General features: G+C 47.6%; 2 protein-coding genes and 1 pseudogene across 2 annotated transcripts; all 3 read left to right on the top strand.

Annotated features, from left to right (window-relative positions):
- Positions 1-25652: 25652 nt before the first annotated feature.
- On the top strand, positions 25653-27906 carry LOC109740399 (plasmodesmata-located protein 5-like). The gene is made up of 4 exons (XM_020299456.4): positions 25653-25744; positions 26631-27298; positions 27372-27510; positions 27600-27906. The coding sequence occupies exons 1-3, from the start codon at positions 25668-25670 to the stop codon at positions 27488-27490; spliced, it is 864 nt and encodes a 287-aa protein (XP_020155045.1). The 5' UTR covers positions 25653-25667; the 3' UTR covers positions 27491-27510; positions 27600-27906.
- Positions 27907-37250: 9344 nt separating this feature from the next.
- Positions 37251-39106, top strand: LOC109740391 (uncharacterized; annotated as a pseudogene).
- A 4425-nt stretch (positions 39107-43531) lies between these two features.
- LOC109740384 (uncharacterized) lies at positions 43532-44618 on the top strand. Its single transcript, XM_045233791.2, has 2 exons — positions 43532-44270; positions 44355-44618. The coding sequence occupies exons 1-2, from the start codon at positions 43532-43534 to the stop codon at positions 44501-44503; spliced, it is 888 nt and encodes a 295-aa protein (XP_045089726.1). The 3' UTR covers positions 44504-44618.
- The last annotated feature ends 27471 nt before the right edge of the window (positions 44619-72089 follow it).

A 72089-nucleotide genomic window follows, 5' to 3' on the forward strand; every position in this document is an offset into this window, starting at 1 on the left:
TTTCCATGCTTGATTTACCAACGCTACTGCTATGCCTAAACATGGCTTAGATTAAAGTGAAGGCAACATAAGGTGCATGTCAAAAGTAATATTAATCCTAACTTGATCAAGTTTGGATTAGTACTACTTTCGACATGCACCACATGCTTGTTGCCTTCACTTCATTCCAATCCATGTTCATTTCACCCACTGATATATAAGAACTCTTCATGCCCGCATCATGCATCATCATAATAACAAGTCCTACTAATCATCATCATACAACTTCTACTCGTTATTAATAACAAGTCATACGATCATCATCCTCATAGTCATCGAACCAACCCTACTTAATTGTTCTTAGCACATGATCATCAGTATTAGGTAGGACCTAAATACCCTCTTTAAGGTAAAATAGCATAAAACAATATAGACCCCGACTCTCCATTATGGAGAATGGAGATCATCCCGTCTCCAATTTTTGCGCTTCGCTTCCTTTTGCTTCCAAGAACCTCCTTGCGACTGTCCATACATTTTTTCCATTCTTTGATTTTCATGTCTCCAGTTCTTTTAGAAATCCGGTATGGACAGTTGAGATTCGTAGGATGACCTGGTTGTATGTTCAAAACATCAAGCCTACTGAAAGATCGTGGATGTCGCCTAGAGGGGGGGGGGGTGAATAGGCGTTTTAAAATAATTACGGTTTAGGCTTGAACAAATGCGGAATAAACCTAGCGGTTAATTTGACAAGCACAAAACCTACAACAACTAGGCTCACCTATGTGCACCAACGACTTATGCTAAGCAAGATAAACAACTAAGTGATAGCAAGATATATGACAAGAAACAATATGGCTATCACAAAGTAAAGTGCATAAGTAAAGGGTTCGGGTAAGAGATAACCGAGACACGCGGAGACGACGATGTATTCCGAAGTTCACACCCTTGCGGATGCTAATCTCCGTTTGGAGCGGTGTGGAGGCACAATGCTCCCCAAGAAGCCACTAGGGCCACCGTAATCTCCTCACTCCCTCGCACAATGCAAGATGCCGTGATTCCACTAAGGGACCCTTGAGGGCGGTCACCGAACCCGTACAAATGGCAACCCTTGGGGGCGGTCACCGAACCCGTACACTTTGGCAACCCTTGGGGGCGGTCACCGGTACCCGTCAAATTGCTCGGGGCGATCTCCACAACCTAATTGGAGACCCCGACGCTTGCCCGGAGCTTTACACCACAATGATTGAGCTCCGAACACCACCAACCGTCTAGGGCGCCCAAGCACCCAAGAGGAACAAGCTCAAGGGCACCAAGCACCCAAGAGTAATAAGCTTCTCACCTTGTAACTTCCACGTATCACCGTGGAGAACTCAAACCGATGCACCAAATGCAATGGCAAGGGCACACGGAGTGCCCAAGTCCTTCTCTCTCAAATCCCACCGAAGCAACTAATGCTAGGGAGGAAAATGAGAGGAAGAACAAGAAGGAGAACGCCAAGAACTCCAAGATCTAGATCCAAGGGGTTCCCCTCACATAGAGGAGAAAGTGATTGGTGGAAATGTGGATCTAGATCTCCTCTCTCTTTTCCCTCAAAAACTAGCAAGAATCCATGGAGGGATTGAGAGTTAGCAAGCTCGAAGAAGGTCAACAATGGGGGAAGAACATGAGCTCAAGGGATAAGGTTCAATGGGGAAGAAGACCCCCTTTTATAGAAGGGGAAAAATCCAACCGTTATGTGCTCAGCCCGCACACGAGCGGTACTACCGCTCCACGAGCGGTACTACCGCTCTGGCAGAAGAAGCAGGGAAAAGGAGCAACCAAACATGAACCTTGGGGCGGTAGTACCGCTTATAAGCGGTACTACCGCGCACCCCAGCGGTACTACCGCTGGAGGAGCAGAACACGGGACCAAAAATGCAGTAGCGGTACTACCGCCCGACCGAAGCGGTACTACCGCTTATAGGCAGTACTACCGCCCATCAGGGCGGTACTACCGCTTATAGGTGGAACTGCCGTGCCTTACTGCCGTGCAACTACTGCAAAACTCGACACGAAAAATGCAAGACCCAAAATCGAGGCGGTACCAGCGCGGAACCGTAGCCGTACTACCGCTTATGGCCATAGGCGGTACTACCGCTTTGGACAGCGGTACTACCGCTTGGGGCGATAAGCGGTACTGCCGCTCTGGCCGCGGTACTACCGCTAGGAAACCAAAACTGCCATAACTTCTGCATATGAGCTCTGAATTGAGCAAACTCAAGCTTGTTGGATTGAGAAAGACGAGTAGCATCAAAACAGCGACCGAGAAGTGAAACCTCCAACCGAGAAGAACCGGCATAACCTCCAACATCGAAAACATCATAGAAGATGCGAGTGAACTCCGTTTTCGATGAACTCGAGCTTGTCATCAAGATGACCATAAGCTCCAAAACTCACAAAGAGAAGAACCAAACAAGAACCAACAAAGATGATGCAAGGATGCAATGGTTTGAGCTCTCTATGAACGATACGATCAAGCTACTCATCGAGAGCCCCCTTGATAGTACGGCAATCGATCCTATAACCCGGTCCCCCAACTACCATCATGAGACCGGTAAAATAGAAAACCTATCAAGAGCAAACCTTTGCCTTGCACATGGTCCACTTGAGCTAGATGATGACGATCTTGACTCCCTCAAGTTGGACCACCTTTCTTGGTTGTGTTGGCTCGATGAAGACTAGTTGATTGCTCCCCCATACTCCACTATGGGTGAGCCACTCTTCCGCACATCTTCACCAGTCCATTGTCACCACAATGGACGGCAAGCTTCAAGCATTTGATCTCGTCATGATGCTTCACTTGAACTTGCGCACCGCAACATCTTCACAAGTCCATTGTCGCCACAACGGACGGCAAGCTTCAAGCATTTGATCTCTTCATGATGCTTCATTTGAACTTGCACACCGCAACATAACCCCACAAAGAACTCTCACGAAGATCATGGGTTAGTACACAAAGCGTAATCGACAATGCTTACCACACCATGGGATCGCTTGATCCCTCTCGGTACATCTTGTGCGCTTTGTGTGTTGATCAACTTGATTCACTCTTGACTTAGTCTTGATCCACCTTGACTCTTTCCAACTCTCTTCATTTGGATGATGTCTTGAAGGTAAACATGAATGATCACACAATCTTCTTCTTCAAGACATGCTTGCAATAAGTTCTACTCTCACATGACCAATCTTTGGATAATTCCTTAATAACACCTTGGTCACCACATAAACTCCTTGAAACCAACACATGGACTTCAAGAAATGCCTATGGACAAATCCTTCAAATATAACTCAAGGCAACCATTAGTCCATAGAGATTGTCATCAATTACCAAAACCAAACATGGGGGCACCGCATGTTCTTTCACCTACCATTCTGATACATCAAATAAGGCACACAATCCTCTGGGATTATCTGTTGAAAAACATAGTAATAACTTCATAGTTAGCAATGATGTACTAGTTTTAGAAGTATGCAAAAGATGCACGGATGTCGTAATAGTAAGAAATCTTACCAGGGTATCTCCATAGTAGTTACCATAGTTCAACACGTGCACTAGTGGCACGTATTGACCATAATGTGGAGGAGTTTTACAATAGATATTGTAATTCTCAAGATCAGTACAAAATCCGACCAGATGAGTTTTCTCCCTATAAGTTAACTCAGAGCCATCGGTGTAGTAGGTTCTGTTGGGGATCGTAGCAGAATTTTAAAATTTCCTACGCATCACCAAGATCCATCTATGGAGTATACTAGCAACGAGGGGAAAGGAGTGCATCTACATACCCTTGTAGATCGCGAGTGGAAGCGTTCTAATGAACGGAGTTGATGGAGTCGTACTCGCCGTGATCCAAATCACCGATGACCGAGTGCCGAACGGACGGCACCTCCGCGTTCAACACACGTACGGAGCAGCGACGTCTCCTCCTTCTTGATCCAGCAAGGGGGAAGGAGAGGTTGATGGAGATCCAGCAGCACGACGGCGTGGTGGTGGAAGTAGCGGGATCCCGGCAGGGCTTCGCCAAGCGCAAGCGGGAGGGAGAGGTATTGCAGGGGGAGAGGGAGGCACCAAGGGCTAGGGTACCACAGCCCTCCCTCCCCCCTTTATATAGGCCCCCTGGAGGGGGGGCGCCGGCCCTGGAACCCATCTACAAGGGGGGGCGGCGGCCAGGGGGAAACTCCCCCCCCCAAGTCAAGTGGGGCGCCCCCCACCCCCAGGGTTTCCAACCCTAGGCGCAGGGGGAGGCCCATGGGGGGCGCCCCAGCCCACTAAGGGCTGGTTCCCTTCCCACTTCAGCCCATGGGGCCCTCCGGGATAGGTGGCCCCACCCGGTGGACCCCCGGGACCCTTCCGGTGGTCCCGGTACAATACCGATAACCCCCGAAACTTTCCCGATGGCCGAAACTGGACTTCCTATATATAATTCTTCACCTCCGGACCATTACGGAACTCCTCGTGACGTCCGGGATCTCATCCGGGACTCCGAACAACTTTCGGGTTTCCGCATACTAATATCTCTACAACCCTAGCGTCACCGAACCTTAAGTGTGTAGACCCTACGGGTTCGGGAGACATGCAGACATGACCGAGACGCCTCTCCGGTCAATAACCAACAGCGGGATCTGGATACCCATGTTGGCTCCCACATGTTCCACGATGATCTCATCGGATGAACCACGATGTCGAGGATTCAATCAATCCCGTATACAATTCCCTTTGTCAATCGGTACGTTACTTGCCCGAGATTCGATCGTCGGTATCCCAATACCTTGTTCAATCTCGTTACCGGCAAGTCACTTTACTCGTACCGTAATGCATGATCCCGTGGCTAACTCCTTAGTCACATTGAGCTCATTATGATGATGCATTACCGAGTGGGCCCAGAGATACCTCTCCGTCATACGGAGTGACAAATCCCAGTCTCGATCCGTGTCAACCCAACAGACACTTTCAGAGATACCCGTAGTGTACCTTTATAGTCACCCAGTTACGTTGTGACGTTGGGTACACCCAAAGCACTCCTACGGCATCCGGGAGTTACACGATCTCATGGTCTAAGGAAAAGATACTTGACATTGGAAAAGCTCTAGCAAACGAACTACACGATCTTTTATGCTATGCTTAGGATTGGGTCTTGTCCATCACATCATTCTCCTAATGATGTGATCCCGTTATCAATGACATCCAATGTCCATAGTCAGGAAACCATGACTATCTGTTGATCAACGAGCTAGTCAACTAGAGGCTTACTAGGGACACGTTGTGGTCTATGTATTCACACATGTATTACGATTTCCGGATAACACAATTATAGCATGAACAATAGACAATTATCATGAACAAAGAAATATAATAATAACCATTTATTATTGCCTCTAGGGCATATTTCCAACAGTCTCCCACTTGCACTAGAGTCAATAATCTAGTTACATTGTGATGAATCGAACACCCATAGCGTTCTGGTGTTGATCATGTTTTGCTCTAGGGAGAGGTTTAGTCAACGGATCTGCTACATTCAGGTCCGTATGTACTTTACAAATATCTATGTCTCCATTTTGAACACTTTCACGAATGGAGTTGAAGCGACGCTTGATATGCCGGGTCTTCCTGTGAAACCTGGGCTCCTTGGCTAGGGCAATAGCTCCAGTGTTGTCACAGAAGAGAGTCATCGGGCCCGACGCATTGGGAATCACCCCTAGGTCGGTAATGAACTCCTTCATCCAGATTGCTTCTTGCGCTGCCTCTGAGGCTGCCATGTACTCCGCTTCACATGTAGATCCCGCCACAACGCTTTGCTTGCAACTGCACCAGCTAACTGCCCCTCCATTCAAAATATACACGTATCCGGTTTGTGACTTCGAGTCATCTAGATCTGTGTCGAAGCTAGCGTCGAGTAACCCTTTACGACGAGCTCTTCGTCACCTCCATAAACGAGAAACATATCCTTAGTCCTCTTCAGGTACTTCAGGATATTCTTGACCGCTGTCCAGTGTTCCATGCCGGGATTACTTTGGTACCTTCCTACCAAACTTACGGCAAGGTTTACATCAGGTCTGGTACACAACATGGCATACATAATAGACCCTATGGCCGAGGCATAGGGGATGACACTCATCTTTTCTCTATCTTCTGCCGTGGTCGGGCATTGAGCCGTGCTCAATTGCACACCTTGCAATACAGGCAAGAACCCCTTCTTGGACTGATCCATATTGAACTTCTTCAATATCTTGTCAAGGTACGTACTCTGTGAAAGACCAATGAGGCGTCTTGATCCATCTCTATAGATCTTGATGCCCAATATATAAGCAGCTTCTCCAAGGTCCTTCATTGAAAAACACTTATTCAAATAGGTCTTTATACTTTCCAAGAATTCTATATCATTTCCCATCAATAGTATGTCATCCACATATAATAAGAGAAATGCTACAGAGCTCCCACTCACTTTCTTGTAAACACAGGCTTCTCCATAAGTCTGTGAAAACCCAAACGCTTTGATCATCTCATCAAAACAAATGTTCCAACTCCGAGATGCTTGCACCAGTCCATAGATGGAGTGCTGGAGCTTGCATACCTTGTTAGCATTCTTAGGATCGACAAAATCTTCCGGCTGCATCATATACAATTCTTCCTTAAGAAAGCCGTTAAGGAATGCCATTTTGACGTCCATCTGCCATATCTCATAATCATAGTATGCGGCAATTGCTAACATGATTCGGACGGACTTCAGCTTCACTACGGGTGAGAAAGTCTCATCGTAGTCAACCCCTTGAACTTGTCGATAACCCTTAGCGACAAGTCGAGCCTTATAGATGGTAACATTACCATCCGCGTCCGTCTTCTTCTTAAAGATCCATTTATTTTCTATGGCTCGCCGATCATCGGGCAACTCAGTCAAAGTCCATACTTCGTTTTCATACATGGATCCTATCTCGGATTTCATGGCTTCTAGCCATTTGTCGGAATCCGGGCCCGCCATCGCTTCTTCATAGTTCGAAGGTTCACCGTTGTCTAACAACATGATTTCCAGGACAGGGTTGCCATACCACTCTGGTGCGGAACGTGTCCTTGTGGACCTACGAAGTTCAGCAGTAACTTGATCCGAAGCTTCATGATCATCATCATTAACTTCCTCCCCAGTCGGCGTAGGCACCACAGGAACATCTTCCCGCGCTGCGCTACTTTCCGGTTCGAAAGGAGTGACTATCACCTCATCAAGTTCCACTTTCCTCCCACTTAATTCTTTCGAGAGAAACTCTTTCTCCAGAAAGGACCCGTTCTTGGCAACAAAGATCTTGCCTTCGGATCTGAGGTAGAAGGTATACCCAATAGTTTCCTTGGGGTATCCTATGAAGACGCATTTTTCCGACTTGGGTTCGAGCTTTTCAGGTTGAAGTTTCTTGACATAAGCATCGCATCCCCAAACTTTTAGAAACGACAGCTTAGGTTTCTTCCCAAACCATAATCCATACGGTGTCGTCTCAACGGATTTCGACGGAGCCCTATTTAAAGTGAATGCGGCAGTCTCTAAAGCATAGCCCCAAAATGAGAGCGGTAGATCGGTAAGAGACATCATAGATCGCACCATATCCAATAGAGTGCGATTACGACGTTCAGACACACCGTTTCGCTGAGGTGTTCCAGGCGGCGTGAGTTGTGAAACGATTCCACATTTCTTTAAGTGCGTACCAAATTCGTGACTTAAATATTCTCCACCACGATCTGATCGTAAGAACTTTATTTTCCTGTCACGTTGATTCTCAACCTCACTCTGAAATTCCTTGAACTTTTCAAAGGTTTCAGACTTGTGTTTCATTAGGTAGACATACCCATATCTACTTAAGTCATCAGTGAGAGTGAGAACATAACGATATCCTCCACGAGCCTCAACACTCATTGGACCGCACACATCGGTATGTATGATTTCCAATAAATTGGTTGCTCGCTCCATTGTTCCGGAGAACGGAGTCTTGGTCATCTTACCCATGAGGCATGGTTCGTACGTGTCAAATGATTCGTAATCAAGAGACTCCAAAAGTCCATCTGCATGGAGCTTCTTCATGCGTTTGACACCAATGTGACCAAGGCGGCAGTGCCACAAGTATGTGGGACTATCGTTATCAACTTTACATCTTTTGGTATTCACACTATGAATATGTGTAACATCACGTTCGAGATTCATCAAGAATAAACCATTGACCAGCGGGGCATGACCATAAAACATATCTCTCAAATAAATAGAACAACCATTATTCTCGGATTTAAATGAGTAGCCATCTCGAATTAAACGAGATCCAGATACAATGTTCATGCTCAAAGCTGGCACTAAATAACAATTATTGAGGTTTAAAACTAATCCCGTAGGTAAATGTAGAGGCAGCATGCCGACGGCGATCACATCGACCTTGGAACCATTCCCGACGCGCATCATCACCTCGTCCTTTGCCAGTCTCCGCTTATTCCGCAGTTCCTGTTTTGAGTTACAAATATGAGCAACCGCACCGGTATAAAAATACCCAGGAGCTACTACGAGTACTGGTAAGGTACACATCAATTACATGTATATCACATATACCTTTGGTGTTGCCGGCCTTCTTGTCCGCAGTTCCGCTTCCAGTGACCACTTCCCTTGCAATAAAAGCACTCAGTCTCAGGCTTGGGTCCATTCTTCGACTTCTTCCCGGCAACTGGCTTACCAGGCGCGGCAACTCCCTTGCCGTCCTTCTTGAAGTTCTTCTTACCCTTGCCTTTCTTGAACTTAGTGGTTTTATTCACCATCAACACTTGATGTTCCTTTTTGATCTCCACCTCCGCTGATTTCAGCATTGAATATACCTCAGGAATGGTCTTTTCCATCCCCTGCATATTGAAGTTCATCACAAAGCTCTTGTAGCTTGGTGGAAGCGACTGGAGGATTCTGTCAATGACCGCGTCATCCGGGACATTGACTCCCAGCTGAGACAAGAGGTTATGTAACCCAGACATTCTGAGTATGTGCTCACTAACAGAACTATTTTCCTCCATTTTACAGCTGAAGAACTTGTCGGAGACTTCATATCTCTCGACCCGGGCATGAGCTTGGAAAACCATTTTCAGCTCTTCGAACATCTCGTATGCTCCATGCTTCTCAAAACGCTTTTGGAGCCCCGGTTCTAAGCTGTAAAGCATGCCACACTGAACGAGGGAGTAATCATCAGCACGTGATTGCCAAGCGTTCATAACGTCTTGGTTCTCTGGGATGGGTGCTCACCTAGTGGTGCTTCTAAGACATAATCTTTCTTGGCAGCTATGAGGATGACCCTCAGGTTCCGGACCCAGTCCGTATAGTTGCTGCCATCATCTTTCAGCTTGGTTTTCTCTAGGAACGCGTTGAAGTTGAGGACAACGTGGGCCATTTGATCTACAAGACATATTGTAAAGATTTTAGACTAAGTTCATGATAATTAAGTTCATCTAATCAAATTACTCAATGAACTCCCACTCAGATAGACATCCCTCTAGTCATCTAAGTGAAACATGATCCGAGTTAACTAGGCCGTGTCCGATCATCACGTGAGACGGACTAGTCAAGATCGGTGAACATCTCCATGTTGATCGTATCTTCTATACGACTCATGCTCGACCTTTCGGTCTTCCGTGTTCCGAGGCCATGTCTGTACATGCTAGGCTCGTCAAGTCAACCTAAGTGTATTGCGTGTGTTCCGAGGCCATGTCTGTACATGCTAGGCTCGTCAACACCCGTTGTATGCGAACATTAGAATCTATCACACCCGATCATCACGTGGTGCTTCGAAACAACGAACCTTCGCAACGGTGCACAGTTAGGGGGAACACTTTCTTGAAATTATTATAAGGGATCATCTTACTTACTACCGTCGTTCTAAGCAAATAAGATGCAAAACATGATAAACATCACATGCAATCAAATAGTGACATGATATGGCCAATATCATTCTGCTCCTTTGATCTCCATCTTCGGGGCGTCATGATCATCTTCGTCACCGGCATGACACCATGATCTACATCATCATGATCTCCATCATTGTGTCTTCATGAAGTTGTCACGCCAACGATTACTTCTACTTCTATGGCTAACGCGTTTAGCAATAAAGTAAAGTAATTTACATGGCGTTCTTCAATGACACGCAGGTCATACAAAAAGTAAAGACAACTCCTATGGCTCCTGTCGGTTGTCATACTCATCGACATGCAAGTCGTGATTCCTATTACAAGAATATGATCAATCTCATACATCACATATATCATTCATCACATCTTCTGGCCATATCACATCACATAGCACATGCTGCAAAAACAAGTTAGACGTCCTCTAATTGTTGTTGCAAGTTTTTACGTGGCTTGTATAGGTTTCTAGCAAGAACGTTTCTTACCTACGTAAAACCACAACGTGATATGCCAATTTCTATTTACCCTTCATAAGGATCCTTTTCATCGAATCCGTTCCGACTAAAGTGGGAGAGACAGACACCCGCTAGCCACCTTATGCAACTAGTGCATGTTAGTCGGTGGAACCTGTCTCACGTAAGCGTATGTGTAAGGTCGGTCCGGGCCGCTTCATCCCACAATACCGCCGAAACAAGATAAGACTAGTAGCGGCAAGAAGAATTGGCAACATCTATGCCCATAACTGCTTTGTGTTCTACTCGTGCATAGTAACTACGCATAGGCCTGGCTCTGATACCACTGTTGGGGATCATAGCAGAATTTTAAAATTTCCTACGCATCACCAAGATCCATCTATGGAGTATACTAGCAATGAGGGGAAAGGAGTGCATCTACATACCCTTGTAGATCGCGAGCGGAAGCGTTCTAATGAACGGGGTTGATGGAGTCGTACTCGCCGTGATCCAAATCACCGATGACCGAGTGCCGAACGGACGACACCTCCGCGTTCAACACACGTACGGAGCAGCGACGTCTCCTCCTTCTTGATCCAGCAAGGGGGAAGGAGAGGTTGATGGAGATCCAGCAGCACGACGGCGTGGTGGTGGAAGTAGCAGGATCCCGGCAGGGCTTCGCCAAGCGCAAGCGGGAGGGAAAGGTATTGCAGGGGGAGAGGGAGGCGCCAAGGGATAGGGTACCGCAGCCCTCCCTTCCCCCCTTTATATAGGCCCCCTGGAGGGGGGGGGCGCTGGCCCTGGAACCCATCTACAAGGGGGGGCGGCGGCCAGGGGGGAAACTTCCCCCCAAGTCAAGTGGGGCGCCCCCACCCCCAGGGTTTCTAACCCTAGGCGCAGGGGGAGGCCCATGGGGGGCGCCCCAGCCCACTAAGGGCTGGTTCCCTTCCCACTTCAGCCCATGGGGCCCTCCGGGATAGGTGGCCCCACCCGATGGACCCCCGGGACCCTTCCGGTGGTCCCGGTACAATACCGATAACCCCCGAAACTTTCCCGGTGGCCGAAACTGGACTTCCTATATATAATTCTTCACCTCCGGACCATTCCGGAACTCCTCGTGACGTCCGGGATCTCATACGGGACTCCGAACAACTTTCGGGTTTCCGCATACTAATATCTCTACAACCCTAGCGTCACCGAACCTTAAGTGTGTAGACCCTACGGGTTCGGGAGACATGCAGACATGACCGAGACGCCTCTCCGGTCAATAACCAACAGCGGGATCTGGATACCCATGTTGGCTCCCACATGTTCCACGATGATCTCATCGGATGAACCACGATGTCGAGGATTCAATCAATCCCGTATACAATTCCCTTTGTCAATCGGTACGTTACTTGCCCGAGATTCGACCGTCGGTATCCCAATACCTTGTTCAATCTCGTTACCGGCAAGTCACTTTACTCGTACCGTAATGCATGATCCCGTGGCTAACTCCTTAGTCACATTGAGCTCATTATGATGATGCATTACCGAGTGGGCCCAGAGATACCTCTCCGTCATACGGAGTGACAAATCCCAGTCTCGATCCGTGTCAACCCAACAGACACTTTCAGAGATACCCGTAGTGTACCTTTATAGTCACCCAGTTACATTGTGACGTTGGGTACACCCAAAGCACTCCTACGGCATCCGGGAGTTACACGATCTCATGGTCTAAGGAAAAGATACTTGACATTGGAAAAGCTCTAGCAAACGAACTACACGATCTTTTATGCTATGCTTAGGATTGGGTCTTGTCCATCACATCATTCTCCTAATGATGTGATCCCGTTATCAATGACATCCAATGTCCATAGTCAGGAAACCATGACTATCTGTTGATCAACGAGCTAGTCAACTAGAGGCTTACTAGGGACACGTTGTGGTCTATGTATTCACACATGTATTACGATTTCCGGATAACACAATTATAGCATGAACAATAGACAATTATCATGAACAAAGAAATATAATAATAACCATTTATTATTGCCTCTAGGGCATATTTCCAACAGGTTCTGTCTACCATGTTCCGCACATTGTTTGAACAATCAAAATAAGTTGTCAATGAAAATAAGTTGTCAACTATTTTGAAATGAACAATATAAATTAGCTAATAACTATGTTTGAGAAACTCACATAGCGGTAGAATTGGAGGCGTATCAACAAGGACCCAAGTGTCCATATTGTCTTGCTCGATGTCAGGATCACCAAGATCCATGGTGACAAGCATACCCTCATCTAAACCATACATCTTGCAAAATGCTTCCCACTTTTTGCAAGTACGACATTTCCTATGTTCATAATTTAAATATTAAACGTCTATAATTAAATATATGTACTAAAAAACCTAAGTTAGATCATTATTATTCATCACGGGTTGACTATCGGTTTGTCGAGTCTTTTCTTGAAAACTCTCAGCTCACGTGGTGTATACATTCGACCGTTGGTGATGGTCGCTCCTCCATTTGTCCCCGAGTGCATTACACCAAAATGTCTAGCACACGGGAACAAAGGAGAAGCGACCCCCACGACAACAGTCGGGATTCTTCGTCCTCTCATATATATATGGTGGAACTCTCCCTCACTGATTCCTCTCTGACATTTGCGACCGTCGGTGATGGTAGCTCCTCCTTTCGTTCTTGAGTGCATTACACCAAATTGTCTAGCACACGGGAATGAAGGAGAAGCTACCCCCACGACAACAGTCGGGATTCTTCGTCCTCTCATATATGGTGGAGACTCGACAGACTTAAAGTCAACCCGAAATATCGTTTAATTATCTTTCTAAAAGAGGATTTGGCTGGTCTCACCTCGATGTCGGAGGGGGCGGTGACGGGGACGACGACGGGGATGATGGAGGGGCCGGGGGCTCCTAGATTTCTGCGAAAACAAAAACCCTATAAGCTATCAACTAATCATATGCATACGCCTTGCATAGTGCTCTCCAATTTTAGCATTCAAAGTAGGAGTAGTTTTCCACTTTGAGCATTCAATAAGCAAAATCAAATCACAAAATAAAGTAGTATTCAAATTAGGATGCATTCAATTATAAGCAAAACTACATCATCTCCATGCGTCCGTACATCGTCGAATATTATCACTAATACACCTCGAAACTATCGTACATATAGCATCGCTAGTACAGCTAGAACCGTAGCGCCCGACGGGTATCGGCGCGGGCGGTGGACACCCAAAGGGACGGAACCATCACAGGATCATAGCTCCAGTGAGATCCCTGAAGAACCTGCCAGGTATTGTCGAACCTGCCCTCCAACGCAACCATGTAGCGACGGACGTGCTGGTCCTCCTCGCTGACACGGTGACGTACCACCTCCGCGGTGTCCGGAAGCCTCGGCACCGTCACTGGCCCACGCGACCGCCACCAAACAAGGATCGGGTCAACGACGGGCTGGCTCCTCACCAACCTACGCCCACCGGAAGGTAGCACCTCCCAAAACCAGCCCGGCGGAGCCCAGTCCCGGACATGGCCCCTCTGATCAAGCCGGCCTCCTCCGCCGAGTCGACGACGAGGATGCGGGATAGGCATCATCGACGTCGATGCGGGAATAATTGCTTTAACTAAAAAAACAAACTAGTTTTATTAATTTCCTTGCTAAAAATAAACTACTTCTATAGTAAAATAAACTAGTTTTGTTAAATCAACTAGTTCAACTACTAATTAAGCACTTACTATAAATAAAATAAAGTAGTACTTACTAAAAATAAACTACTTCTATATATAGTAAAATAAAGTAGTTTTATTAATTAATCAACTAGTTCAACTAAAAATAAACTAACTTTAAATGCACTAACAGTAGAACTAATAACCTAAAATGCACTAAATCAACTAACCTTAAATGTAACTTTTGCAACACAATTTTTTCTCTCCTCTTCTAACCATAAACATTGAACAGAAATAAAACTATACAGCCTAAAAATGCTATGAACAAAAAAAACTATGAACACATACACATACATCCATCCATATACATGCATATCCATCCATCCATACATACATACATCCATATACATACATACATACATACATCCATATAAATACATACATACAAAACCAGGGGCGGCGGCCGCGGCCGCGGCAGCGCACGGATCGGGATGGGAAGGGGCTCACTGGGGGCTCGAGGCAGGACGGCGACGAGGCCGGTGACGAGGACGACGACGAGGCCGGCGACGATGACGGCGACGAGGACGGCGACGATGACGGCGACGAGGACGGCGGGCTCGTGGGGGAGGGGTTACGCGCGCGGCGAGGGCTCGGGGAGGAGCGGCTCGGGGGCGGCGACGGCGACGGCGAGGACGACGTCGACGGCGGGTCAGGGGCGGGGCGACGGCGTCGGGGCAGGGGCTCGGGGCGGCGACGACGACGACGACGAGGAACGGCGGGCTCGTGGGGGAGGGGTTACGCGCGCGGCGAGGGCTCGGGGAGGAGCGGCTCGGGGGCGGCGACGGCGACGGCGAGGACGACGTCGACGGCGGGGCAGGGGCGGGGCGACGGCGTCGGGGCAGGGGCTCGGGGCGGCGGCGACGACGACGACGAGGAACGGCTTGGCGGCGTCGGGGGGAATGGGAGCAGTTGGTGAAATTTTCACAAGTGCTACCTTATATAGCAAAACCAATGGTACCGGTTCGTGGCATCAACCGGTACCAATACCCACCTATGGTCCCGGTTAGTGCCACGAACCGAGACCAAAGGTCTCTTTTCGGCAGCCCAAAGGGCGGGAAACTGAGGCCTATGGTCCCGGTTGGTGGCACGAACCGGGACCATAGGTGGGCATTGGTACCGGTTGGTGCCACGAACCGGTACGAATGCCCACCTATGGTCCCGGTTGGTGGCATGAACCGGGACCATAGGCCTTGTGCTGGCACGGTGCGGTGGGAAGTTTAGTCCCACCTCGCTAGTTGAGAGGGGCTCAGAGTGGTTCATAAGCTTTGCTGCCGCCACCCTCTCGAGCTCCTCTCTATTGCAGGCTTACGGGCCTAATCTCTACTTTGCCATGCCTGTTGGGCCTATTGGGCCTTCTGCGGGCCTGAATCCTGGCCCATTGTAGGGTTTCTAGTCGTATTCAGGCCGTGGAGGTCCAGTAGGTGGCATTTTTTTCCTTTTTTTCCTTTTTCTTTTTTTATTTCTACTTAAAACTGAATACTTATAGTTTTTTAGTGATTTCTTTTTTGCTTTTAGGTCACAAAAATTATAAACTTTCTGTTAGTGCCATTAGTTTTAATTTTTTTAAATGTATGTGAATCACTAGTTTTATGAATAAATTTACTATAAAAATAGATTTTTGAGTGATTCCATTTCCTGCTATTTAATATTAATATGTTTTATGATTATACTCAATTTGGTAATTTTAGGTTATTTTAAATATCTATTTTAATCAAAACCAGATTTTGTTAATTTTTTTGCTATTAAATTCTTTTTGCTATTAATGTTTTGAACAAAAAATACTTTGTTAATATAAGTTGCATAAATTTTATATAATTTTAGTTTCAAAAATACTAGAGGTTTATATAAGCTTTTTAGTTGATTCCTTTTGCTATTATAGTTTTATAAAAGCTTTTTAGTTGATTCTTTTTGCTATTGAGGAATATTATAGTTTTATTTGAGTCCATCATAACAGAATATTTTAATTGATTTTAGTTTTTTAGTTACTCATAACAAATATTATAGTTTTATGCATTTTATTATTTTTCATGCATTTACTGCTTTTTTGAGCTATAAGACCCGGAAATTGAAAAGCATTTCAAATGAACTCCGAAAAGGTTGAAAATTGGCATGGTATCATCATTTCACCCACATAGCATGTGCAAGAAAGTTGAGAGGGTTACGGCAAAAACTAGATGCACTTCGTGTACAAAACGGACAATCTCTTTCGAAGTATCAGGGTTTCGGACGAAAGCTCATCTGTTACAAAGGGATTTCATTTTTTTGAAATTATTTGAACTCCAGACTTCTTGTGTGTTCAAAATGCACCATTCAAAGCAACATCATCAATTTTCAACCATTTTTGACTTCATTTGTTATTTTCCATGCATTTACTGATTATTTTGAGCTAGAAGACCCTGAAATTGGAAAGCACTAGAAATGAACTCTGAAAAGGTTGAAAGTTGGCATGTTATCATCATTTCACCCACATAGCATGTGCAAGAAAGTAGAGAGGGTTACTGCAAAAACTGGATGCACTTCGTGTACAAAACGGACAATCTGTTTCGAAGTACCAGGATTTCATACGGAAACTCGTCTGTTACAAAGGGATTTCATTTTTTAAAACTTATTTGAACTCCTGACTTTTTGTGTGTTCAAAATGCACCATTCAAAGCCACATCACCAATTTTCAATCCTTTCTGACTTCATTTGTTATTTTTCATGCATTTACTAATTATTTTGAGCTATAAGACCGGAAAATTGAAAAGCATTTCAAAATGAACTCTGAAAAGGTTGAAAGTTGGCATGGTATCATCATTTCATCCACATAGCATGTGCAAGAAAGTTGAGAGGGTGCCGGCAAAAGGTGGATGCACTTCGTGTACAAAACGGACAATCTTTTTCAAAGTATCAGGATTTCATACGGAAACTCGTTTGTTACAAAGGGATTTCATTTTTTAAAACTTATTTGAACTCCTGACTTTTTGTGTGTTCAAAATGCACCATTCAAAGCCACATCATCATTTTTCAACCCTTTCTGACTTCATTTGTTATTTTTCATGCATTTACTAATTATTTTGAGCTATAAGACCCTAAAATTGAAAAGCATTTCAAATGAACTCTGAAATGGTTGAAAGTTGGCATGGTATCATCATTTCATCCACATAGCATGTGCAAGAAAGTAGAGAGGGTTACGGCAAAAACTGGATGCACTTCGTGTACAAAACGGACAATCTGTTTCGAAGTATCAGGATTTCATACGGAAACTCGTCTGTTACAAAGGGATTTCATTTTTTAAAACTTATTTGAACTCCTGACTTTTTGTGTGTTCAAAATGCACCATTCAAAGCCACATCATCAATTTTCAATCATTTCTGACTTCATTTGTTATTTTTCATGCATTTACTAATTATTTTGAGCTATAAGACCGGAAAATTGAAAAGCATTTCAAAATGAACTCTGAAAAGCATTTTTCATGCATTTACTAATTATTTTGAGCTATAAGACCTGTATAAGGGTATATATTTTCATTTTGAGAGGAGCTCAACAAGGTAGAGAGGGACGGGCTTTTAAACCGGTGTGAGTGCCCTTCAGTTGACGAGGTGGGACTAAACTCTGACCGCAACAAGGACCAACCCTTTAGTCTAATGGTCATGGGCTAGGGGCGAGGCGCATTGGTCCCGGTTCGTGCGTGGAACCGGGACCAAAAGGTCCAAACGAACCGGGACCAGTGGCCCACGTGGCCCGGCCTGCCCCCTGGGCTCACGAACCGGGACTAATGGGCTGGCCAGGCCCGAACAAAAGCCCTGTTTTCTACTAGTGTACGCAATTTGCGTATTTTCGAAGAAAAAAAATCCTACCACGTCAATGACCTCCAGTGAAGTAAAACGCTGGGGAGAGGAAAACCATGGTGTGATGGCACAGAAATTAACTTGACCAGTCTATGTGCTACTAGTACTTATCACGGACTGAAGATTAGCTTGCGTGCAGATGAAAAGACACTTGCGCGCCCATGTGCGTCCCAGGTCACATTTCCAGAAACAAGCATGTACGTTATGTGGAAATATGCATGCTCCGGTAGGAAACAGTGATGCCAACAATATGAAGCGCATGCACATGGCGAGTTGGTGACTGTTACCAAGCTACCACACCAACCTACACTGACTATTAGTAATTTCGGCCTGTTTAATAGACCGAGGGATGCCCCATTCTGGTGCTCGTTTCTGGAGACCAATGGTTATCGTGACCGCGTGATGAACCAAGATGCATGTTACGATCGGTCGAGCTGTCTGCACACCGCACCATATTTCCATTCCGGAGCAAGCTTTATCGTGCTCGTCGCAGAGGCAGGCACGACGCGGTGTGGCCCTCTGCATGCGCTCCCATGTGCCCGTGCCATTCCGTTCCGGTGCAGCGGTGCAAGAGAGGCTCTGCAACGATCGATCGATAGACTAGCTCAGAGGCGGAGCCAGGATTTTCTCAAAACATAGGGCTAAAGCTAAGTGACTATAAATGACATTAAATACCACAGATAACAACGCAAGTTAGAAATACACCACCAATTTACATTAAAAATGAAATATAAATTCATTTTTAACGTTATAGGAAATACGATAAAAGAAATAGTTAACAAAGTGCATCATTGCAAAACTTGGTAGTACCATATAAATGAAGACTTGCTTTATTTGAGGCCATTGTTTCTTCACTAACAATAATAGAAGGACCTGGAATTGTAAACATAAAATAGAGTATTTAAAATCAAGACATCCGACGTGTACTAAGCCAATTGTTCATGTGAATTGGAAGAAAAGAAAATTATCACGAAGTGCACGATGTAGTAGAACTTTGCATTTCCGAGCCCTACTGATTTTGTAGGTGATTCACTGATGTTGGTATTGTTTGATCTAGACCGGTTGGGTGTTGTTTGAAAAGGATTTGTATTTCTTTTCTGTTAACAAATAACAATGAAATAAAATTTACTAATAAAGTAATAAAATTTAACCCCGAAAAAAAAGCCTTAAAATTTAGCATCACAGATTCATTGATTTCGGCTCATAAAAAACGAACTATGGAAAAAAAAAGATGGTACAGGCCTAGTTGGCCAGACCTGAAGTCGATTGTGTAGATGTAGCAGAACAGGAAGGCTCGAGGGGGGAGCTCCGACGAGGCGAGAGATAATCCTATCCGAGCGCCAGGCGGCTGTGCGTAGGTCTGAACGTTCGTCTGTCTAGTCGAGATCTCGAGGGGAACTGGCGGCGCAGCGTAATCGCATCAGATCTTTTTCCTGATCAGACAAGCAAGAGAAAAAAAAACGATGCGGTTGGGCGCTGGGCGATTTATCTGGAAGAATTGGAGCCACCGTGGCGTCGTGGGCTAGTGGTGAACAGCGATGGAAAGCTAGGTACAACCAGTTGGGCTATTGCCGGGCTGAGGCCAGGGCTGCGTTTACATGCCTGGGGCTGGGCCTCTTTAAGGGGAACCTCCTAGTCGGCGCCTTAAGCGCCGGCTGGAGAACCGACGCCCACGCGCCCTATAATTTGGGCCGGCCCATGAAACACATCAAAACAGTAACTAGCGCGGAAAACCCCCCAAAAAAGTACTCCCTCCGTTCGGAATTACTTGTCACAAAAATGGATGTATCTATAACTAAAATACATCTAGATACATTTATTTTTTGGACGAGTAATTCCGAACGGAGGGAGTAGGTACTACGCAGGATTCGAACTCACGCGCTTCGCAACACGACCAAGCTCGCCAGCCACTGGACCTACCAGCCTTGACTGACCAGAAACAGCGTCAAACATGAAATAACATTGTCACAACGCTATTTGTTGCACATAACCATGTACTATATCGCATCAATTTTTTGGGAAAAAAGTTGTGATAAAAAAAAATATGGATTTTGAAAAAAGGTCATCATTTTTGAAGAAAAGTTTACAAACTTGAAAAAAGTTCACCGAGTTCCAAATGTGTTCTTCAAATTTGAAAAAATGTTCGTCGATTTGAAAATTTTTCATCAATTTTGAATAAATGTCATAGAAATTGAAAAAAAGTTGATGGAGTTTCAAAATAAATCTACAAATTTGAAAAAAGTTCATCAATTTTTGAAAAAAATCATTGGATTTTGAATAAAATTTCATCAGATTTTAAAAAAGTTCACAAAATCTGAAAAAAGATCATTGGATTTGAAAAAAGTTCAGTGATTTGAAAAAAAATTCATCAATTTGAAGAAAAATTTCACGAAATATTAAAAAATATCAAGCTAGGAAGAAGAAAAATAAAAATAAATAAATAACAGAAACGAAAAACGAAAAAACAGAAACAAAAAACGAAAAGTAAAACAGGAAGAAGGGAAAAGGTAAAAGGAAAAATTACATAAGAAAAGATGTAAATGGACTTTAGGAATCAGGTCAGGTGAGGTGGTGCAGTGGTTAATGCCTGTCGACTTGAATTGGAGGTCGCTAGTTCGGTACCCAGTGGAAGCGCTCTTTTTTGCGTATAAAAAAAAAGGAAAATGGGTGAGATGGGCCGGCCCAGCGCGGGGTGGTGCAGGCGCCCATTTGCGGAATACACATTAATGGGCGCCTGCATCGCCAAATAGGATTCACCCTCTTTAAGTCTACAAATGTGGAAAAAAATACTGAATGCTCAACTACTAATTGGGCCACGCCTGGGGCTATAGCCCCAGTTGCCCCAGACCCAATTCCGCCCCTGGACTAGCTAGATGAGGAAACCACTGGGAGCGCCTTGAGCTTCTCTCCGGCTCTTGTGCTCGCGTACGTGGGTGAATATAAGGCCGCCTAATTAGTGGGAGCGCTCTTTTTTGCGTCTACAAAACAGAAAGGAAAATGGGTGAGATGGGCCGGCCCAGCGCGGGGCGCCTGCAGCGCCCGTTTGCAGAATACACATTAATGGGCGCCTACAACGCCAAATAGGATTCGCCCTCTTTAAGTCTACAAATGTGGAAAAAAAAACTAGATGCTCAACTACTAATTGGGCCACACCTTATAGCCAGTGGCGGAGCTTGACAAGAATCTATTGGGGGGCCCAAAGACACAAAAAGAATTAACCAACTGCAACAAACCAGAACTTGTAGCCTCCAGGCAAATTTATACTTATATTATCTATATTGGTCGTAAAATACATGTATGATTAGCAATATATACTTCATAAGAGAACTAACTACACCAAAATATACGACTTGTCTACATGAATATACCGCTCGATCCATATTGGAAGCGACGCTGATGGCCCTTTTTACCAGAAGCTTTATACTATTTCAGTTTTGGTTGCATAGGACAAATATGATCTCTCATGCTATCTCTTTGATTTGGTGGGTATTGCTAAATTTGTGGTCGCAATGCAGGGTCTCGCTCGAAGAATTCCATACCTCGAAATACAACAGGAAGGGGAACTACATTATTTGTTTGAGGCTCGTCATCTTGATTTTCATGTTGTTGTTCCAATTCAAGAAGCAGGGGTAAAGGTTGCGCTGGTGGAGGATATTCTGCTACTGCTTCTCTCCTTTGTCTTTTGAACTACGACTGAATGTTGCCGCTGCTGCTCTTAACCATGGTCACTTGATCAGTCTGATCTCCTTTTGAGAACAACCGATAACAACTACTCAACAGAACAAATACAAATCTGTGATGCAAAACACACAAAAAATCCCCAACTAGATCAGATGAATAGGCATACTAATTGCTAAATTACTAATCAAACTCCTACGGGATTCCTAGTCGTACAGATGCAACACTACACATGGACGTCCGGATGAGGGATCCAAATTGCAAGTTTCCAACAGTTTAAGTAGTGGGCGCAGCCGCATAGAGAGCACTTACAAATGGGGAGTCGGGGAGGAGCGGCCGGTGACGACGAGTGGCCGGCCGGCCAGCCGACGTGGACGACCACCGAACCCCTGAGACCAATGGCGAAGAGCAGGCGACGATGATGCCCTTGTTCCTCCCACCTCGGCGCAGGGATGTTCGCCAGGTCGAGCTTCGAGTCGGCATCGCCGCCGGTGCGTCGAGCGAGTGCGGCGGCAGGTTCACTGGGGATGGAGGCGAGCGTGGTTGAAGAAGGGGAATCTAGGCGAGCAGGTTACGCACTTACGCTCCGAGCGAGCGACCGTGCCTGAAGTTTGCGTGCGGCCACGATGGTTTGATGGGCCATTAGCCCATTACTTAGATTACTAATACCTTGTAAAAAAATTCCATCTGGGCTGGGGGGGGGGGGGGGGGGGGGGGACGCCCCCTCAGGTCTCCACCATATGGGAGCAACTAGTTAACGAGCGCTCCTTCCGGAGCCTCGCAACGATCAGCGCCACTTGGCGCGCTCTCAGCCATTCGCCACGTGTCGCGTTCTGGACGCTCCCTCTAGATTTTATTTTTTTATTTTTCCGCACGCGTTTTCGGCTTTTTAAACGGGTTTTTCTCGGTTATTTTTGACGTTTTGGTTTTTCCCCGGTCTTCCTTAGTGTTTCGACTAAAAAAAACATTAAAAAAAAATTTTGCGCGAAAAAACGCGTTTACTTTTTTTTCCTTTCGTGAAAAGTCATTTTTTTCACGAGAGTCACGGCCGTGCCTTTCGGAAACGAAAAAAACGTGTTTTTTGTTTTTTTTCTTTCGCGAGAGTCACGGTTTTACTTCCGCGAGAGGCACGGTTGTGCTTTCGTGAGAGTCACGGCCGTGCCTCTCGGAAAGAGAAAAACAAAACGCGTTTATGTTTTTTTCTTTCGCGAGAGTCACGGTTTTGCAACCGTGCCGCACGGTTGTGCTTTCGTGAGAGTCACGGCCGTGCCTCTCGGAAAGGAAAAAACAAAACGCGTTTCTGTTTTTTTTTCTTTCGCGAGAGTCACGGTTTTGCTTCCGCGCGAGGCACGGTTGTGCTTTTGCGAGAGTCACGGCCGTGCCTCACGGAAAGGGAAAAAATACGCGTTTTCTGTTTTTTTTCTTTCACGAGAGTCACGGTTTTGCTTTTGCCAGAGGCACGGTTGTGCTTTCGCGAGAGTCACGGGCGTGCCTCTTTCGGAAAGGGAAAAAGCACGTTTTTTTCTATTTTTTTTCTTTCCACGATAGTCATGGTTTTGTTTCCACGAGAGGCACGGTTGTGATTTCGCGAGAGGCACGGCGTGCCTCTTTCGGAAAGGGAAAAGACCGTGCTCCCGGTTTGGTTTTTTTGTCTGGTTTTTTTCCGGTCTTTTTTGTGAAAAAATTTGTCAAAACCTATCAACATGGGATCTAGTTTTAAAGATCTCGACGCGAGGAATCCAATGGTAAAAACGGTTTGGGATTTGGACGCACGGTTTAAGAGATAAAACGTTTTGAATAAACGAATCTACGAAAAAAGAGAAAACTTCCAGGTTGCGACAAGTGGCGCGCTGCATGTGCGCCACTTGTCGTGACCTGGGAAGATGGAGTGTTCTTTATAACGAGTACTCCTTAATTAGTGATTTCGTCACCACATAGCTCCGCTGTTGGCTATAGCCCCAATTGCCGCAGGCCCTTTTCTCAAAAAAAAGAAAAAGTTGCCCCAGGAAGACTAGCTAGATGAGGAAACCACTGGGAGCGCCTTGAGCTTCTCTCCGGCTCTTTTGCGTACGTGGGTGAATATAAGGCCGCCTAATTGTGTCGCGCCGTACCGCCACTTACGCGGTGACACGGCCAAAACAAACACGCGGCATACCATAACACTAGGCGTAGACGTGTCAAAGCTGAGTGTGGTCGTCGTCCGTACGGCGTACAAACCACGCGACATGGCTGTGCTGGTCGCAGGTCACGGCGCCGTGACCGTAGTTCATATAGGCCGAGTGTGCTCGTCGCAGGCACGGCATACTGCTACGTGGCCGTGGTCAGTCGCAGGTCATGGTGCCGTGACGGTAGTCCATATAGGCTGAGTGTTGCCCAAGATGAAGGATATATATCTCCTCCACATCATCAAATCCACTTCTAGAATGGAGTAAAGGTTCATTTAGACCGGGATCAGAGACGGCAGAGTACAAACTTCAGCGATTTGGACGCGAGGGTTGTTTTCGACGATCTCTACAGCCTACTTAAGGTTTAAATCAGATTTTCACTTCATCTGAGATAATGGCGTGACGTCGCCAGAGCTTGAGCCGGGGTGGACCACAGGAATTCAAGTGCTCGTGCTGCAGTTCAACAAATGTTTCTGGTGCCTATCAATGTTAAAAAAAAAAAGTTACTGCACTGCGTGGTAAAACCCTAAACCACGGGGGAGGAAGTTGCGCGGGACAGCTCGTGGGAGACGGATGAGAGCATCTCCAACACCCGCGCTATATAAGCGCCGCGCTGAAAAATTAGTGCTTTTTACGCGCGCTACCGCTCCAGGCGCTCCAGCGGAGGCGCAAAAACCACGCGCGCGGCATATCCAATTCAGCGCGCCGGCCGAAACGCCATCGCACGCCGCTTATTTGCTACGCCCGCTCCCGCGCGCTGGACTCTTGAGCGCTCGCTCGCAACTCCACCTACCCCATCCAACCGCTGGCCCCGCCGCCGCCCGCGCCACCCCATTTCTTCCGGCGACCGTTCCAGCGCTTCCCCGGCCAATCCCCGCGCCGCCGCGGCTTCCCCCGTCTCCCTCTAGTCACCGCCGCCCGTCGCGCGCGGCAGTCCTCAATGCTCAGGTGGCGGCTAGAAAAGATGTGGAGAGAGCTTTTGGGATTTTGCAAGCCCAGTTTGCTATTGTGAGAGGACCGGCTAGATTTTGGGATCAAAAGATGCTTTGGTACATCATGCACGCTTGTGTGATCATGCACAACATGATCATCGAGAATGAGCGTGGCCAAGATGTAGACTACTCTCACTATGAGCTCTTGGGACATCCCGTGCGAGTGCGGTGGAGGGCTGAAAAGGTCCCGTTTTGTTACCTCCTATCATGCCATTTGACGTCCCGAAGCGCATGATGATCTTCAGAAGGATCTCATTGAGGAGTGGTGGGCTTGGAATGGCCGACAAAGAGCATCATGATTTGTGCATTTGATGTTGTATTGTTGAATTGAAAGATAATCTATTTGTTTGAGTTGTAATAACGAAATTAAACTATTTATTGTTGATTTATTTTGTTTGTGTTTGTTCTTCTTGCTTGTGTTTGGAGGGCATATGTTGTTTGTGCGAGAGCGCGCGCTGCATTTTAGCGCGCCTGTTGGAGCTACACGCGCACGCTAAATTTACCGCGGCAGCTGAAGCCAGCGCTTCTCGTCACGCCAAAGCAGGCAATCAGCGCACTGCAAACTGATTTTTAACGCGCTGCGCATTGGGCGGCGGTTGAAGATGCTATGGGGCAAAACCATGCAGAGCCCGTTCTTACTACTAGCTCAGATACAATCAGTGCGGGTGCAGCTTGATGAGGGGCGGTGTTGTCTTCTTGCTTGGAATGGCCATGCAGGAAAATGCGTAGCAAATCACCCTTTCCAAATCGATGCCGCGGGGGAAAGCATCCGACGCGAGCTGCCTGGCATACATTAACTACCAGACGCGAGCTCGCGCTACACTAGTTCGTTCTAGCGCCGCGAGACTCTCCTCGGCTCCTCCTCCGAGTGTCCACCACTACCTTCCCGGATTTGCCCATTCCCATGACGCTCTCCCGCCGCCGCCTCATTCTCCTCTCCCTCGTCGCCATGACGGCGGTTACTGATGTTAGAATTAATGGGCTAGGCCCATAGCAATTTCTGAAATCTCAAAGCCCATGTGTAAAATGGCAAGTGGTGGTGCTAAGTTTAGTCCCACCCCGGAAGTTGAAGAAGAGTTGGACCTCTTTATATAGTGGGTTCTCTCCACCACTCTAAATGGTGTGTGAGAAGAGAAAGGAAAAACCACACGCGCTCGCTTGCCTCGCCTTGGCGAGGCGTACATGCGACATGCGCGTGAATGATCCGCCAAAATCCGGTCCGTCTCCTTGCAGGAGCGCAGCTTCCTTTTGCCGTTTTATTTTTATGTCTTGGCAGACAAGTTCTTGATTTCTTGTCCGGTAAGTATACGAATTAGAAACCGAGTCGGTTTAAGATTGTGGTCGCGGCACAATACCGCCTCTGGTCCTAATATATATACAGCTACCGGCTGCGGCCAGAGACACACCGAAAACACCTAGGGTTTTGCCTCATCTCACAACTTGCGCCGCCATCGTAGTCTACTCCATCCCAAACGCCGGCGTGCATCGGCGCGTGGGAGAGCAGGTCTCCGGAACCGTTCGTCTTTGTGATCCTGCACCGGGAGAGGACGGATTAGGTTTTTGGGAAGCGCTGTGCGCGACTGCTCAAATTCGTCATCACGGGTCGTCTTCCGTCCAAGTCGGGCGGTGCTACTCATCGTCGTATTCATCGCCGTCAGCAGCAGATCGTCGCCAACATCGTCATCAACACTGTCGCACCCATAATAGCTAACGATCAGTACGTCCAACATCCTCTGTTCATGTCTGTCTCTACAGCTATTGTTACGTGTTTGCTGCTGTTATGCATGTCTTGCTGTTCTTCTAGTTTGCTAAATTATTGCATGCTAGTATCTCTTCTAGTCATGAATTATTTATTGGAATTAATCAGCGTGACAAGGTGCTACCCTTCGCCGACGCCCCACCCCAACGGCAGGGGCGCGTTCCACCGCAGTCTCCTCTCGCTCCTCGACGACCTCCCCTCCGCCGCCGCGCCGACGGGCTTCGCCTCCAAGCGGACCGGCCGCGCGTTCGCCCGCGGTCTCTGCTTCGGCGACCCCGCGCCCGGCCCGTGCCTCCACTGCCTGTCCGACGCCGGCGCGAAGATCGCCGACCAGTGCGGCAACGCGAGCCGGCGCGCGGGCTTCCTGAACGACGGCTGCTTCCTGGGCTACGCCGACACCAACGTTTCCTCCGACGGCATCGACATCGGTGCCCTCACCATCTCCGACGACTCCGTCCCGGGCATCCACGCCATCGACGTGCTGTACTTCTTGGGCGTGGCGCTGCCCCTGGTCCGGCAGTCCGCGAACGGCCGGGTGCCCGCCGCCGACGCGACTGCCACGGCGAGCAACGGCGACACCGCGCGCGTGCTGGCACAGTGCGCGACGGACCGCGCCCCAGCGGAGTGCGACCTGTGCCTGAGTGATGCGGTGCTGCAGATGACTACGAGCTGGGGGCTCACCGCCGACGGCGTGCAAGGAAGCGTGGCCGCGGTTCTGGGCCCAGACTGCTACCTCCGTGTCGAGATATCAGCACCGCCGCTGAGAGAGAAGATTCGTGAGTATTTCTCCGGCCGGTAAATTCCATGGCAATTCCGTCCGTCTCTAACTTGTGATGCGCTGCGCTGCAGGGAGGATCGTAAAGGATCACATCTTCCTGACTGTGTTCATTGGCTTCATCGTCCTCGGAGCTATCCTCGCGCTGGTAGCTCATCTCTGCAGCCTGGCGATGAGAAAGGCCGGGAATTGATGCAGCAGCAGCACCACCAGGTATGTACGGTGTACCTACGTCGCCGCCTCGTTGTTGATAAAACAAACCCGCGATCTTGAGTTCTTGACACATCTATCTTTATCTCCAGCGGCGGAAGGGAAGGGAAGCCATGATCTTACCGGGAGAAGAAAGAAGCAGACTGAATAAAAGCAAGCAGGACATGAGGGCGCTGGAGGAAGTTGGTCCGGCTAGCCAGCCAGCGCCATTTTACTACTATTGTTAATCTAGTTATGTTGATCTGTCCTATGCATTTGGATGCTTGGTACTCCATTTTACTACTGCTCTGTTCCGTGATCTTCCACTAATCTTCTTCGTGATTGTGGCGCGGACTTATGCGTTTGGCGCGGACTTATGTGTGGAAAAAGAATGCCGATCTTTTTAAGATCTTTAGCAGATGTTGATCTCTTCTCTGTAGTTGCCGAGTAGTTTTTAAGAACTTCTCTGTAGCTAGCTCGATCTGCATTCAGGTATTTTCATGCATGCATGAGCTTTTTTTCGGGCGTGGCCGGCGATCTGGATGTGGTGGTGCCGGCGGCTCGCTGATCTGCTGGTGCTCCAAGGTTCTGCCTGGTGGTGCTGGTGGTGACGGCGGCCTGTGCACGAGAGTTGGATCCATTCGAACTGATCTGGGTGAAAACTTGCCTTCGGCGTCTGCTAAGGCCGGCGGTGGCGGCGCTATCTGCGTTGTTCCCTTCTTGAAGGCATCGCTATGAAGAAGTTCAAGGCCACTCTCTGCTACCTCCGGTAGAAACCCTAGATCGGATGATCGGATGACGGCGGCGCTCTGGTGTCGTTCCTCCCTTGGGGGCGACATTCTTGGAGGTACACACGTGATCGAGGGACCAGAGGACAGATTTTTTGGTGGAGCGGTGATTCATCCTACACACTGATGGCGACGGATCTTGACGGCATGGCGCAGTGCAGATTTGGAGTTCGCTGTGGGAGGATGGACTCGCGCAGGAGGACGACGCCGTCAGGCGTCGTGGTGGCATCGATGGCAGAGAGACCTGGCATGGTACATGTAACAGTACAACTCCGAAGATGGATTGGTGGCAGGTGGCTGCGGCGGCCTCATACCCGGCAGACATCCTGGTTGAGGAGTGCGCCGGACTGCTAGGTGCCCCATACCAGGCAGGCGTCCTGGTTGGGACCTCAGGTCTTAGATGTTTAGGTTTGGCTGTTGTTAGAAGGGAGAGAGAGGTTTGGTGGAATAGTTCATTGTATTGCTTGAGCCTCGTGGGCATATATATATAGGAGTACATGATCTACTTGGAGTACAAGGCAAGCCAGAATATTTCCTAGTCTAACCTATGTTTCCTAATACAATCACGTTACTCAACATCCCCCTGCAGTCACAACGGTAGCAACGCAGACGGTGAGACTGGAGAAGAATCCGAAGGCAAGCCGACGGACACCCCCCCCACAGTCATAACGATCGATGCATCACGGAGTCGTGGCTGGAGTGGAAACCAAAGAGGTTGCTCAAGCAGGCGCTAGCCCTTTGTGCCATTTGTCGATGTAGCCGAGAGCGTGGGTGGTGGAGCCGTGGTCGAGGTAGCCGTGCAAAGAATGCCGTGGTCGATGTCGAGTCGGGGTAGCCGGTGTCGAGGAAGTCGCCGTGGAGCCGCAGGCGCAAGGGGGCGCCGAGTTAGCATGGGCGCAGTGGTGTCGAAGTAGGGGTGCGCCGGGAAGAAAATGTTGTTGACGACGCGTCGTGGCGGGTTTGCCAAGCCCGGGGACACATCATGGACGAAGGCACGCACCGGTGTTGCCAGCACCGGGCATGCGTAGACGGACAAAGACGAAGTTGATGAAGCGCCGACCAGGCTTGCCAGGCCCGGGGACACATCGTGGATGAAGGCACGCATCGGTGTTGCCAGCACCGGGCATGCGTAGACGAGGGACCTGCACGAGTTATACGCCATGTCGGAGAAGTCGGAGGGGCCAGCAGAGAAGAACTCGACGACGATTGCGGCGTCCATCGGCGCGGGGCCGATGTCACCAACGGTGGTCGGAGTAGACGAAGTGGTCGGGGTAGATGACGACGACGCTGGCGACGGGCTGGTGCTTGGGACGAAGACGAAGGGGGTGGACGGGCGGCGGCGGCTATGAAGGTAGCGGCGGCGGCGACCAAAGACGAGCGGCGGTGGCGGCTAGGTTAGGAGTGCGGCGGCAGTGCTCGAAGTAGGCGAAGAACCCTGACAGCGTGACGAAGACCGGCACGGACGGTGGCGTTCCCGCGCCAAAGAAGACGGCGCGACGCATACCACGGGAGGTCGACGTGCGGTGACGGCGGAGCGGACCGCGGGCCGCGGCGCTACGGCTCGAAGGGGCGATGTAGCGGCGGCAGGCGGGTCGGGGCGACTGCGGGAATACCTCTGGGCGGCGGCGAGGACCGCGGGCCGCGACGCTGCGGCTCGAAGGGGCGACACTAAGGCGGTTCGCGAGTCGGTGCAACCGCGGGGATGACCTCGGGGCGGCGGCGGGGACCGCGTATCGCGACACTACGGCCCGAAGGGGCGACGCAGCGGCGACGCAAGAGTCGATACAGCCGCGAGGAGAACCACGGGGTGGCGGCGCTGCGGCCCGACGGGGTGACGCCGCGGCAGCCCGATGCTCGATCGGTGCAGAGGCGCGCTGAACTCGGGGATGATCTTCACGGGACCTGCGGAGGTGCGCGTAACCGACGGGCCAGGTCGGTCGCGCAGCGTGGATGAGGCGGATTGCGGCGGCAAGCGGGTGATCAAGCCGATCGCGCGCGAGGTCGGGGACGCCGCTCGGTGGAGGCGTGGTGGCGGCGGAGTCCGAGATGAAGCCGGCGACGACGGCCGGCGTGAGACGTCGTGCGGATGAGCTTGTCAGCACCGGCACCCGGGCTGCCAAAGCAACGCCGGCGCCCGGGCAGCGAGGCCCGAGAGACCAACGGAGCAGCGACGCCCGAGTTGAGCCAGCCGACGAGCCTGACGCAGCCGTCCCGACGCAGGCGAGGTAGACCGCCGGGCCGCCGTGCAGACGCGGCGAAGGCGGGTGATGTGGATCGATGGGCGGGCCGGCGCGCGAGCGACGGCTATGATTGGCTGTCGCATGGCGCGAGGCCGCCGGGCCGGGGCGATGCAGGTGTCCCGGTCGGAGCAGGGCGGAGACGGCCGCGTAGGGCGACGGGCGGACCGACGCGCGGACGGCGGCTGGCCCTGACGGACCGCCTCAGCGCGCGTGGCCGCCGGGTCGGAGGAGAGGCACGCTGGTCGCGCCGGGGTTCGAGTAGAGGCGTTCGGGGTCAACGGCGGCGGTGGGCGACGCAAACCGATCAAGAATAGATCGGAAAACCAAAAAAAACGCGCGATCAAGATGACCGGCGGGAGAGAGAAAACCCCGGAGCAAGGCTCGGGGAAAAGACTCTCTAGGGCAGCCGGTCAACACGACCGGCGGACGAACCCTAGGTACGGGCGGCGCGGCCCCCGGCAGCGGTGATGGAGGCCGACCGTCCCGGAGACGGCGGCTAGGGTTTAGGATCGACTTGCGATAGATACCATGTTAGAAGGGAGAGAGAGGTTTGGTGGAATAGTTCATTGTATTGCTTGAGCTTCGTGGGCATATATATAGGCGTACATGATCTATTTGGAGTACAATGCAAGCCAGAATATTTCCTAATCTAACCTATGTTTTTTAATACAATCACGTTACTCAACAGCTGTGATGTGTGTTTGGTATTAGGCCTACACTATCTGCGCCCCTTTATCAATTGGATAGGTGTAGCAACAGTTGTTGCTTAGGCAGTGGCTTTAGTCTTGCTGTTATTTGGCTTTGTAAGGTCTTGTGAGAATAATTAATAAAGTGACCGTATACATCGCCCAGCTGCAGAGGCCGGGGTCATCCTCCTTTTCTAAAAAAAATGAGTTTTTTTTAAAGGTTATGCATGTTTAGCTAGCTCTCGCAGCGAGGCATATTTGCGATGCCAGTTTAGCTACTACACGCAACATCCCTTGTGAACCTTGATCGACCAATGCTTGCCGCTGATCGTGTATGTCCATTATATGTGCCTCATACGAGTAGATTTTACCGCAAGGTGTAACACTTCACACGCATACACAGTTCAGTTATTTAGCATCGTAAATATCACAAATGGTACGACCTTAGCGTACCCAAGAACTGAAATCGTAAATATTGATTAGCGTACTGAAGAACTGAAATCGAAGGGCACGACCTGTCCTTTGAGAGGATAGACGAAGGCTTGCACTTGATGCAAAGTGACCACGGATATACATGCACATAACTTAGCTCGGATTCTTGAAAGGCCAAACCTTAGGCAAAAATCTGTGTAGCGAAGGGGGAGAGAATAATTGGAGTGGAAGACAAAGCTCCTCAATATATTCTTGAATTGCACATGCATGACACGTGGTGTGAAAACGGGGCACTATTTGTAAATTTGCTTGAAACAATAACTGATCTTAGCCAATGGTTTATACTAACTGTTAAATCTAAACACTCATCGCCGAGAAAGCAAGGAAGCAAAACCTAAGCACCGCCCCCCGCCAGCGTGCCTGATTGGTCGCACAAGAAACAAAGCGACCTCGCTAAACCGCCTCCCGCAACCACTACTCTCCGTCCCTTCCACCCTCGGCATATCGACCGCAATGGTTAAGCGGTGCCTCCCCCTAGAGGCCAAGCCCGATGTCATGAACCAGGTACCAGCGCCTCCTCTCCACTTCGGGTAGGGCTTTTGCTTCGGCCTCTCCACCTTCTCACTCATGGCCCTTTACGGTACTGTCGGTTGCGGTCCGTGTCACGACCTGGTCCTGAGAGTGGCCCTGTATCTCTATGCTTTATGTGCCAGTCCCTGGAACTATTGCTGGCACGGACAATTGACAATGAAATACCAAGAAATAATGCACGCCATATATTGTCAAAGTTAATGGAGCTAGCTCAAATTCGTTCACACCGTCACATGGGTTATGGCAGCGAACCTGTTATCGTCGTTTCTATTTTTATTTGTTGTTGATGGTATTGATGTTATTTTGAAACAGAAAGTGCAACAAGGACAGATCACATCAATGTGTGTGTCTCTCAAGGCGCCGGGTATATCACACTTGCTATTTGCGGATGACACGTTACTTTTTTTTTTCATGCCACAACAACAGAAGCTATGGAAGTCAGAGATGCTCTTGCTATCTATAGGAGGAATACATGACAATTTACAAACCCCGCGAAGTGCTCTATCTTATGTGGGAGTAGGTGTTGACCTGCCGATCAAGCTACTGTATCCCCGGCATTGCAGGTGCAGAATCTGCATTTTGAGGAGCGCTACCTTGGGCTCCTTACACCCAACGGGCGCATGTCTAAGGGCCGGTTCCAAAGCTTATAGGAGCAACTCACTAATAGGATTCTAGTTTGGGGAGAAGGAGCATCACCAGGAGGGAAAGAAATATTGATTAAAGTTTTTGCACAGTTCTTGCCCACGTACTTGATGGGGGTGTTCCAGCTACCGCGTAGTGTTTGCGATGATCTCACCCGAATGGTCAGAAATTTGTAGCGGGGGCAAAGGAAGGAAGAAGAAAGACGCACTAGAGGGCATGGGATACCATGATCAAGCCGAAGGAGCAGGGCTGGCTCAGTTTTCAGGACTCTTGCTTGTTCAACCAAGCGTTGCTCGCGCGTCAAGCCTGGTGCCTTATCTCTAACCCTGACAGCTTGTGTGCGCGGGTACTAAAGGACTGATACTACCCTGATGGACGCCTTGAGGACACAGTCTTCTCCAGCAACTCTCCAACAACTTGGCAGTCCATCATCCATGACCTTTAGCTCCTCAAGAAGGGCCCAATCTGGCACATTAGTGACGATGCGTCGGTCCACATTTGGCGTGACCTGTGGATTCCTCATCCGCAGCCCGTGTCCCAATCTCCTTGCAAGGCTGACGCCGGCTTAGGAGAGATAGCCAACTACTGGATGGACATGTATGGAAACTGGAAGGTCGCGCTACTGCAACAACATTCCCTGCAAATAGATGTGATAAGAGTCTATGAAGATTAATGCTTCTCCATGGCAAGCGGAGGATTGTATTGGACAGCTGAGCGGAATGGAGCCTTTTCGGTGAAGAGCACTTATCGCCTCGGCCTCAATGAGCGTTTCCAGCCATCCTCAGTCACAGCAAGCAGGGCATCGGACGGGTGACATGTTGGGCACTTATATGGTGGTGCCCTGCTCCACCCAATATGTGTATATTTGTGTGGAAACTTGCATCAAACGCGTTGGCCAGTTAGGCAAATAAAAACCAGAACATTAGAGATCACTGATGTGTGCCCATTGTGTGCGATGGAGCGGGAGGACACATTCCATGTTTTTTGTAGGTGCCGTTGAGCGGTGGAGCTCTGGCGAGCCATGAAGAAACTTCGAACCTGCGGGATCTTGCAACCGTGCGTCCGACGGGGGTGGAGTGGCTCTTTGATGTCTTGCACAGGGTCGGCCCTAGCATTCCAGAGGCCCTTGTGCAAACCGAGAAAATGGCCCTTACACTATACTAGACAAAAAAAATACTTCCACACCTATCATGTACACCGAAAGTTATTATAAAAGCAAATTCGTCAGAAGCTACAACTCCAACTCTAGCAGTCCAACTCCAACCATAAACGTGCATCAACAAATATCAGGTGTTTTTTTTTCACCTGAAATATCGCAACTGGGTTTCGCTACTAGGAGGAAGACGATACAATTAACCGATCACTGCTCGCTTCTTAATAGGCCTGGTCTACTTCTCTGCATACTATTTGTTTCTACAAATATATATAGTACACATACCTGCAGAGGGTATGGGCCCCTACCCGGGTTGGGCCCTAGGCCGTCGCACTCACCGCCATGGCCCAAGGCCAGCCCTGGTCTTGCATAATCTAAACCGTATGTGTGTGCTGATGGTTGTTCTGTGGTGCTCTTGGCACGTACAAAATGAAATTGTCGACGACAAAAAGCCCCCCACCCACCTGCGTCGAAGCTTCCTGCCGTTTCTTGCTCAGCTGTGAGGCGTCACTATCGCCCTCAAGGTCATGTAAAATAATATTATAATCAATTATTAATATTAATTACGCGACACATGGGTAATCGACGGGCACAAACTCAAAGCCATACCTTATGGGCGTGTTTGGTTGCCCGCATCGAGCCCAACCAGGCCCGCGCGGGAAGGGAGAGGCCTGTTTGGTTACCTGGTTTTCCTGTTGGGCCTGCATCACACGCTTCTGAAAGCAGCCCAGAGCCTGGCTCGCTGGAAATGCTCGGATCGGCAGTTTCTCGCGAGCCAGGCTGAGTGCGGCGCAAGGTCGCACGGGCGGGAGCGAGGCGAGGGCGAGGGGGGATGGCAGGAGATGGAAATCTGGCGCGTCGTCCTGGCGCCAAATTAGCCTCACCCCCTTTCACTCGCTCACCCATAGCCACTGCCCCCATTTCTTCCCTACTGCCTCACCACCGGCGGCGGCTGCGATTTCAGATCTGCAATAGAGGCGGCGGTGACAGAAGAGGCGGCGGCGTTTGCGGCGGATCTGGTGCTCCCCTTGCTGTTGGCCACCGTCTGGTGACCTAGTCTGTGCCATGGCTCCCCCTACGCCGTCCTCGTCTCCGATGCCGGTAAGCAGCACCCCCTCTCCCCTTTGTTAGCTCAGTGGTTAGGCCGTTAAGCTAGGTGTAGGATCGATTTCCCACTAAACGAACCGTCGATGTCGACTAGGTTATGCACGCACGGATGAGGCTGATAATCCAGGCAGCAGCACTGATTAGTGTGATTCGGGCATGGGTCATGTTCATGCACCAGAGAGCTGTTCGTCGTGCTGGGAGACCTTTGATCCGCTATGGCCCATTGTTTCCCCGGGAACAGGAGAGGATCCAAAATCTGAACTACATCTACAACTGCAATGACGTCGAGACTCTGTGGATGCTTCGAATGAAAAGAGCACCATTTGCCAGGCTTGTCGAGACCTTCAGGAGCAGGGGGCTGCTACAAGATAGCATCAACACCAGTGTGAAAGAGCAAGTGCCATGTTCCTACATGTTGTTGGCCATAACCAGAGGTTTAGAGTCATTCACAACACGTTCAGGAGATCAATGGAGACCATCTCTAGGTACTTCATGCAAGTTCTTTTTGCTATTGGGGAGCTTAGAGGAGAGATGACCAGGAGACCATCTGGTCAGACTCCACCCAAGATTCGCGGAAGCCCAAGATGGTATCCATACTTCAAGGTGAGCATTGACAATTTTCAGGATATTCATGGCTTGATATGCTTGTATTGTTCAAGTTGAGCACTAACACAGGCTTGTGATGCCATTTTCAGGATTGTATTGGGGCAATAGATGGTACTCATGTCACTGCCAGAGTTCCTAGGTCACAGTCTGCAGCATACAGGGGGAGGAAGCACTACACAAGCCAGAATGTGCTTGCTGCTGTTGACTTTGATCTGAAGTTCACATATGTGTTGGCTGGCTAGGAGGGGTCAGCGCATGATGCTAACATTCTCACTGACAGCATGAGTCGACCTGATGGGATCAACATCCCCGACGGCAAGTTCTACCTTGGAGATGCTGGCTATGCATGTCGGCCGGGTATTCTTCCACCCTTCAGGAAAAAAAGGTACCATCTCAACGAGTTATCTGGTAGGAACTATCCTAGGACTGCACAGGAGCTGTTTAATCTCAGACACTCCAGCCTTAGAGTAACTGTTGAGAGGGCATTTGGAGCTCTGAAGAATAGGTTTAAGATCCAGGATCGGAAGCCATTTCACCCATACTCCACTCAGGTTAAGCTAGTTCTTGCTTGTTTCATTCTGCATAACTGGATCCTCCAGTGGGGCATTGATGAACACGTGCCTGAGGCGGAAGATGTCGAGCCTGAAGATGTTGTTAGCTCCGGCCATGGTGTGGAGGCATTTGACAATGACGGTTGGAAGAACAAAAGGTTGGAGTGGGCAGAGGCGATGTGGCTTAACAGAGGTCAGTGCAGGATTTGAAGAAGATGGAAGAAGAACAAGAAGCAGCAGTAGCAGAAGCAGAAGCAGAAGCAGAAGCAAAAGAAGAGGAAGAGGAAGATCTGGTACCAGCAACACCGATGAACTATCCCCTATTTAGCCAATGAGTCTTAATAATTTGAACTGTCATTTGATAGTAGTTAGGATGAACTGTCATTTGTTTAAGTAGATGGCGCTACAAGTTCAGATTCTGTGTGGTAAGCTCACCACTAGTTAGAAGTGGTGACAACACCTTATGCAGGTTGCAACCAAACACCATGTCATATGTGCGCCTAATGCAATGCGGGCAACCAAATGCCAGGTCGAAAATGGTTTTTGCATGCAACTAGGGGCATGCAGGCAACCAAACTATATGCATCTGGAGTTTTTTGGCCTGCATTCCCTCAAACCGGCTCAATAGAGCCAGGCTCGCCGGGCTAGGTTGGATCGACAATGTAACCAAACACGCCCTATACCCATGGGACGAATTGCTGGGTTGACAGGTGTTGCACTTCAACAGATGTTAGTACGGTACTGGTGCATACCAACATTCGAAAAAATAAACGTTGTTACTGTACTGGGTGGTAAAACCATAAATGAACGGGGGAGGAAGTTGCCCGGAAGCTCGCGTGGGCGACGGATGAGGCAAAACAATAAAGCGCTGGAAATGCTTGGCAGAGTCCCTTCTTAGTGCGGGTGCAGCTTGATGAGGGGTGGTGTCGTCGCCTAGCTTGGAATGGCAATGCGCGTAGCAACCACGCAGCGCTCCACCCTTTCCAAATCGATGCCGCGGCAAAGCATCCGACGCGAGCTGCCTGCCATACGTACATTACTACCAGACGCGAGCTCGCGCTGGTCCTTTCCTTGGCGACTAGAGTAGACTACTAGTTCGTTCGAGCGCCGCGACACTCTCCTCGGCTCCTCCTCCGAGTCTCCAGTCTCCACCACTGCCTTCCCGGAGCTGCCTGTTCCCATGGCGCTCTCCCGCCGCCTTCTCCTCTTCCTCTCCCTCGTCGCCGTGACGGCGGTCACCGGCACCTCCGAGATCATCGTGACCAGGTGCTACCCGCCGCCGACGCCCGCTGTCAACGGCAGCACCAGCGCGTTCCGCCGCGATCTCCTCTCGCTACTCGACGCCCTCCCCTCGGCAGCCGCGCCGACGGGCTTCGCCTCCATGCGGACCGGCGGCGCGTTCGCCCGCGGCCTCTGCTTCGGCGACCCCGCGCCGGACCCCTGCTTCCGCTGCCTGTCTGACGCCGGCAGGAAGATCACCGACCTGTGCGGACACGCCAACCGGCGCGCGGGCTTCCTGGACGACGGCTGCTTCCTGGGCTACTCCGGCGCCAACGCGTCCTCCGCCGGCGCGGACGACGACGACATCAGTGGCGTGACATTCTCCGGCGACGCCCTCCCGCTCTTCGACAACGTCGACGTGCAGAAGCTCGTGGCCGTGGCGCGGTCCCTGGTTCCGCGGTCCGCGAACGGCCAGGTGGCAGCCGCCGACGCGACTGCCACGGCGAGCAACGGCGAGCAACGGCGACACAGTGCGCGTGCTGGCACAGTGCGCGACGGACCGCGCCCCGGCGGAGTGCGCCCGGTGCCTGCGGGATTCGTCGCTGCAGATGGCCCAGAGCTGGGGGCTCACGCTCACCGCCAGCGCCGTGCAAACGGTTCTCGCCTCGAACTGCTACCTCCGCTTCGAGATATCGGCACCGCCGCTGCCCGTGAGAGAGAAGATTCGTGAGTATTGCTACATAACTCCGGCCGGTAGATTTCATGGCGATTCTATTTCTATCTCTAACTTGTGATGCGCTGCGCTGCAGGGAGGATCGTAAAGGATAACATCGTCCTGACTGTGTGCATTGGCTTCATCGTCGCCGGGGTTATCATCCTGCTGCTAGTTCATGTATGCCGCCTGGTGATGAGGAAGGTCGGGAATGCTGCTGCAGCACCAGGTATACATCCGCAATCTTTCTGACTGTGTACTACCTACGTTTCCGCCTCGTTGTTGAGAAATATACATCCGCAATCTTAAGTCTTAACACAACTATCTTTATCTCCAGCGGCGGAAGGGAAGCCATGATCTGACCGGGATAAGAAGGAAGAAGACCGAATAAAAGCAAGGAGCCATCTGCAGGACATGAGAGGGCGCTGGCTGGATCGGGCGTTACCGACTTCCTGCACGAGCACATAGCTAGCTAGGGTCGTGTTACTGTTATGTTGATCTGTTCTATATGCATTTGGATGCTTGGTACTCCATTTTACTACTGCTCTGTTCCGTCATCTTCCGCTAATCTTCTTCTTGATAGTGGAACCCGGTCGTTTGGCGCGATCCTATGTGTGGAAACCTAATGCTGATGTACAGTTTTTCTCCCTTCTAAATGAAAAGGCAAAGCACCTGCCATTGCCCGTCAAAAAAGAAACATAATGCTGATCTTTATAAGATCTTTAGCAGATGTTGATCTCTTCTCTGTAGTTGCCTACCTACCTAGCTAGCTAGCTCGATCTTTAGCAGATGTTGATCTCCTATGTATGTGTGGAAACCTAATTCAGGTGTTTTCATGCATTGCATGAGCTTTTTTAAAATAAAGGTTATGCATGTTTAGCTCAACGTCCATGGCAGGAGCTTGCTGGATTTCTGCTGTGCTTCCCCTCCATTTCAAAGGAAAAAGTTCATTTTAAACCCTAAACTCGTAGAGGTTTGGTGGAACGAACCTCCAAATCAAAATCCCGGTCGATTGCACCCTGAACTATACAATCTCGGTGTAAACTGAACCTTCGGGTCATTTTCCAAACAGGGATTGTCCACGTGCAACAGGATGACCGGAATTGGGGAACTCCTGGGCCGGCCTAGTTCACGGCAGCTCGTGCTGCGCGTTGCCGTAACATTTTTTTCGTTCACTATTTGTTTTATTCTTTTTGGTTTTTCTGCTTTGGTTTTTTCTTTTTGTTTTTTTCGTTTCTAATTCTATTTATATTATTTTTCCTATTTATGATTTTTTTTAAATTTTACTGTTTCATTTTCCCTATATTATACAAAGTTCATTGCGTGTTACCAAAGTGTTCATTGTATATTTAGGAAAAGTTCTTGGTATATTACAAAAAAGTTCATCATGCATTATAAAAATTTCATAGTATATTAGAAATTGTTCAATGAATATAAAGTGTTTTTCAAATTTGTTCAGTGGTATGTTACACAAATGTTCAATGTGTATTAGAAAATAGTTCAACGTATATTACAAATGTTCAATGCATATTCGAATTCTTTTCAACACATTATTTATTGTTTATTCCAAAATTTTCATCATATATTTAAAAATGTTAATTCTGTATAATTTAAAATGTTCAACGTATATTAAGAAAATTTTCAACGGAGAATACAAAACTTTCGTTGCGTAATCCAGAAATTTCCAAAATAAGTTTGATACTTAAAGCTTCACGCCGTGAATGCATCAGTTGAACTCACTGGTTCGGGTTGCAAGTTTCATCTTCTAACAAGTAGGTGGTCGCGAGTTTGAGTCGCTAACTCAGCACTTTTTCTGAATTTCTTTGCGCGCCTGAACTTCAATAGCTCCAAATGGCCCCGTTAACCTTTTTCCAAACCCGTGGACTTTTTTTATAATCTGTAACCTTTTTTTTTCAAATTCATGAACTTTTTTCTTTTGAAAATATGGTTCACAAGGTTCTTTCTTTTTTGCTATTTCCTACTAAAATGGCCACCGGTTTTTACATACTTTTAAATAATTTGAGCATTCAAAAAAAATACGGGATTTGAAAACAATATGCAAATTTGGAAAAAGTTTGGCGATTCAAAAAAAGGTTCATGAATTTAAGGAAAACAAGGAAAATAGGAAAAGGAAAAGGAAAGAATAGAAAGAAAAAAAAAAGAAAAAAAAAGGAGCAAGTGAACCGGACGCATGTGGTATCCTGTTGGTTAGTTGCATCGATCAGTAGCCGGGCGGTCCAGCGGGGAGCAAGGGTCTGCGCCCTTCGGAATTTTTATTTTTGAATAAAAAAACTAAAGCAGGCCGGCTCGCCAGACGAATCCCGGTTGATATTTGCCACATCAGCGCTTTTTTTTTAGAACCGCCCTCAAGGCCTTTATTCAATAATAAGACGGTTTACATCCGATTGCACTAGGGCAATCAATGAAGCAGGGAAAACATCAAAAGAGATTACAGTTGAAGTACTAGCCAAACTCTCTCTGGCGCACCAGTGAGCTACCTTATTGGCCTCTCTACTAACATAATTGAGTCGTAAACCCTGAAAGTGTTGGAGATAGGATTTGATCTCGCTGATGATCGGGCTTCGTGTCGACCTGCACTCCGTTGCCATGTACACATTTATAACAGTTTTGCAGTCCGTCTCGACGGTCACCCGCGTCCAGCCCTTCTCCATAGCCAGACGCACAGCCTCCCTGACAGCTAGCAGTTCAGCGCAATACGGATCAGTCACCCCGGATAGCTTGCGGCCCCCGGCTAGCCTGAGCTCTCCGTCATGGCCCCGAGCCACCAGTCCGATCGCCGAGGAAACCCCATTCACGTCCACCACAGCGTCCGTATTGATTTTGCACCATCCCGCTTCCAGTGGTTTCCATCTCTCCTTCACAAGACTTCTCTCCTCGGCAACATCGGCCGGGATGTACAAAGCTTGGATGAGTTCCTTCACTAGGACCATCGACCTCCCGGGCTGACCTCCTCATGCGTGTATTTGTTTCTGCTTGACCAAATTGTCCACATGACTGAAATAATGATGGCCGCCCGGTCTCTCCCAATAAAGCTGGGATCAAGCAAGTCCCTCGACCACGTTGCTGGGTGTAGCCGTGGTGTCTTAAACTCGAAGAAATCTTCTGCCTCCCTCCAAAATAATTTTGCATGATCGCATGTAACCAGAGAATGAAACAGCGACTCCTCCTGGTTGCCGCACATTGGACATGTGTGATCTTCCCCTATATGTCGTCGGCATAACTCTTCGTTCGCCGGTAGGAACCCTTTGAGGACCCGCCACCAGAAAATTCGTATCTTGGGCTGCACCTTCAAGCGCCATAGTGATTTCCATACCTCCTCCCCCCTGGGAGGAGCTGCCAATCTGATTCAGTTCACTTTCCCGGGATTCCAACAGCATCCGGTACGCTGATCGAACCGTGAACATCCCAGACCTCTCATAGCCCCATGCCCAAAAATCAGGTAAAGCTACCCGCGGCCTCGGCATATTAAGGATGGCTAGTGCATCCGGGGTAATGAAGGTTCTCTCAATAATTTCCTCATTCCATTCACCATCATCCGTCATCAAATCAGACACAAGGTGTATGGGATCACTTCCCATGTTGCACACTGGTTTGAAAGTATTGTTCCCTTGTATCCAGTTGTCATGCCATACTTCCGTAGTAGTTCCATCACCAACTCTACGGATTAAACCCTTCTTGAGCACCTCCCTGCCGGTGATTATCGCCTTCCACGCAGTGGAGGCGCTGGCCGGGCATTCTGCCTGCAAGAAATCTCCATCTGGGTAGTACCTGCCCTTAAGAACACGCGCGCATAAACTGTGTGGTTTATCCAGCAGTCGCCACGCCTGTTTGGCGAGCATTGCATCATTGAACAGCTCCAAATCCCGGAAAAGCAGAAAATAATGACAGGGTTCAATTTAGACCGGAATTGCGTAGTCCTGGGTGCAATCAATCGGGGATTTCGACTTTGAGGTTCGTTTCGCCCGACCTCTACAAGTTCAGGCTTTTAAATGGATTTTCCCCCATTTCACACTAGCCTCATCTCGTTGCTGGCTGACGGTGCATGCTAGCTGCATGCATGTACATGCATCTTCTGAAATAGAGTGATTGGTTTGGATTCAAGTGCAGAATATAGGCAAATGGGTGCTAGCTGTGCATATTAATTGCCTCCGTTCAATGTCGATTTCTTCAGTGTACTACTGCTAGTGTCGATTGATGCATTGGTTTGAGTTTGGCTTAGTCAGGTAGGTTTAGTAGTAGATACTAACTCACTTTTTAGATTAATTTGACATGGGTTTGATGAATATGTAATACTCCCTCAGTCCCAAAATATAAGACGTCTTTTGGTATAAAGAGAAAGCGGGAGTAGCTAACAGGATATGTTTAACCTGTTTTAACATATTTGATTGATAGTTGAAAAGGGCAAAGTATTTAGGGCATCAATTTTAATTTGACATGTGGATTTGATCTTCAATTTGATATGTTGTAGGCTATGTTGTTCAATTTGATGTTTGGAAGTTTGTAGCGATTTAGTATGCAGTGTGATCAAGATCAAGTAGTTTGGTTGTTTGTTGTTCGTTTAAAATAATGTTTTAGCATGTTTGAACAACCTAAAATAGGGCAGCTGTTGAAGAACAATTTTGAGTGCCCTAAATTTTACTCCAACAACCTTTTTTTGTACCCTAGAGTAGGCCAACTATTGAAGATGGTCTAAGCCCACCGAAGGTCGGTGTCGTCGTCTCCTTGCTTAGAATAGCAATGCAGAAAAATGCATAGCAATCACGCAACGCTCCACCCTTTACAAATCGGTTCAGCGGTAGCATTGGACGCGAGCTACCTAGCATACATTGCTTACGAGACACGAGCGCCGGTCCTTGGTGACTACTAATATATATTAGAGTATTGAGTAATGCTACATCTGCAAAGATTTACTTAAAGATTTTACGTACAAACTGATGTGAAGGATTGTGATTGGTAATAGGGGGATGAGGGGGCCCACCCCACTAAAATTCAGGGAGGGAGAGAGAATTCCTTTGGAAGGTTAAGTAAACCATTGTAGGTCTTTTTAGGTCTAGCATTATTGTGAGAGTATTTGGTATATCTTTTGTCCTACCTTATCTCGACCAAGACATCTTGTCCTTCAAGACATATATATATAAACACAATATAGCCTTGCCCACGAGGGCTCGAACGATTCCACCAATTCTCTTACAGCGCTAGACTAGTTCGTTCGAGCTCGAGCACCGCTGCACTCTCCTCGGCTCCTCCTTCGAGTCTCCAGTCTCCACCACTGCCATCCTGGAGTTGCCAACTCCCATGGCGCTCTCCCGCCGCCTTCTCCTATTCCTCTCCCTCGTCGCCATCACGGCGGGCACCGGCACCTCCGAGATGATCGTGACAAGGTGCTATCCGCCGCCGACGCCCACTGTCAACGGCAGCACCAGCGCGTTCCGCCGCGATCTCCTCTCGCTACTCGACGCCCTCCCCTCGGCCGCCGCGTGGACGGGCTTCGCCTCCATGCGGACCGGCGGCTCGTTCGCCCGCGGCCTCTGCTTCGGCGACCCCGCGCCGGACTCGTGCTTCCGCTGCCTGTCCGACGTCGGCAGGAAGATCACCGACCTGTGCGACGACGCTAGCCGGCGCGCGGGCTTCCTGAACGACGGCTGCTTCCTGGGCTACGCCGACAGCAACGTGTCCTCCGACAACGACATCGGTGGCGTGTCATTCTCCGGCGACACCATCCCGCGCATCGACGCCGTCGACGTGCAGAAGCTCGCGGCCGTGGCGCGGTCCTTGGTCCCGCGGTCCGTGAACGGCCAGGTGGCCGCCGGCGACGCGACTGCCACGGCGAGCAACGGCGACACGGTGCGCGTGCTGGCACAGTGCGCGACGGACCGCGCCCCAGCGGAGTGCGCCCGGTGCCTGCAGGATTCGTCGCTGCAGATGGCCAAGAGCTGGGGCCTCACGCGCAGCGCCAGCACCGTGCAGGCGGTTCTCGGCTCGAACTGCTACCTCCGCTTCGAGATATCGGCACCGCCTGTGGGAGAGAAGATTCGTGAGTAGTGCTACAGTCTACATAACTCCAGCCGGTAAATTTCATGGCGATTCTGTCTCTAACTTGTGATGCGCTGCGCTGTAGGGAGGATCGTAAAGGGTCACATCGTCCTGACTGTGTGCATTGGCTTCATCGTCGCCGTAGCCGTAGCCGTAGCCGTCGCCGTGCTGGTGGTGGTGAGAAGAAAGGCCGGGAATACAGCAGCACCAGGTATGTACCCCCTCTGTCCCTAGTGCTATGTTTTGGCCTCGTTGTTGGGAAATTGGCCTAATTGTTGAGAAATATACATCTGCAATATTAACACATCTATTTTATCTCCAGCGGCGGAAGGGAAGCCATGATCTGACCGGGGAGGCTTGCTCCGGTGCACCCCCTAACTCAATTTTCTAGGGGTATTCTTGACCCCCGCCATCTATTTTTTCTCCGGCCCGCCGCTGCCCATATCCAAGCCCCGTAGCCCATATCCAAGCCCCGTATAACCCATATGACCCATACGTATGTATACGGTGACATCCCGAAAAAAAAGGATGACACGACTCCACGACCAGGTAGGACCTGCCGACGGCCGATCCATCAATCACGCAGCTCCATCATTCACGCAGCTCCTCCATCATTCTGGTGAGGTTCTGTAGGAATATCGGCGGCAGCGATCTTATCGCCGGCGATCTCGTCCGAGAGCGCGCGCGGCACCGTCGTCAACCTCCAGCGCTCGCAGGTACCGCATCCCGTTTCCACACGTTTGTCTCGCTCGCGGCAGCATCAAACGAACTGCCGCTGTTTTCGTCGTAGTGGTTAACCTAGCGGGGCGGGCAACCTAGCTTTCTGGCGGTCCAGGCCATCGCAGATCTTGTTCTGGTAGTGCTGCTCGTCGTGATATACAAGTGATCACGCGGGCTAAAGTGGGTTTCTTCTTTCTAGGGTTAACCTAGCGTCGGTTGCCGTCGGTTGTGTGCACGACGGCTCCGTTATTTGATGCGGCGGCTTACCTAGGTATCCGGCGATCCAAAGTAATCACGACTGGTGCCGTGGGCTAGGAATCTGGCGGCGCATGTTATCACGGGTAGCGCTGCTTCTCGCGATCCAAATTGATCACGTACTGGATTCGTGGGACGTACCTTAACGCCGCTCGGTGTGGAGAGGGGGAGGATCCATGGGCGATCAGAGGTCGTTGGCGTCGGTTGTGTGCACGATCTAAACGCCCTCGGTTGGGGCGCTCTCCAGTTGGTGTAGTTTATTTAACATCCGTGATCGTGCGCTAGGTGTTGTATATGTCAGCATTGATAATGTTTGCACATGTGATGATACATATTAATTGTTGTAGGAAATGGCGGACGATGAGTTAACTGATATGATGTATGACATGGAGTTTGGAGAACTGATGAAAGACTGGATAGAAGATTGGTCAGATGATGAAAATTCAGATCGTGGAGATAGGTCAGAGAATGGGAACGTATTGGAAGATCTTAATGTGAGTGGCATTATCATGTTGTAATTTTTTGGTGGCATCCGACAATATTATATTTTGAAAATTTATAGATGGATGAACATGATGATGGTCAGGAAAACAATGAGCATGATGATGGTGAGGAAAACAACTCGGAGATCTCGAATGAAGATTACATTAGTCAGGTATGGAAGTGGAATTTTTTGTTGGCATGCATGCAAATTGAATTAATCCTGGAATATTATATGATAAGTACTTATGTATTTGTGTTATATTTTTCAGCTCATTTCCGAATGTCATAATGCGTACGACTATTACGGTGAATCCGACGCGGAGACAGGCCTTGATGTCGAATCATTAGCTGCACCTGATTCTGGGGAGTCGCAATCGTCGGTCATCATGAGTGAGGTATGTATGTAATCAATGTTGTATGGAAGTAATGTTATACCATAGAAAACTATTTTCATGGCTATGTTATGATTGTGTAGGTGACAGAAGTTGAGGGGAAAAAGAATGTCCAAGATACTGCTAGTGCAGATGATAAGAGGGATATGTTCATGCAGATAATACAAATGACTTTTACGTCTCACGAGGCTGCGTATGATTTCTACAACAGCTATGCTAGAGATGATGGTTTCAGCATTAGAAAGAATAGGGTCAGGTATAGCAAAACCGAGTCACGTCATATGCGTTATAGGTGGTTTGTTTGTTCCAGACAAGGAAAACGTGACAGCAGGTTGCTAACCGAGGAAGGACACAGCCGTAGGCTCAGACCCGAGACACGCTGCCACTGCGAAGCGCACCTGACCGTGAAGCTTGACCAAAAGCGTGGGGTTTGGTATGTTGATAGTTTTGAGGACAAGCATAGCCATATCTTGGCAGGGCCGGACGAGGTACCTTTTCTTTGGTCCCACAGAAAAATCAAAGAGTACCAGAGAGCTAAGATACTGTCCATGGGAGCTGCAGGGATTAGAATTCACGACATGATGGATTCCTTCATCAGCAAACATGTATGGTATGGCGGTGTTGGTTTTACTAGGCGTGAAATATACAACCTTTGTGCCAGGGAGAAGAGGAAGCTGCTTTCAAAAGGTGATGCTGCCACAGTCATAGGCATCATGGTCAGTAGGAAACAGAGGGATCCTAGCTTCTTTTTCGAGTACAAGCTAGACAAGGAAGGACATATGAATAGGATGTTCTGGTGTGACTCCCAGTCTCGTCATGACTATGAGGACTTCGGCGACGTGCTTGTATTTGACAGCACGTACAAGATGAACCGGCATGGTATGCCATTCATACCCTTTGTTGGTCTTAACAATCACCGGAAGACCACTGTTTTTGCTTGTGCCATAGTTTCGGACGAGACCGAAGAGACATATGTGTGGCTGCTGGAGACTTTTTTGAGGTCCATGTGTCAAAAGATGCCGAAGAGTGTTATCACGGACGCCGACACTGCGATGATCAAGGCAATTCGCCAAGTCTTGCCAGACGTGTGGCACCGTATATGTACGTGGCATATAGAAAAAAATATGAAGATTCACCTCAGTCACAAGTCCTTGAAGGAGTTCCGAACTCTTCTGTACTACAGCACGTCCACGACCACGTTTGAGGAGAGATGGCACGCGTTTTCCAAAAGATGGCAGTCGGAAAAAATAGTAACATGGTTGAGACGGATGTATAAGAAGAGGAGACTGTGGGCCGCGGCTTATCTGACAGAGGTTTTTTGGCTTGGCATGAAAAGCAACCAGAGGAGTGAAAGTCTAAACTCATGCCTTCACCTCCACCTAGACCCTGGTGGATATGATTTTGCACTATGAGAACGCCGTTGTACGTATCCGTGAGAATGAGGCACGAGATGATTGCATGGCCTCACAGAGTTTACCGGTGCCAGTTACTAGCTCGAGGGAACTTGAGATAGCTGCTTCTCACGTCTTCACTCCAGCAAACTTCTATATGTTGCAAGCAGATCTTAGGAAAATTGGTGGCATGGAGATTGTAGAAATAAAGCTCGGAGACGGATCACAGCAGTACATCATGGCCTGGAAGAATAACCGGAAGAGCCGTTTTTGGGTGGAGTACACTCCAGTAAATTCCGCAGAAACTATAAGGTGCAGCTGCAGAAGAATGATTCGAAAGGGTCTACCTTGCAAGCACATATTCCATGTACTGAAGTACTTGAATATATCTGAAATACCAAAGTGTTTAGTTCTTGTGCGGTTCACGAAAGACGCAAGGTTGGGACTGCCCGCCAGGCGCACAAGCGATCTGTTGGGATTTGGATGGGCTGGAGCAGCTGAAAGAATGAAATATAGCCAGGTCAGTGTGTTGGCTTCAGAAGCTATGCATGCAGCATGCAAACACCCAACTTTGTGGGATCAGTTACAGGAGAGTTTGAAGACCGTGATAGCTAAGAGCCATGAGTATGATCAGCTAAAGGAAAATTTGAGTAAGAAAACGGCTGATCTTAATACTTGTGCCATTGAATATGTAGACGATGGTGAAGGCAACATAGTTGAAGTTCATGATCCTATTAAAGTTGTTGGGTAACGTAGTAATTTCAAAAATTTCCTACGCACACGCAAGATCATGGTGATGCATAACAACGAGAGGGGAGAGTGTTGTCCATGTACCCTCGTAGACCGACAGCGGAAGCGTTATCACAACGCGGTTGATGTAGTCGTACGTCTTCATGATCCGACCGATCAAGTACCGAACGTACGGCACCTCCAAGTTCTACACACGTTCAGCTCGATGACGTCCCTCGAACTCCGATCCAGCCGAGTGTTGAGGGAGAGTTTCATCAGCACGACGGCGTGGTGACGATGATGATGTTCCACCGACGCAGGGCTTCGCCTAAGCTCCGCAACGGTATTATCGAGGTGTAATATGGTGGAGGGGGGCACCGCACACGGCTAAAATATCGTATATCAAGTGTGTCTAGAGGTGCCCCCCTGCCCCCGTATATAAAGGAGCAAGGGGGAGGCCGGCTGCCCTAGGCGCGCCAAGGAGAGAGGGGGAGTCCTCCTCCTAGTAGGAGTAGGACTCCCCTTTCCTAGTCCTACTAGGAAAAGAAGGGGGGAAGGAAAGAGAGGGAGAGGGAGAGGGAAAGGGGGCTGCGCCCCCCTCTCCTAGTCCAACTAGGACTCCTCCTGGGAGGGGGCGCGCCACCTCCTGGCTACTGCCCTCTCTCTCCCCTCAAGGCCCACTAAGGCCCAATACTTCCCCGGGGGGTTCCGGTAATCCTCCGGCACTCCGGTTTAATCCGAAACTTCTCCGGAACACTTCCGGTGTCCGAATATAGTCGTCCAATATATCAATCTTTATGTCTCGAGCATTTAGAGACTCCTCGTCATGTCCGTGATCACATCCGGGACTCCGAACAACCTTCGGTACATCAAAACATACAAACTCATAATATAACTGTCATCGTAACTTTAAGCGTGCGGACCCTTTGGGTTCGAGAACTATGTAGACATGACCGAGACACCTCTCCGGTCAATAACCAATAGCGGGACCTGGATGCCCATATTGGCTCCCACATATTCTACGAAGATCTTTATCGGTCGGACCGCATAACAACATACGTTGTTCCCTTTGTCATCGGTATGTTACTTGCCCGAGATTCGATCGTCGGTATCTCGATACCTAGTTCAATCTCGTTACCGGCAAGTCTCTTTACTCCTTCCGTAATACATCATTCCGCAACTAACTCATTAGTCACAATGCTTGCAAGGCTTATAGTGATGTGCATTACCGAGTGGGCCCAGAGATACCTCTCCGACAATCGGAGTGACAAATCCTAATCTCGAAATACGCCAACCCAACAAGTACCTTTGGAGACACCTATAGAGCACCTTTATAATCACCCATTTACGTTGTGACGTTTGGTAGCACACAAAGTGTTCCTCCGGTAAACGGGAGTTGCATAATCTCATAGTCATAGGAACATGTATAAGTCATGAAGAAAGCAATAGCAGAATACTAAACGATCAAGTGCTAAGCTAACGGAATGGGTCAAGTCAATAACATCATTCTCCTAATGAGGTGACCCCGTTAATCAAATGACAACTCATGTCTATGGCTAGGAAACATAACCATCTTTGATTAACGAGCTAGTCAAGTAGAGGCATACTAGTGACACTCTGTTTGTCTATGTATTCACACATGTATTATGTTTCCGGTTAATACAATTCTAGCATGAATAATAAACATTTATCATGATATAAGGAAATATATAATACTTTATTATTGCCTCTAGGGCATATTTCCTTCAGTCTCCCACTTGCACTAGAGTCAATAATCTAGATTACATAGTAATGATTCTAACACCCATGGAGTCTTGGTGCTGATCATGTTTTGCTCGTGGAAGAGGCTTAGTCAATGGGTCTGCAACATTCAGATCCGTATGTATCTTGCAAATTTCTATGTTTCCCACCTTGACTAAATCCCGGATGGAATTGAAGCGTCTTCTGATGTGCTTGGTTCTCTTGTGAAATCTGGATTCCTTTGCTAAGGCAATTGCACCAGTATTGTCACAAAAGATTTTCATTGGTCCCGATGTACTAGGTATGACACCTAGATCGGATATGAACTCCTTCATCCAGACTCCTTCATTTGCTGCTTCCGAAGCAGCTATGTATTCCGCTTCACACGTAGATCCCGCCACGACACTTTGCTTAGAACTGCACCAACTGACACTCCACCGTTCAATGTAAATACGTATCCGGTTTGCGATTTCGAATCGTCCGGATCAGTGTCAAAGCTTGCATCAACGTAACCCATTACGATGAGCTCTTTGTCACCTCCATAAACGAGAAACATATCCTTAGTCCTTTTCAGGTATTTCAGGATGTTCTTGACCGCTGTCCAGTGATCCACTCCTGGATTACTTTGGTACCTCCCTGCTAAACTTATAGCAAGGGACACATCAGGTCTGGTACACAGCATTGCATACATGATAGAGCCTATGGCTGAAGCATAGGGAACATCTTTCATCTTCTCTCTATCTTCTGCAGTGGTCGGGCATTGAGTCTTACTCAATCTCACACCTTGTAGTACAGGCAAGAACCCTTTCTTTGCTTGATCCATTTTGAACTTCTTCAAAACTTTGTCAAGGTATGTGCTTTGTGAAAGTCCAATTAAGCGTCTTGATCTATCTCTATAGATCTTAATGCCTAATATATATGCAGCTTCACCGAGGTCTTTCATTGAAAAACTCTTATTCAAGTATCCCTTTATGCTATCCAGAAATTCTATATCATTTCCAATCAGTAATATGTCATCCACATATAATATCAGAAATGCTATCGAGCTCCCACTCACTTTGTTGTAAATACAGGCTTCTCCAAAAGTCTGTATAAAACCAAATGCTTTGATCACACTATCAAAGCGTTTATTCCAACTCCGAGAGGCTTGCACCAGTCCATAAATGGATCGCTGGAGCTTGCACACTTTGTTAGCTCCCTTTGGATCGACAAAACCTTCCGGTTGCATCATATACAACTCTTCTTCCAGAAATCCATTCAGGAATGCAGTTTTGACATCCATTTGCCAAATTTCATAATCATAAAATGCGGCAATTGCTAACATGATTCGGACAGACTTAAGCATCGCTACGGGTGAGAAGGTCTCATCGTAGTCAATCCCTTGAACTTGTCGAAAACCTTTCGCAACAAGTCGAGCTTTATAGACAGTAACATTACCATCATCGTCAGTCTTCTTCTTGAAGATCCATTTATTTTCAATGGCTTGCCGACCATCGGGCAAGTCAACCAAAGTCCATACTTTGTTCTCATACATGGATCCCATCTCGGATTTCATGGCTTCAAGCCATTTTGCGGAATCTGGGCTCACCATCGCTTCTTCATAGTTCGTAGGTTCATCATGGTCTAGTAACATGACCTCCAGAACAGGATTGCCGTACCACTCTGGTGCGGATCTTGATCTAGTTGACCTACGAGGTTCAGTAATAACTTGATCTGAAGTTTCATGATCATTATCATTAACTTCCTCACTAATTGGTGTAGGTGTCGCAGAAACTGATTTCTGCGATGATCTACTTTCCAATAAGGGAGCAGGTACAGTTACCTCATCAAGTTCTACTTTCCTCCCACTCACATCTTTCGAGAGAAACTCCTTCTCTAGAAAGGTTCCATTCTTAGCAACGAATATTTTGCCTTCGGATCTGTGATAGAAGGTGTACCCAACAGTCTCCTTTGGGTATCCTATGAAGACACATTTCTCCGATTTAGGTTCGAGCTTATCAGGTTGAAGTTTCTTCACATAAGCATCGCAACCCCAAACTTTAAGATACGACAACTTTGGTTTCTTGCCAAACCATAGTTCAAAAGGCGTCGTCTCAACGGATTTTGATGGTGTCCTATTTAGAGTGAATGCAGCCGTCTCTAAAGCATAACCCCAAAACGATAGCGGTAAATCAGTAAGAGACATCATAGATCGCACCATATCTAATAAAGTACGATTACGATGTTCGGACACACCATTACGCTGTGGTGTTCCAGGTGGCGTGAGTTGCGAAACTATTCCGCATTGTTTCAAATGTAGGCCAAACTCGTAACTCAAATATTCTCCTCCACGATCAGATCATAGGGATTTTATTTTCTTGTTACGATGATTTTCAACTTCACTCTGAAATTCTTTGAACTTTTCAAATGTTTCAGACTTATGTTTCATTAAGTAGATATACCCATATCTGCTGAAATCATCTGTGAAGGTGAGAAAATAACGATATCCGCCACGAGCCTCAATATTCATCGGACCACATACATCTGTATGTATGATTTCCAACAAATCTGTTGCTCTCTCCATAGTTCCGGAGAACGGTGTTTTGGTCATCTTGCCCATAAGGCACGGTTCGCAAGTACCAAGTGATTCAAAATCAAGTGATTCCAAAATTCCATCAGTATGGAGTTTCTTCATGCGCTTTACACCGATATGACCCAAACGGCAGTGCCACAAATAAGTTGCACTATCATTATCAACTCTGCATCTTTTGGCTTCGACATTATGAATATGTGTATCACTACTATCGAGATTCATTAAAAATAGACCACTCTTCAAGGGTGCATGACCATAAAAGATATTATTCATATAAATAGAACAACCATTATTTTCTGATTTAAATGAATAACCATCCCGCATTAAACAAGATCCAGATATAATGTTCATGCTCAACGCTGGAACCAAATAACAATTATTTAGGTCTAAAAGTAATCCCGAAGGTAGACGTAGAGGTAGCGTGCCGACGGCGATCACATCGACTTTGGAACCATTTCCCACGCGCATCGTCACCTCATCCTTAGCCAATCTTCGCTTAATCCGTAGCCCCTGTTTCGAGTTGCAAATATTAGCAACAGAACCAGTATCAAATACCCAGGTGCTACTGCGAGTATTAGTAAGGTACACATCAATAACATGTATATCACATATACCTTTGTTAACCTTGCCATCCTTCTTATCCGCCAAATACTTGGGGCAGTTCCGCTTCCAGTGACCAGTCTGCTTACAGTAGAAGCACTCAGTTTCAGGCTTAGGTCCAGACTTGGATTTCTTCTCCTGAACAGCAACTTGCTTGTTGTTCTTCTTGAAGTTCCCTTTCTTCTTCCCTTTGCCCTTTTTCTTGAAACTAGTGGTTTTACTGACCATCAACACTTGATGCTCCTTTGATTTCTACCTCCGCTGCCTTTAGCATTGCGAAGAGCTCAGGAATTGTCTTATCCATCCCTTGCATGTTATAGTTCATCACGAAGCTCTTGTAGCTTGGTGGCAGTGATTGAAGAATTCTGTCAATGACGCAATCATCCGGAAGTTGAACTCCCAGTTGAATCAAGTGATTATTATACCCAGACATTCTGAGTATATGCTCACTGACAAAACTATTTTCTTCCATCTTGCAGCTATAGAACTTATTGGAGACTTCATATCTCTCAATCCGGGCATTTGCTTGAAATATTAACTTCAACTCCTGGAACATCTCATATGCTCCATGACGTTCAAAACATCGTTGAAGACCCGGTTCTAAGCCGTAAAGCATGGCACACTGAACTATTGAGTAGTCATCAGCTTTGCTCTGCCAGACGTTCATAACTTTTGGCGTAGCTCTTGCAGGAGGCCTGGCACCTAGCGGTGAGATTTTTCAAAATGGACTTTGCTAAACTTGTGGCTGATAAGGAGGATGCTCTCACGCAGTTGGGCAATGCAAGATTGTCACTTAGCGATCTCAAAGAGGAGCTGGAGAAGAATAAGATGGCAGACCATGGTTGTGCCAATCTACATCAGGTCCTGAGGGTAAAGGCTGAGAAAGACCGGGACCGGGTGGTGCTAGAGAGAGACCAAGTGATGAGAGAGAGGGACCAACTGAAGCAAGAGAAGAAAAAACTTGAGTATATTATTGCAGATTTTCTCAAACAGAAACATGGGTACGTTGATAAGATCAAGAAGCTGAAGGAGATTTGTGATGAATTTTAAGTATGTTTTGTGGTTTATTGTTGAACAGAATGATCAAGTCCTATCTGCATTGTGGCCAGTTCATTTGTGTAAGGTCTAAGTATATTATATTAACCAATAAATTATATCACTTTCGAAATAGTTTGCCCTTGTTTGACCTGCATCCTAATGTGGGTTCTCGGCTAAGCACTGAAATTCTTTTGCTTCCACCGGAGCTCTAAATCGTACTGATGAAGGGGGCGAAATAGTAGTTGATCATGTGATTGATGGTGCTACTGATCCTGATCTTCATGATGCAGAAAAGGAAAAGGCTAACAAAAATGCAGCAAAAAAAACTGTGCAATGTGATTTCAAGCAACACATAACGCCAAGGGAGTCTGGCGCAAGACACGAGAAAGATCCACCTGCAGACGTCGATCCCGAGAGATCCAGCGGCAATCATGCGCACGGGATCCCAGGCAGATCTGCCTACTCCACCAATCGCAGGATCCACGGGTGGCCCGTCTGCGTCCGACACACGGGCTGTCTCCATCGAGCGGTCGGGCGGGACCGGACCTGGCGCGTCCCTCCGCGCGAACTGGTGCTCGTCGACTGGGTCGCCCGCGCTGGGACCGGATTTGTTGTTGTCTCGGGCGCGGAATCCCACACCGGATGGCACGACAGCCGAGGTTGATTCTCAGGCAAACAAAAAGGAATTTATCAATTTTTTTTCTTATTGTTGAATAATGCCAAATCAAATCAAAAAAATATGCAAAAGTAAAAAAGAAATGAATTACTCTTCCATGACAGAAAAGAATGAACACAGCAGCAAAAAACATTAAGGTAGAACAAATGAAGGGAAGCAAAAATTTATTGGTACGAAACGAATAGTCTGACTGCATTACACATACACAAGTATGTGTGAGCGACTAAAAATCCACACAAAATCCATGGTATCGTGCTTATTACATGAATGATAGAAAATCAAAGTTGTGCCGGGAAACGTGCTTCCGGACTTAAAACAAACGACTAAAACTAGAATCTTGAATCATGTATGATGTCTTCACGCCTTGCTTTTCTTTGCGATTTCGCGGATTTTGTTCTTCACACATTCAAGCATGTTGGTAGGTGAGAGAACCAACTCGGCGACGAGACGCCTTCTCCTTGCATTAACCGTGCCCTGCAATTTTTACAACAAGGTTTAATGAATAGAAGTTGGTATTATACGACAATTGTACAAGTGTACGAACAGAGAGGACAAATTACCTAGGTAAAATCGGCGGTCCATCGATCCCCGTCCCAATGCTCCATAACTTCAATCACAAAAAGGCCACAAGAGTTCCTAATATATATGCAAACATTAGTCACCGTGCACACGAACATGTCTTTCGTAAGTAGAAAATGATGAACCATAACTCACCCATCCTCTTGTAGTGGCATGTCGATCTGAGGTATGATAGGCCACTTAGTGACGTCTGAATATTTGCCAGGTGTAATACGGTTTGCCTCTTCCATATCAATTGCTATTGCTAGTCGCTATTTGAAAGAAAGTAGTAGTGAGAAACCATATGACATTTCATATGAAGAATGCTCAATGTTGGGGAGAGTACCAGTGCTTTCACAGTGTCGAGAGAGAACTCGAGAGGATAGAGCGAATCAAAAACTCGGAATTCTTTCTTGAGGTTGTGCATCACCATGGTGATCCAGTGTGTATTGCCGATGTTCAACGGGATAAACGACTAAAATGTGGAACACATTTGTAATCAGATGCAATTATGCTTGTTGAAATGAGTGTTAATGAACTAGTAAGAACATATCGTACCTTATCACGAACGGTATACTCGTCCAGAACCCTACGTACTGCTCCAGCTCTGCTCAGCGCACTATCCATGTTGTATTTCGACGGTTTAGGGTTGTCTCGTGCCTTAGCATGATCAACAAGGTATTTGGACCTCCAGGCTGGACAGAGGTGCCGATCATGACCAACGCGCAGAGCCAAATGTGTCTGATAAGCATCAATAATCTGCGTAAAATAATAGAACATTTTATTTTCATAGGTGACACCTAGATTATGCACTTAAATAGCAGGACATGGTAATATTTCTTACGTCATCCGCCAGCCATGTATGCTCAAGTACCGGTCGTATACTCTCCACAGTCACAGAGGTGCCACGTTCATTGTAGTAAACTCTTTTTGTCATATTCTTCTCAGACCGAGCAGCTGCCTCCACAAACGCAACAGCAACATCGATGAGTTCCGGTGTCAAATCGTCCTTAACAGAGCCTTCCATGTCATTGTCACTAAACAGAGCTGCATGATAAATTACGAACGTCACGAACGGTGAGTACATGAAATGGTAGTAAATTAAGCACTAAGATAGCTACTAATGGTACCTCTAGTTGCGGTAGTGTTGCCGGATGGCTTAGTACCGCGAGCGCTTCGCTTGCCGGGCTTGTCAAGTTTAAAGGGGGATTCAAATTTCTTGGGAACAGTCCATCGGTGCTTCCCGGATATAACATCGTCTTCTTTTGCGGTTGCTGCAGACTTTTTCCCCTTGCTCTTGCCCACCATCCTTTCGATAGAAGTTGCAGAAATGTCAATGTCGGACGATTCTGCTCGAGGAGAATTACCTACAATCCAAGGGTTCTCCGGTGTTGCGCCGCACTCATCAGTAGGCTTCGTTGTCTTGTCAACATTTAACTTGGCCTCTAGTTAACAAAGAAATAATGTGATAGGTTCAGTTAACGAAAATGAAGATGCATAATTGAGATAAATGAAGACAAATAAATGAAAACATACTTCCTCATCATCGTTGTTCTGGTTTACAACAGGCTCGTCAGGCTGTGTCAAATCAATCATCGGCTCTAGACCGTCAGAGTCATCCTTGTACGCGAATACTTTTTTTTTCTGGCGGACCATTCTCAAAGGAATCCACTTCTAGGTCGGCATCGTTGTTGCCTAAAGCCGCAGCAACAGCTGGCTTGTACATCACGCCATTTTGGTTCAACTTCTCTAACAATCTCTGCATTACATAAAAAATATTAATTAATGTCGGCACGGTTTTGCAACTTCAAAAATGTTGTAAACATAGAATTAAGGGTGTGTCACCTCGGCTACTTGTTCCGGTATTTCCTTCATTTGGCTGCGTATGTAATCCATACACCGCTTCATGATGAGGTTCATCATCTCGTCCGCGTTTGAGGCTAACTTGGACTTCTTTGCCGCACCAACGGCGGGCTTCATTTTTGGCTTTTCTGGTTCGGGTACTTTGCGCTCCTGCGCCCTATACTCCTTGGTTATGTTGTCTTCAATCTGCATGTGAAATACAAGTATATGTGATCAATAAAAATATTAATACAACTAATTATGTTATATAAGAGATTTAAGAAGTACCCAACGTAATGAATTACCTTGATGTTACCACGACCATGGCCGTGGTCATAATCAAACTTGTCTCTCCTTGAGGCTGCAGCTTCAGTCCAATTCCTCATTAGAGGTTCCATGGACAAGCTAGGATTGAATGCGCATTCACCTTCCAGAGGCTGAACCTTCTCCCAGTACAGGTACTGCATAAATATGAAAAATTACAATTAGTACTATACAGCAGGTGAATTAGCAATCATATTTTTTTTGCAATGGTACAAGTCTGAAAGGTGTACCTGCAGGAGAGCTAAGTTCCCTCTCGGCCATTGGCGGAGGTGTTTGCCTTTCCTCATGTTGCGAAGGCAGTCCAGCAGAACCCGGAGGGTGAATGCATTCCAATTAATCTTGGATATACGCTTCACATCGTCCACCAATGCGTAATATTGCTTTGGTACAGTCTTGCTCGACATGGGAGCAAGAACTGTTCCAAGCAACACGAGGACAACTCTCCGAAGGAAATCGTCGTCGGCGGATTTATTTTTTGTGATGTCCACAATCAGATCATCGATGACTATGTTACCTGTGGTCTTGCTCAGGAATTGAGGCGGCACTCGATCTTTAACATCCTCACCTTCCTCACCGAGAATACCTTCTGCCGACAGTCCGTGGTTCTCCAAGGCCAAGATGCACTCAACATCCACGGCACCGAGAGACACTTCGCCAACCAAGTCTTGTACAATGAATCTGCCCTTGGTAGGATCAAAAATCTCAACCATGTACCGGATCAACAGTGTACGCATCTTCAGCGAAGGTATCTGAAGCATGCTACGGAGTGGTGTTTCGGCAAGTGCGGCCCGTTGACCGGAAGATAGACCGGCAATAAGTTTGCACCATTTTTCTACGGCGCAAACAATTTCTCCGTTGAGTTCATCCATCCTGTTAAAAAATATACTTGGTTATAGTACCATAAATTATGTAATCAACTTTTTTCCTAACATATTGTTGCATAAAACATAATAATGGAATACACTATCCCATAGTAGATAGAAAACTATACAACATAATTTATTCATACTGAAATATTCAGCAGAGACACGTGCAACACATAAAATGACAGTTTAACAAGTACTTATTTAACCAATTAGTTTCATAATAAAAAGCAACATAATTTATCTAATCATTTATTTTCATATGATACTGTACAAATAGATATAAGAATCGGTGACAGTGCCTAATTAACAGTAAACCGAAAAGAAAAAAAACGAAATTATGCATACTGGAACATGCATCAAACAAACGTGCAACACATACAATATTAGTCGGCGTCTCATAGTTGCAACATGCATGTCTTAGGGCATTGCTATAACTTAAAGTGACTATGCTATAACTAACATTGATTAAAAATTGTTGTTTATTCATCAATCCAACCTACAAGTGAAAGACAGCAAACAACATGCAGAAACTAATTTGCAATCGTATGGCTATCTAATCTAATACACGCACAAACAAATCTAGTGTCATAGGCCTATCTAATCTAATACACGCACAAACAAAAAACATCTATTCCAACAGATGTAATGCGAAGATTATGCGCTAATTAATCTTAGTCCTATCGAATCTAACACACGCACAAAGAAAAGCATCATGTATGCGGTACGGTTGCCAACATACTGGATCGCTTGATGAAGATGGAAGTTGTCGGCGTTGTAACGTGGACGCAGTTCGTCCACGACGGCCAGCACGCGCTGATGATCTGGATGTTCTCGACGATCTTGCTGGGGTTGGGCCGATGCTAGGGACGCAACTGTCGTCGACTCGGCGGTAGGAGCCGTCGTAGACGACATGAAAGACAATGCCGAGACTATATAGGAGGAGGAGGATCTCCTAGGTCGTCGTAACCACCAGGGAAAGAACGCCCGTGATCTTTGCCTTCCTTGGTTGAGGAGAGGCAGTACGTGCTCCTAAATTAAAGGGATAGGCTTCCCACGCTCGAGTTTTTTTTGTAGATTCCGATCCGGGAATTGTGTAACAAATCGCAGCTGCTCCTCTCTTTGAGCGACGAGGGGCTCGCTTCATGTACTTTTTTTCTTTTCTTTTTCATATTAGAAAATTTTGATATCAAATAATTATTTCAACTCAACCAAATGGCCCCAAATTTTTTTCACACAATGGGATGATCATGGACATCATGCATGCCAATTCTCATCGATTTCCTACACTCGATGCATTTACTAGGATTTTGCCGGCGAAAAGAACCCGACACGCTGCCCGGACCTGACGCAACGTTCGTTCGGTGTCAGGAATGGCTCACATGTTGCATGGGGGCCTACATTGGGCATCCTCACATGGTGCCAAAGTTTGGTGTCATTTCATGCAGGCCAGCATATAACACATGTGCAATCACCATCATTCGGGTCTGCCAGAGGGGGAGCCCGAAGGACGTTTTTTTTTCTGGACTCAACCAAATGGCCCCAATTTTTTTCACACAATGGGATGACCATGGACATCATGCATGCCAGTTCTCATCGATTTCCGACACTCGATGCATTTACTAGGATTTTGCCGGCGAAAAGAACCCGAAACGCTGCCCGGACGTGACGCAACGTTCGTTCGGTGTCAGGATGGCTCACATGTTGCATGGGGGCCTACATTGGGCATCCTCACATGGTGCCAAAGTTGTAGGGGATCGTAGCAGAATTTTAAAATTTCCTACGCACCACCAAGATCCATCTATGGAGTATACTAGCAACGAGGGGAAAGGAGTGCATCTACATACCCTTGTAGATCGCGAGCGGAAGCGTTCCAATGAACGGGGTTGATGGAGTCGTACTCGCCGTGATCAAAATCACCGATGACCGAGTGCCGAACGGACGGCACCTCCGCGTTCAACACACGTACGGAGCAGTGACGTCTCCTCCTTCTTGATCCAGCAAGGGGGAAGGAGAGGTTGATGGAGATCCAGCAGCACGACGGCGTGGTGGTGGATGTAGCGGGGATCTCGGCAAGGCTTCGCCAAGCTTCTGCGAGAGGGAGAGGTGTTGCAGGTGGAGAGGGAGGCGCCAGGGGCTGTGGTGCTGCTGCCCTCCCTCCCCCACTATATATAGGGACCCCTGGGGGGGGGCGCCGGCCCTGGGAGATCAGATCTCCAAGGGGGGGGGGGGGGCGGCGGCCAAGGGGGAAGGGGGGGTGGCTTCCCCCCCAAGCCAAGTGGGGCGCCCCCCACCCCCAGGGTTTCCAACCCTAGGCGCAGGGGGAGGCCCAAGGGGGGGCGCCCCAGCCCACTAAGGGCTGGTTCCCTTCCCACTTCAGCCCATGGGGCCCTCCGGGATAGGTGGCCCCACCCGGTGGACCCCCGGGACCCTTCCGGTGGTCCCGGTACAATACCGATAACCCCCGAAACTTTCCCGGTGGCCGAAACTGGACTTCCCATATATAATTCTTCACCTCCGGACCACTCCGGAACTCCTCGTGACGTCCGGGATCTCATTCGGGACTCCGAACAACTTTCGGGTTTCCGCATACTAATATCTCTACAACCCTAGCGTCACCGAACCTTAAGTGTGTAGACCCTACGGGTTCGGGAGACATGCAGACATGACCGAGACGCCTCTCCGGTCAATAACCAACAGCGGGATCTGGATACCCATGTTGGCTCCCACATGTTCCACGATGATCTCATCGGATGAACCACGATGTCGAGGATTCAATCAATCCCGTATACAATTCCCTTTGTCAATCGGTACGTTACTTGCCCGAGATTCGATCATCGGTATCCCAATACCTTGTTCAATCTCGTTACCGGCAAGTCACTTTACTCGTACCGTAATGCATGATCCCGTGGCTAACTCCTTAGTCACATTGAGCTCATTACGATGATGCATTACCGAGTGGGCCCAGAGATACCTCTCCGTCATACGGAGTGACAAATCCCACTCTCGATCCGTGTCAACCCGACAGACACTTTCAGAGATACTCGTAGTGTACCTTTATAGTCACCTAGTTACGTTGTGACATTGGGTACACCCAAAGCACTCCTACGGCATCCGGGAGTTACACGATCTCATGGTCTAAGGAAAAGATACTTGACATTGGAAAAGCTCTAGCAAACGAACTACACGATCTTTTATGCTATGCTTAGGATTGCGTCTTCTCCATCACATCATTCTCCTAATGATGTGATCCCATTATCAATGACATCCAATGTCCATAGTCAGGAAACCATGACAATCTGTTGATCAACGAGCTAGTCAACTAGAGGCTTACTAGGGACACGTTGTGGTCTATGTATTCACAGATGTATTACGATTTCCGGATAACACAATTATAGCATGAACAATAGACAATTATCATGAACAAAGAAATATAATAATAACTATTTATTATTGCCTCTAGGGCATATTTCCAACAGTCTCCCACTTGCACTAGAGTCAATAATCTATTTACATTGTGATGAATCGAACACCCATAGCGTCCTGGTGTTGATCATGTTTTGCTCTAGGGAGAGGTTTAGTCAACGGATCTGCTACATTCAGGTCCGTATGTACTTTACAAATATCTATGTCTCCATTTTGAACACTTTCACGAATGGAGTTGAAGCGACGCTTGATATGCCTGGTCTTTCTGTGAAACCTGGGCTCCTTGGCAAGGGCAATAGCTCCAGTGTTGTCACAGAAGAGAGTCATCGGGCCCGACGCATTGGGAATCACCCCTAGGTCGGTAATGAACTCCTTCATCCAGATTGGTACTTGCGCTGCCTCTGAGGCTGCCATGTACTCCACTTCACATGTAGATCCCGCCACGACGCTTTGCTTGCAACTGCACCAGCTTACTGCCCCTCCATTCAAAATATACACGTATCCGGTTTGTGACTTCGAGTCATCCAGATCTGTGTCGAAGCTAGCGTCGACGTAACCCTTTACGACGAGCTCTTCGTCACCTCCATAAACGAGAAACATATCCTTAGTCCTCTTCAGGCACTTCAGGATATTCTTGACCGCTGTCCAGTGTTCCATGCCGGGATTACTTTGGTACCTTCCTACCAAACTTACGGCAAGGTTTACATCAGGTATGGTATACAGCATGGCATACATAATAGACCCTATGGCCGAGGCATAGGGGATGACACTCATCTTTTCTCTATCTTCTGCCGTGGTCGGGCATTGAGCCGTGCTCAATTGCACACCTTGCAATACAGGCAAGAACCCCTTCTTGGACTGATCCATATTGAACTTCTTCAATATCTTGTCAAGGTACGTACTCTGTGAAAGACCAATGAGGCGTCTTGATCTATCTATATAGATCTTGATGCCTAATATATAAGCAGCTTCTCCAAGGTCCTTCATTGAAAAACACTTATTCAAATAGGCCTTTATACTTTCCAAGAATTCTATATCATTTCCCATCAATAGTATGTCATCCACATATAATAAGAGAAATGCTACAGAGCTCCCACTCACTTTCTTGTAAACACAGGCTTCTCCATAAGTCTGTGTGAACCCAAACGCTTTGATCATCTCATCAAAGCGAATGTTCCAACTCCGAGATGCTTGCACCAGCCCATAGATTGAGCGCTGGAGCTTGCATACTTTGTCAGCATTCTTAGGATTGACAAAACCTTCCGGCTGCATCATATACAATTCTTCCTTAAGGAAGCCGTTAAGGAATGCCGTTTTGACGTCCATCTGCCATATCTCATAATCATAGTATGCGGCAATTTCTAACATGATTCGGACGGACTTCAGCTTCGCTACGGGTGAGAAAGTCTCATCGTAGTCAACCCCTTGAACTTGTCGATAACCCTTAGCGACAAGTCAAGCCTTATAGATGGTCACATTACCATCCGCGTTTGTCTTTTTCTTAAAGATCCATTTGTTTTCAATGGCTCGCCGATCAACGGGCAAGTCAGTCAAAGTCCATACTTCGTTTTCATACATGGATCCTATCTCGGATTGCATGGCTTCAAGCCATTTGTTGGAATCCGGGCTCGCCATCGCTTCTTCATAGTTCGAAGGTTCACCGTTGTCTAACAACATGATTTCCAGGACAGGGTTGCCGTACCACTCTGGTGCGGAACGTGTCCTTGTGGACCTACGAAGTTCAGCAGTAACTTGATCTGAAGCTTCATGATCATCATCATTAACTTCCTCCCCAGTCGGTGTAGGCACCACAGGACCATCTTCCCGCGCTGCGCTACTTTCCGGTTCGGAAGGGGTGACTATCACCTCATCAAGTTCCACTTTCCTCCCACTTAATTCTTTCAAGAGAAACTCTTTCTCCAGAAAGGACCCATTCTTGGCAACAAAGATCTTGCCTTCGGATCTGAGGTAGAAGGTATACCCAATAGTTTCCTTAGGGTATCCTATGATGACACATTTTTCCGACTTGGGTTCGAGCTTTTCAGGTTGAAGTTTCTTGACATAAGCATCGCATCCCCAAACTTTTAGAAACGACAGGTTAGGTTTCTTCCCAAACCATAATTCATACGGTGTCGTCTCAACGGATTTCGATGGAGCCCTATTTAAAGTGAATGCGACAGTCTCTAAAGCATAGCCTCAAAATGAGAGCGGTAGATCGGTAAGAGACATCATAGATCGCACCATATCCAATAGAGTGCGATTACGACGTTCGGACACACCGTTTCGCTGAGGTGTTCCAAGCGGCGTGAGTTGTGAAACGATTCCACATTTCCTTAAGTGCGTACCAAATTCGTGACTTAAATATTCTCCACCACGATCTAATCGTAAGAACTTTATTTTCCTGTCACGTTGATTCTCAACCTCACTCTGAAATTCCTTGAACTTTTCAAAGGTTTCAGACTTGTGTTTCATTAGGTAGACATACCCATATCTACTTAAGTCATCAGTGAGAGTGAGAACATAACGATATCCTCCGCGAGCCTCAACACTCATTGGACCGCACACATCGGTATGTATGATTTCCAATAAGTTGGTTGCTCGCTCCATTGTTCCGGAGAACGGAGTCTTGGTCATCTTACCCATGAGGCATGGTTCACACGTGTCAAATGATTCGTAATCAAGAGACTCCAAAAGTCCATCTGCATGGACCTTCTTCATGCGCTTGACACCAATGTGACCAAGGCGGCAGTGCCACAAGTATGTGGGACTATCGTTATCAACTTTACATCTTTTGGTATTCACACTATGAATATGTGTAACATCACGTTCGAGATTCATCAAGAATAAACCATTGACCAGCGGGGCATGACCATAAAACATATCTCTCATATAAATAGAACAACCATTATTCTCGGATTTAAATGAGTAGCCATCTCGAATTAAACGAGATCCAGATACAATGTTCATGCTCAAAACTGGCACTAAATAACAATTATTGAGGTTTAAAACTAATCCCGTAGGTAAATGCAGAGGTAGCGTGCCGACGGCGATCACATCGACCTTGGAACCATTCCCGACGCGCATCGTCACCTCGTCCTTTGCCAGTCTCCGTTTATTCCGCAGTTCCTGTTTTGAGTTACAAATATGAGCAACCACACCGGTATCAAATACCCAGGAGCTACTACGAGTACTGGTAAGGTACACATCAATTACATGTATATCACATATACCTTTGGTGTTGCCGGCCTTCTTGTCCGCTAAGTATTTGGGGCAGTTCCGCTTCCAGTGACCACTTCCCTTGCAATAAAAGCACTCAGTCTCAGGCTTGGGTCCATTCTTCGACTTCTTCCCGGCAACTAGCTTACCGGGCGCGACAACTCCCTTGCCGTCCTTCTTGAAGTTCTTCTTACCCTTGCCTTTCTTGAACTTAGTGGTTTTATTCACCATCAACACTTGATGTTCCTTTTTGATCTCCACCTCCGCTGATTTCAGCATTGAATATACCTCAGGAATGGTCTTTTCCATCCCATGCATATTGAAGTTCATCACAAAGCTCTTGTAGCTCGGTGGAAGCGACTGAAGGATTCTGTCAATGACCGCGTCATCTGGGAGATTAACTCCCAGCTGAGACAAGCGGTTGTGTAACCCAGACATTCTGAGTATGTGCTCACTAACAGAACTATTTTCCTCCATTTTACAGCTGAAGAACTTGTCAGATACTTCATATCTCTCGACCCGGGCATGAGCTTGGAAAACCATTTTCAGCTCTTCGAACATCTCATATGCTCCATGTTTCTCAAAACGCTTTTGGAGCCCCGGTTCTAAGCTGTAAAGCATGCCACACTGAACGAGGGAGTAATCATCAGCACGTGATTGCCAAGCGTTCATAACGTCTTGGTTCTCTGGGATGGGTGCTTCACCTAGCGGTGCTTCTAAGACATAATCTTTCTTGGCAGCTATGAGGATGATCCTCAGGTTCCGGACCCAGTCCGTATAGTTGCTGCCATCATCTTTCAGCTTGATTTTCTCTAGGAACGCGTTGAAATTGAGGACAACGTGGGCCATTTGATCTACAAGACATATTGTAAAGATTTTAGACTAAGTTCATGATAATTAAGTTCATATAATCAAATTATTCAATGAACTCCCACTCAGATAGACATCCCTCTAGTCATCTAAGTGAAACATGATCCGAGTTAACTAGGCCGTGTCCGATCATCACGTGAGACGGACTAGTCAAGATCGGTGAACATCTCCATGTTGATCGTATCTTCTATACGACTCATGCTCGACCTTTCGGTCCTCCGTGTTCCGAGGCCATGTCTGTACATGCTAGGCTCGTCAAGTCAACCTAAGTGTATTGCGTGTGTTCCGAGGCCATGCCTGTACATGCTAGGCTCGTCAACACCCGTTGTATGCGAACGTTAGAATCTATCACACCCGATCATCACGTGGTGCTTCGAAACAACGAACCTTCGCAATGGTGCACAGTTAGGGGGAACACTTTCTTGAAATTATTATAAGGGATCATCTTACTTACTACCGTCATTCTAAGAAAATAAGATGCAAAACATGATAAACATCACATGCAATCAAATAGTGACATGATATGGCCAATATCATTTTGCTCCTTTGATCTCCATCTTCGGGGCACCATGATCATCTTCGTCACCGGCATGACACCATGATCTCCATCATCATGATCTCCATCATCATGATCTCCATCATTGTGTCTTCATGAAGTTGTCACGCCAACGATTACTTCTACTTCTATGGCTAACGCGTTTAGCAACAAAGTAAAGTAATTTACATGGCGTTATTCAATGACACGCAGGTCATACAAAAATAAAGACAACTCCTATGGCTCCTGCCGGTTGTCATACTCATCGACATGCAAGTCATGATTCCTATTACAAGAATATGATCAATCTCATACATCACATATATCATTCATCACATCTTCTGGCCATATCACATCACATAGCACATGCTGCAAAAACAAGTTAGACGTCCTCTAATTGTTGTTGCAAGTTTTTACGTGGCTTGTATAGGTTTCTAGCAAGAACGTTTCTTACCTACGTAAAACCACAACGTGATATGCCAATTTCTATTTACCCTTCATAAGGACCCTTTTCATCGAATCCGTTCCGACTAAAGTGGGAGAGACATACACCCGCTAGCCACCTTATGCAACTAGTGCATGTCAGTCGGTGGAACCTGTCTCACGTAAGCGTACATGTAAGGTCGGTCCGGGCCGCTTCATCCCACAATACCGCCGAAACAAGATAAGACTAGTAGCGGCAAGAAGAATTGGCAACATCTACGCCCACAACTGCTTTGTGTTGTACTCGTGCATAGTAACTACGCATAGGCCTGGCTCATGATGTCACTGTAGGGGATTGTAGCAGAATTTTAAAATTTCCTACGCATCACCAAGATCCACCTATGGAGTATACTAGCAACGAGGGGAAAGGAGTGCATCTACATACCCTTGTAGATCGCGAGCGGAAGCGTTCCAATGAACGGGGTTGATGGAGTCGTACTCGCCGTGATCCAAATCACCGATGACCGAGTGCCGAACGGACGGCACCTCCGCGTTCAACACACGTACGGAGCAGCGACGTCTCCTCCTTCTTGATCCAGCAAGGGGGAAGGAGAGGTTGATGGAGATCTAGCAGCACGACGGCGTGGTGGTGGATGTAGCGGGGATCTCGGCAGGGCTTCGCCAAGCTTCTGCGAGAGGGAGAGGTGTTGCAGGGGGAGAGGGAGGCGCCAGGGGCTGTGGTGCTGCTGCCCTCCCTCCCCCCACTATATATAGGGACCCCTTGGGGGGGCGCCGGCCCTGGGAGATCAGATCTCCAAGGGGGGCGGCGGCCAAGGGGGAAGGGGGGTGGCTTCCCCCCCAAGCCAAGTGGGGCGCCCCCACCCCCAGGGTTTCCAACCCTAGGCGCAGGGGGAGGCCCAAGGGGGGGCAACCCAGCCCACTAAGGGCTGGTTCCCTTCCCACTTCAGCCCATGGGGCCCTCGGGGATAGTTGGCCCCACCCGGTGGACCCCCGGGACCCTTCCGGTGGTCCCGGTACAATACTGATAACCCCCGAAACTTTCCTGATGGCCGAAACTGGACTTCCCATATATAATTCTTCACCTCCGGACCATGCTGGAACTCCTCGTGACGTCCGGGATCTCATCCAGGACCCCAAACAACTTTCGGGTTTCCACATACTAATATCTCTACAACCCTAGCGTCACCGAACCTTAAGTGTGTAGACCCTACGGGTTCGGGAGACATGCAGACATGACCGAGACGCCTCTCCGGTCAATAACCAACAGCGGGATCTGGATACCCATGTTGGCTCCCACATGTTCCACGATGATCTCATCGGATGAACCACGATGTCGAGGATTCAATCAATCACGTATACAATTCCCTTTGTCAATCGGTACGTTACTTGCCCGAGATTCGATCGTCGGTATCCCAATACCTTGTTCAATCTCGTTACCGGCAAGTCACTTTACTCGTACCGTAATGCATGATCCCGTGGCTAACTCCTTAGTCACATTGAGCTCATTATGATGATGCATTACCGAGTGGGCCCAGAGATACCTCTCCGTCATACGGAGTGACAAATCCCAGTCTCGATCCGTGTCAACCCAACAGACACTTTCAGAGATACCCGTAGTGTACCTTTATAGTCACCCAGTTACGTTGTGACGTTGGGTACACCCAAAGCACTCCTACAGCATCCGGGAGTTACACGATCTCATGGTCTAAGGAAAAGATACTTGACATTGGAAAAGCTCTAGCAAACGAACTACACGATCTTCTATGCTATGCTTAGGATTGGGTCTTGTCCATCACATCATTCTCCTAATGATGTGATCCCGTTATCAATGACATCCAATGTCCATAGTCAGGAAACCATGACTATCTGTTGATCAACGAGCTAGTCAACTAGAGGCTTACTAGGGACACGTTGTGGTCTATGTATTCACAGATGTATTACGATTTCCGGATAACACAATTATAGCATGAACAATAGACAATTATCATGATCAAAGAAATATAATAATAACCATTTATTATTGCCTCTAAGGCATATTTCCAACAAAAGTTTGGTGTCATTTCATGCAGGCCAGCACATAGCACATGTGCAATCACCATCATTCGGGTCTGCCAGAGGGGGAGCCCGAAGGACGTTGTTTTTCTGGACTCAACCAAATGGCCCCAAATTTTTTTCACAATGGGATGACCATGGACATCATGCATGCCAGTTCTCATCGATTTCTGACACTCGATGCATTTACTAGGATTTTGCCGGCGAAAAGAACCCGACACGCTGCCCGGACCTGACGCAACGTTCGTTCGGTGTCAGGAATGGCTCACATGTTGCATGGGGGCCTACATTGGGCATCCTCAGATGGTGCCAAAGTTTGGTGTCATTTCATGCAGGCCAGTACATAGCACATGTGCAATCACCATCATTCGGGTCTGCCAGAGGGGGAGCCCGAAGGACGTTTTTTTACTGGACTAAACCAAATGGCCCCAAAATTTTTTCACACAATGGGATGACCATGGACATCATGCATGCCAGTTCTCATCGATTTCCGACACTCGATGCATTTACTAGGATTTTGCCGACGAAAAGAACCCGAAACGCTGCCCGGACGTGACGCAACGTTCGTTCGGTGTCAGGATGGCTCAAATGTTGCATGGGGGCCTACATTGGGCATCCTCACATGGTGCCAAAATTTGGTGTCATTTCATGCAGGCCAGCACATAGCACATGTGCAATCACCATCATTCAGGTCTGCCAGAGGGGGAGCCTGAAGGACGTTTTTTTTCTGGACTAAACCAAATGGCCCCAATTTTTTTTCACACAATGGGATGACCATGGACATCATGCATGCCAGTTCTCATCGATTTCCGACACTCGATGCATTTACTAGGATTTTGCCGACGAAAAGAACCCGAAACGCTGCCCGGACGTGACGCAACGTTCGTTCGGTGTCAGGATGGCTCAAATGTTGCATGGGGGCCTACATTGGGCATCCTCACATGGTGCCAAAATTTGGTGTCATTTCATGCAGGCAGCACATAGCACATGTGCAATCACCATCATTCGGGTCTGCCAGAGGGGGAGCCCGAAGGACGTTGTTTTTCTGGACTCAACCAAATGGCCCCAAATTTTTTTCACACAATGGGATGACCATGGACATCATGCATGCTAGTTCTCACCGATTTCCGACACTCGATGCATTTACTAGGATTTTGCCGGCGAAGAGAACCCGAAACGCTGCCCGGACGTGACGCAACGTTCGTTCGGTGTCAGGATGGCTCACATGTTGCATGGGGGCCTACATTGGGCATCCTCACATGGTGCCAAAGTTTGGTGTCATTTCATGCAGGCCAGCACATAGCACATGTGCAATCACCATCATTCGGGTCTGCCGTAGGGGGAGCCCGAAGGACGTTGTTTTTCTGGACTCAACCAAATGGCCCCAAATTTTTTTCACACAACGGGATGACCATGGACATCATGCATGCCAATTCTCATCGATTTCCGACACTCGATGCATTTACTAGGATTTTAAAAAACAATTCAAATGTGAAAAAGATAAGATCTATTAGAATGAAGAAGTGAAATAAAAGATAACATATTATCTTACATTTTGAAAATATTTCTAATATAAAGAAGAGAGCAAATATTAGAATGAAGAAGTGAAATAAAACATAACATTTTATTTTACAAACTAAAAACATTTCAAATATAATAAAGATAAGAAATATTAGAATGAAGAATTGAAATAAAACACACCATTTTAGTTTATATTTCGTAAATATTATCAATATAAAAACGAGAACGAACAAATGAAATAAAACACAACAGAATTTGGCATATTTTTTAATTTTAGTAAACAATGTTAGAAATAATATAGAAAAAAGAGATTTGATTTTAAATATTAGAAATATAAACAAGAAAAGAAATTTTGGAGTTAAGAAGTGAAAAACAAAGAGAATATAAAACAGATCAGTGCGCGGGTAAGGCTGCCCTGGGCCAGCTCGCCCGAATTGGGCCCAAGGCACAACCGCGCAAGCCACAGCGCAGCGCACAGCCGTGGGGTTGTGGGAGTTTAGTCCCACCTCGCCAAGCGAGAGAGCGCCGCACCGGTTTATATACCCGGCTGCGACTCCCCTCCCAAGCTCCTATCATATGCAGGCAGGACATTGCCTAACTCTCGTCCCCTCTGCCCCGTGGGGCCTACTAGCAGCAGAGATATCCTGCACCACGGGCCTGCATCCTGGCCCATGAACGGCTGGGTTCCTAGTCGTATGCAGGCCGTGGTGTATGAATTCTCCTGCTCTGGTAGGTGGGCACTTTTTTTTGGCATATTGCCATGTGTTTTGATCTTCAAATCACACACTAAATTATACACATGCTCACTTGCATTCAATACACATTTTTTTGCATATATGACAAGTTAATGTTTTGACCTTCAAATCACCTAATAAATTTTACACATGCTCATTTACATGTAATACACATGGCTATTAATGGGATTTCAACAAAAATGAGGTCGTGGTGTATGAATTCTGCTCCCACATGCATGCCATGGTCATGGTAGGGTGTGCATAAAGTTTGGGATCATTTGGTGGGACCGGCAAGGAAAACCTCTTTCAAACTTGCCCGCCGGCAAACCCGAATGGTCCGGCTTGTACATGGTTCATGTGGAGGCATGCATGAGATGACCCCAACTTTTTCGGAGCATGTGGGCATGGCCAATGTGGTCCCCCAGGCAAGGTGTCCACGAATTCGGAGACAATACACACGTTGCGTCATGTCAGGGCACTGTTCTAGGGTTTTATTGCTGCAAAATGCCTACAAAATGCATCGAGTGTCGGAAATGAACGATAGTTGCCATGCATGCTTGCTATGCTCATCGTAGGGTGTGCATAAAGTTTGGTATCAATTGGTGAGACCGAGAAGAAAAACCTGCTTCTAGTACATGCTGCAAGTGGAGGCATACATGCGATTGTCCAAACTAGATTTGATTTAATAATATTTCAAGTATGAAACAGAAAAGAGAATTTATAATTAGGAAAGACAACCATGAAAAGTGAAATAGAAGACAACATTATATCATACAATATTTAAATTTATAACTGTCAGAACAAAGAAAAGAGGAGAATATAGAAAACAGAAGAAAATT

The sequence above is a fragment of the Aegilops tauschii genome, chromosome 2, assembly GCF_002575655.3.
Source record: "Aegilops tauschii subsp. strangulata cultivar AL8/78 chromosome 2, Aet v6.0, whole genome shotgun sequence".
NCBI lineage: Eukaryota > Viridiplantae > Streptophyta > Magnoliopsida > Poales > Poaceae > Aegilops > Aegilops tauschii.

What these genes read in the sequence shown, in the direction of transcription:
- LOC109740399 (XM_020299456.4), top strand. Translation starts at nt 25,668, where the DNA reads ATGACGCTCTCCCGCCGCCGCCTCATTCTCCTCTCCCTCGTCGCCATG. An exon ending in ACTGATGTTAGAATTAATGG is followed by an intron (nt 25,745 to 26,630) that starts GCTAGGCCCATA and finishes GGAATTAATCAG; the next exon opens with CGTGACAAGGTGCTACCCTT. An exon ending in GCCGCTGAGAGAGAAGATTC is followed by an intron (nt 27,299 to 27,371) that starts GTGAGTATTTCT and finishes GCTGCGCTGCAG; the next exon opens with GGAGGATCGTAAAGGATCAC.
- LOC109740384 (XM_045233791.2), top strand. Translation starts at nt 43,532, where the DNA reads ATGGCGCTCTCCCGCCGCCTTCTCCTATTCCTCTCCCTCGTCGCCATC. An exon ending in GCCTGTGGGAGAGAAGATTC is followed by an intron (nt 44,271 to 44,354) that starts GTGAGTAGTGCT and finishes GCTGCGCTGTAG; the next exon opens with GGAGGATCGTAAAGGGTCAC.